The sequence below is a fragment of the Chaetodon auriga genome, chromosome 4 (assembly GCF_051107435.1).
Source record: "Chaetodon auriga isolate fChaAug3 chromosome 4, fChaAug3.hap1, whole genome shotgun sequence".
Classification (NCBI taxonomy): Eukaryota; Metazoa; Chordata; class Actinopteri; order Chaetodontiformes; family Chaetodontidae; genus Chaetodon; species Chaetodon auriga.
In genome coordinates, this window is record NC_135077.1 from 12,648,066 (window position 1) to 12,719,518 (window position 71,453).

The 71,453-nt window shown below is 43.3% G+C and overlaps 3 protein-coding genes across 5 annotated transcripts; 1 reads left to right on the top strand and 2 right to left on the bottom strand.

Annotated features, from left to right (window-relative positions):
• Positions 1-216: 216 nt before the first annotated feature.
• Positions 217-17,169, top strand: vps54 (VPS54 subunit of GARP complex). Its single transcript, XM_076729021.1, has 23 exons — positions 217-359; positions 4,042-4,207; positions 4,575-4,816; positions 6,933-7,017; positions 7,353-7,387; positions 7,566-7,697; positions 7,850-8,235; positions 9,403-9,529; positions 11,010-11,117; positions 11,255-11,310; positions 11,789-11,885; positions 11,997-12,322; positions 12,555-12,684; positions 12,863-13,044; positions 13,176-13,288; positions 13,400-13,463; positions 13,576-13,681; positions 13,872-13,959; positions 14,116-14,237; positions 14,368-14,448; positions 14,695-14,802; positions 14,932-15,026; positions 15,096-17,169. The coding sequence occupies exons 2-23, from the start codon at positions 4,072-4,074 to the stop codon at positions 15,199-15,201; spliced, it is 2,925 nt and encodes a 974-aa protein (XP_076585136.1). The 5' UTR covers positions 217-359; positions 4,042-4,071; the 3' UTR covers positions 15,202-17,169.
• Positions 17,170-18,178: 1,009 nt separating this feature from the next.
• On the bottom strand, positions 18,179-28,560 carry LOC143319209 (UTP--glucose-1-phosphate uridylyltransferase-like). 2 transcript variants are annotated; one of them, XM_076727955.1, is made up of 10 exons: positions 28,336-28,560; positions 25,857-25,972; positions 24,386-24,493; positions 21,045-21,230; positions 20,835-20,968; positions 20,079-20,376; positions 19,796-19,993; positions 18,876-19,118; positions 18,481-18,585; positions 18,179-18,297 (listed from the first exon to the last, which is right to left on the bottom strand). In XM_076727955.1, exons 2-10 carry the CDS (start codon positions 25,953-25,955, stop codon positions 18,190-18,192), a joined length of 1,479 nt encoding a protein of 492 aa, XP_076584070.1. In that variant the 5' UTR covers positions 25,956-25,972; positions 28,336-28,560; the 3' UTR covers positions 18,179-18,189. The 2 variants fall into 2 exon arrangements, with proteins under 2 accessions (XP_076584070.1, XP_076584069.1); XM_076727954.1 differs by lacking the exon at positions 28,336-28,560 and adding an exon at positions 26,646-26,719.
• Positions 28,561-29,979: 1,419 nt separating this feature from the next.
• On the bottom strand, positions 29,980-43,071 carry LOC143319210 (malate dehydrogenase, cytoplasmic-like). 2 transcript variants are annotated; one of them, XM_076727957.1, is made up of 9 exons: positions 42,594-43,071; positions 36,016-36,114; positions 35,411-35,507; positions 33,620-33,795; positions 32,205-32,327; positions 31,890-32,066; positions 31,639-31,752; positions 30,966-31,055; positions 29,980-30,437 (listed from the first exon to the last, which is right to left on the bottom strand). In XM_076727957.1, exons 1-9 carry the CDS (start codon positions 42,645-42,647, stop codon positions 30,318-30,320), a joined length of 1,050 nt encoding a protein of 349 aa, XP_076584072.1. In that variant the 5' UTR covers positions 42,648-43,071; the 3' UTR covers positions 29,980-30,317. The 2 variants fall into 2 exon arrangements, with proteins under 2 accessions (XP_076584072.1, XP_076584073.1); XM_076727958.1 differs by lacking the exon at positions 42,594-43,071 and adding an exon at positions 37,180-37,321.
• Between the last annotated feature and the right edge of the window lie 28,382 nt (positions 43,072-71,453).

The following is a 71,453-nucleotide window of genomic DNA, read 5'->3' on the forward strand; positions in this document are numbered from 1 at the left end:
ATTGATATTATTTATTTGTCTGAAATTAGTATTATTATAGATTGTACCTGTTGTTTTGTTTTCATATAAATTACTGGTACAAGTGTAAGTAAAGACTTTGACTCACAGATAAGACAGTAAGTTTGTCAGTGAGTAGGGTTTAGTGGTTTTCCAGAGGCGACAACTGGTCAGCAGGTTGCAGCAGCGAGCTTTCTGACAAGAGAAGAAGAAACCGCCACTGCCCCTCCTCCCAGGGTGCATGATGGTCAGTGTACTGATGGTATCTGCTGCTGTTTGTCCTGTTGTTTTGCTCCCGGTTCCTCCGGTGTTCCTGTGATGGTCAAGAGGAGAAACGCCGGCTGCTGTGCTTCACACGACAGGTACGGAGGCGGCAGAAGATCTGCAGTCACTGAACTTGCCAGTTTGTCTTTAATTCATTTCGCCTGTCAGGGTGTTAGCTAGCCAGAGTGGCTAACATGCTAGCATTAGCCAGTCTACGTGTAACCCCGCTGACAACATTAGCTTTAGCATTAGCATTCGGCTGAGGCCGCGGATATTCAGTCTTATTAGCCTTGGCATCGAAAGTAAAAGGATATGGTGTGTCTCGTGTTACCATTTAGTGTTGGCTTCACTGTCAGCTCAGTGGGTTTAACGCTAACAATTACAAGAATAAACGCACTCGAGCTAAGCTAAAGCTAGCTGGCTAGCTCCTGTCACAGCTGCCTGTCTTGGCAGTGCATTGATTTCACATATAAGATACAAAACCTGTTTGAAGTCTAACATATAACCTTTAATGTTTCCAAATTAGGATTAAGGTAACATTTGTAGGGAGAAGTAACAGTTAATTTTATGAAGTAATCAGGTTGATTTCACATTAAACAGACTTTCAGCCTTCCCTAAACTTGGTTATTTCAGTCTGACTACTGCTGTAGTCGGACTACAATAATGATTAATGTAATTTAAGGGAATTTGTTTTCTATTAAAGGGAATCTCTATCAATTTTACACAAAAAGTTGTTGAGAGTTATTGCTAGTTATGAGGAGTAGCACTGAGCCTGTGAAAGCAGTTGTATAATCTTGTACCTGTGGACGAGCTTTATCCAGTCTGAGAAAATGACTCAGATTTTGTCATAGTGGTGTCATCAGGCTTGAGTTACAGTCACATTAGGCTTACAATCAAGAGGATTTCCCTGTAAAACGAAGTGATGTTGTGGTTCTGATTTGGCTTAAAAAATGAAGCAGTCGCATAATGAAACAGAATGTGTGAGAGAAGTCTTGTAGTGTAATATTGTACAAAACAAGGTTAGAAAGCAAGTTAGACTAACTTCTCCATTTTCAAACCAGACTGGATATCACCCTGACCCAGGAAACTCGTGCTTGTATTTGTTAGTCATGCAGCTTTAACTGAAGTGAATAGGAGAGGGAGTGTGTAATCTCATAAGTGTAGTGTGACCATTCGTCTGCGCTCGGAGACTACAAATTTCTACCAGAAAGACTGTTTACACACTGAAGGTTTGGTGTTTGACAGATACTGGTGTTTTCCAGGCAGCAAGGTTATAATGAAGATACACTCTCCGGATGCATTATGTGAAAAGTTATGATCCAGCGTTTTTGCAACTTGACCCACACTTGAGATGAAAAGTCAGTTAATATAATAATTCCTCGTCTTGTTATTTCCCATTTCTGCAGGACAACAGAGCAGCTCAATCATAAACTTACTTGTGCAGCAGTTGCTATCATGTTTTCTGTTATCGCTATCTATTGTTTTCCACAATGTTAAAATCATTATCATCTGTTCAAACAAATCAAACCAGAGGAGCAAATTGTTGGTCTGAAAGGTTGCTTGTTAATTTTTGAGAGACTCAACGTCTCTGCTCAGTAATTTGTTCGGCAGTCGAATCAGCAAACTCATTTTATTCCAGATCAGTGTTTTAGGAAAGCATCTTTCTCTTCAAATAATGTAGAATTGTGAAAACACAGGAAAGATCTACTAAATACTGTCATTTCTTAATCTTCCTGTTGGATACACAGATCCACATTGCATTTCATGAGATGTACAGACAGTCATAAAGTGAAGCTAATAATGACGACTTTAATCTGTCCCAGTCTCATTTTAATGTGCTGCACCCAATTCTCCAAAGCAGCACATCTCTCCAAAAAATAAATCGGCCAATTATTTCTATTTTTACCTCACAGACAGGTAGGTGGTGGAAACAAGCTGCCAGGCCGGCTGTGTCTGAAGTTTTGCACTTTGAACTGTTTTTTCTGTTATTGAAGATGAGACAGTGATATTTTTCACGTGTAGACACAAGGAAGCTAAAACCAGCAATGGTAGTAACAGTGAGGCTGCAGACCTTTCCTCTAATCCTCATCAGTGTGATGAGATTAACAGCAGAGGGTCTTAAGCCTCCACAGTCTGAGCAGTCCGATTAGAACTGACTGTCAGCACAACAACACATTTCTGCCTCACATCCTGTGCTGCTCGGTCAGGCTCTACCACACTCATTTCACAAGTCCTTTTCTGTGCGAACAATGTCTGCGGAGAGGACAGATAAGATGGATGTAGCTCTGCACTGTTGATCGAGGACAATCACCAATAGTGCTGATATTGTACATGAGTTTTCTGGCTGCAGCCAGTGATTATTTTCTGGATGAATGGGCATTTAAAGATCTCAGAAATTATCACAATTACAAATTCCTGTAGGTAAAAACCTGCAGCAAATTCACAAATATTTCCATTAATCACTAATCAAAATTGTCACAGATGGATTTCCTGTGGACTCATCCGTTAATCAATGTATTGTTACAGCTTTAATGAGTCTCCATACTGATGCCAAAATGCTGCTTTTTAGTTCATTTTGTATAGCATATTTTATTTATTTCACAAAGTGGGAAAAAAAAGCTGCATTAATCACTTACATTAACAATGACTCAAATGACTCTTTGTAATATGAAAGTTGTTGCTCATTATGTCAAATCCAGGGGGAATCATCAGTTGCCTCTGCATGTCCCCTCAGTCTTTTAGTGTCTTTCAGAGTCTTGGTTTCACGGCATAATTACAGTTTGGTTCAGTCTCTGTTCTCAGCTGCAGCAGCAGGAGGAGGCAGCTCTTATCGTCAATCAAACTCTGATGAACTCATTATTCACTACCTGCAGACAGACACAGTCAGAGACTAGATGGTGAACATGCAGCATTTAGCAGCTGAAGAGCCAGTCATGTCCCTCAGGACAAAAGACAAAACATAGAGATAAAAGGAGACATCAGGTAGACAGAAGCAGGACTCCTGTGGGCTAATTATATTCCTCTGTGTCTGAGGTCTATAAAGAGCTGTAAGTAACAATTGTCTTAAATTATCTCAATCATTTCATATATAAAATGTCAGAAGTGGAAAATGCATGTCATAATTCCGAAGTGGATCGACTTTTATTGGATCAATACAGTGTCACAAAATGTTATATGAAGCAGGGATGCAACTTATGCTAATTTTCATTCAGTGTGAAAAAAGTCAGTTGCTCATTTTGTTGACGAGTGTGAAGTGTAAAAACGGCTTCAGAGTTGGCACTAGTCAGATGTTTGTTGTTGATGAACTGATGGGCTGAGAGCTGTGCAGGTGGTGAAGATGTGGCCCTGTGGTTCAACGTTGATTCAGTCTGTGGCACCCCTTTCAACCCGCTGCACAGAATGACAACGTGAGCGAGCAATAATCCAGTTTTCAGTTCTGGTTTGAACTGCTTCATCTGCCTGAAAACAGACTCGCTCTGAGCAGGTGTCACTTCCTGTACGTGACAGAACTTTATCGGTTAGCTGTAAGCCAAGCAACAACCTCCAGGCCTGAAAAGTGAAGCCAACACCCCCAGGGGAAAAATGCTGCAGTTCCTCAAATGACCGCTTTAGGCTGGATCCGAGAGCGACTCAATCCCCATAGACCCCTGTACGGGGGTGAATTTTTAATAACTCACTCGTTCAAATTATATTAAGGCTTAAAGTTGTGGGCATGGCCACTTTGAGTGACAGCTAGCCGCTAGTCTTATCCTTTAATTTGTTTTCTTTGTCTGTCTCCAGCTAGCCTCCTGGGAGGCGAGTCCCAATGCCATGGCCTCCAGCCACAGCTCCTCCCCAGTGCCTCGTGTAGGCCGAGATGGGATCTATCACAAGGAGCGGGATCCTTCCCCCCCTCGCTGCCGGTCCATCCGGTCCCTGCCTGACGTCTGTCCCAAGGAACCCACTGGTGGGAACAGCTGCAGTCTTTAATGTCTTTGTGCATTTGTGCACACCATTGTGGAGCTCAATTAGAGTCAGAATGTCAGAAACTAGTGGAAAATGTCTCATGACAGTTTCCCAGACCCCGAGGTGGTGTCTTAAATCTTTTTATTATGTCCCACAAACAGTCCAAAACACAAAGATAAGTTTAAAAAATTGAGAAGCTGGAATGAGGATATGCTGCTTCTTGAATAACTTCAAGTGACTCACAGTCATTTATTTTCTGTTAATGGAAAAATTATTCAGCACTTTATGCTTGATTGTTACAGACCTTATAGGTTAAATATTGCGAAAGCCGTGCAGTCCCTGATGCTGCTTTTCATGTGGTCCTGCAGGCGAGGGGCGGGGCCTGTGTGACGGCCCGTCCGTGGTGGCGGAGCACGACAGGTGGACGGTGTACAGCTCCAAGGTCAACCTCCCCGCCGCGCTAAACGACCCGCGGCTCGCCAAACGGGAGTCTGACTTTTTCACCAAAACATGGGGGCTGGACTTCGCGGAGACAGAGGTGATGCCCTCCTTCTTCCTCCCCAGCATCACCAGGGAACACTTCGGACCCTACCTCCAGGAGATGGCTCAGGTAACTCCCACACTGAATTATTCAGAGATAGGATGGATTCACTCAGCATCACTGCAGCTCAGCCCTCAGCAGACTCGCTGTTGATGATGCTGATTGAAGGAGGCTGTCTCTTTGAAGTTGCTGAACATGTCACTTGTTTGACGTCTGTCATGTTCACCTTCAGCATTACCGGAAGTTAAGTGGTGTGGTTTGGGTGTTTCCAGCCACATATTGTCATCTTATGCATATGAAAACAGGTGGCTGGAAACTCGCTACCAGTTTCCTGCTTCTCTTTTTTTAGTTCTGTGCTGTGAATTTGCAGAAATGAAAAGTTTTCTGGCTTATCCTTGAAGGTGAGTGGACTTAAACCAGTGAACCTTGTAAATTTGGGGTTCCTGATTGGGACCCTTTGCAGCATGTCATTCCCCTCTGTCTCTGTCCCTTTTTACTACTTCGTTGTTAATGTGAGCTACAGCTGATGTTTCAGTCTGGGCTGCAGACTGGTGTGTAGAGAAGTGGTTTGATTTCTCTTTATCTTACGACCCATCTGCTGTGACTTTGCACAGAATGAAACACTGTTCCTAATGGTTCATAACTTTCCTTAAAGGATAAGTTCACATTTTGTCACGTCTATCTTAACAGAATAATCACATGCCCATACTGTATGTACATTGAGAGAGTTGGACCCATCTGTCCATAAAGGCTATAGTTCCCATAATGCCTCAGGACATTAAACTGGGATTATAATGTTGTCATGTTTTGAGTGATTTGTTATTTTGAGTGCTGCTCCAGTCGGGCCTGTATCTGTTCACATTTTGGCAAATCAGCATCTAAAGTGTGCCGAATCAACTGTTCGTGTTTACAATGTATCCAAGGATGTACAGACAGCTGTCACTGGATGAATTTGATAGTGAAGAAAACCTAAAAATGAGTTGATTTTCCAAACAAGTTCTGGAGACTAACAGTAATTTATTTGGCATGAATTTATTTCATATGGTTTTACTGTTGCTGGTGTTATAACACCTTCCTGCCCGATCAGACTGCTCTCTACTAGCATCTGTCATGCTGGCGGTGTTTCTCTGCTTGTGTGCCACTAAGTTCAGCTATTTATTTCCATGAATTATGATTCTGTTGTGGCTGTTGTGAAACTGTAGTGGTGCTCCGCAGATAGATATATTATGGGAAACACTGCAGTGAGGTGCCCACAGTAACACATGAAGCATCTGTGTTTGCTCCTGAATCTGTCGGCTGTTTCCTGTTTTGTTACTTGATAAAAGTCATTGAAAATGTCAAACTCTGGAAGTGAAATGAGCTGCAGTGTTTATGGAATTTGGGACATATTTTATCAAGAGGAATAAATGAAACCTTTTTGTTTCTTTGTGTATTAAAATGCTTGCAAACGTTTTCGTTTCTAGAATTTTCATATCTTACAAAGTAAGACTAAGTGATATCTTCATTTCTCGTGTGATGTCGGGTTTGTTTGAGCTGCAGCTCCACTTGAGACACATTCAGATAAGAGCCTTTACAAACTGAATCACCAGTGTGTGTTTCCTGGTTTACTTTCTTGCAGTCTTCCTGTTGATAGTGTCTGAATTTTCTTCGGCATGGGTAATCAGAAATGTCATCACACAACTGCTTTTTATTACTTCTATTCAGTTCACTTCTACTTAGCTGTAAAATCTTATTTTTATTAGATTTTGAACTGAGTTATAAAAATTCTCCAGTTAGCGGTAAATGTTTTCACTTCCAGGCTGAGTTGTTTCTTTTGACTTTATACCTGAACCGACTTATATTCTTTTTTTTTTAAGAAATGTCTCTGATGTCTACATGTCATTGTGGTGTTTGGTCTATCTCCTCCTTCAGATTCCAGAACGATGTCTTACAGACACTAAAACAATAAGAAGCAACTGTCAAACATTCCTCTGATGCTTCCTTGTTCCTGTCCTTGCTGCTTCATTGTTCTCTGTTGGAAACAGAAAGCGTGGCCTTTGGAAACTTTCATGGTTTTGTCATTGAGCGCCACCTTCAGGCTAAACTTTACATTTTGCTTCACACGCTCAGGGAGAGTCAGTGTGGCTGTAGATGTTGAGTTTTAAAAGCCCTGAATCTTTTTGTCTCTGTGTGTTTTTATTTTTAGAGGGAAAGAATCCACGAACGCTGCAAGACGATCTGTCCCAACAAAGACGATGTGGACGCCGTCTCCAGTATCACCACCAACCATGGTATGAATTATTAACCAGCTGCTGCAGGACGCTCCCTGATGGCCTCCTCTGCAGTCCATAAAACAACCAGTGAAAACACATTGAGCTCATACACACAGTACATATAAACACAGTATGTACACAAACCTCCCACCACTGATCCAGTTGTTCTCCTGCAGCTGGACAGGCATGAAACATGTGACCTGAGCAGTAAAACCTGATTGGCCAACAGATTACAAAAGAAAAAAAGCTTTAAAAAATATTTTGGTTATTAAATGCAGACCTTGAGCTGACATTGAACACAACTGACTCATTGAATTGAATAAGTTCTGACCTAAGCTTCTCGTCTCCTTCAGACAAATCCAGAGCTGAGTTGGAACAAGTCCCGAAGGTAACATGTCTACTCTGCTTTAATCTTCTACTCTGCATTAAACTGAAGCTGCTGCTCAGTAACTTTCTTCTTATTAACTTTTTAAACCTTGATTTGCCCTCTTTTGCATCATTTCACTTTCACATTCGTATGTCTAATACATTCACTTGATGTGATATTATTGGTCCTGTCTGTACAGATCTTCATGAAGCCTGACTTCGCCCTGGAGGACCCGGCCACCTTCAACACCGTCCTGCCCTGGTCACACTTCAACAGTGCTGGGGGGAAGAGCAGCAGAGACGTGGCCTCCTCCAAACTGCTGCAGGAGAAGGTGAAGTCGCTCATCCACCCTGCAGAACACACAGATCACACGTCCAGGAAAGACTTTCCCTGCCAGCAACGTTTTGAATTTGGATCATTGGAATATGTGTGTGTTTGTGTGTGTGTGTGCATTAATCAGTCATCGTGTGTCTCCGCCTCCAGCTGAGTCACTACCTGGATGTGGTGGAAGTGAGCATCGCCCGGCAGATCTCTCTGCGCTCCGAGGCCTTCTTTCATGCCATGTCCTCGCAGCACGAGCTGCAGGACCGACTACAGGAGACGCAGCGGGCCGTGGCCGTCCTGCGGGGCCGGACCGCCGCCATAGACCGGGTCATGTGCCAGGGGCCTCTACAGGCCCTCCGCACCGCCCTGACCCGCAACAACTGCGTGAAGCTGCACAACAAGCTGAAGCTGATGGCGGCGGTGCATCAGACGCAGCCCACCGTGCAGCTGCTGCTCTCCACCTCCGAGTTTGTCGGCGCACTGGAGCTCATCTCCACCACCAAGGAGGTGCTGCAGCAGGAGCTGCAGGGAATCCACAGCTTCAGGTGAGCAGAGGCGGAGGTGTATGAGACACGACGTCAATTTCCATTCTGCTTTATTTGCACAAATTTGACTGCTGGACTGTTTGAGTTTATTCTGTACAAACAGCTGTTGTACCAGATGTGCAGTGTGTGGATGCTGTCACTCAGCTTTAGGATGAACATACATTTTTCCTCAAGTTGAAACATTTTCAACCAGCGAGGACACATCTTTGCATCAGTTGAGGCAGCTTAGAGCAGACTCGCATGATTTGGTGTGAATACGTCTTCACCTGATCACATCACAAAAAGACTTTTGAAGTTTTGCTTGTTGCAGAATAAAGAGGATGGTGTTGCTGCTCATTCAACAAAGCTGGATAATATAAAGTTGGATGTTGCAACACTGTAAATGTCAAAGGTCAGCACTGACAGTAACTTAACAAGTGTAAAAGCCAACCAATGCTGGTTTTCTATTAACTAATGACTAAATTACATGCTGAGCGTGACATTTTACAGTGTAAAAACAAGCTTGTCAGTGCTCTCTGGTTCACAAAGGATGTAGCTGAATGATGACCCTGTTTCTAAATTCACCCCATCATTCTTCACATGTTCTGTTCTGACATTTGTTAGTACTTATCCTACTCTCCGATCTCACACACACCAGCTGCTCTGCTGACTTTCTTTGTCAGCAGTCTGCTTTATAAAGCCGCCCACACAACACAACTCACATTTTGGAATTTTTCATTCAGTTTTCACAGCAGTGGGTGAGCCATGTGGATAAGGCCTGTTCTAAGATAAGACTTTATTGATCCCACACTGGGGAAATTCAGTCGTTACAGCCAGCAGTATTACAAAGCACAGTGGCATAGAAGTCAGAATAAATAGTATACAGGGTACAGAATAGAAAAACAACTATGTATATGTACAATTGTGCAGATTATAAAAAATATAATACTTCTTAATGACTTAGAGCAGAGCATGTGTGATTGTCAGGAGAAGGGAGGGGTAGAGTGAGGGGAGATCGTCCTCCAGTTCATCGATTGCTGATGGCGTCGTTCTCTCGGATAGATAAAAAACATAAGATTAAAAAAATTAGTCAGGTGAGCATCAAGCCTCAGTACAGGAAGTGGTGGTGATACTGTCAGTACTATCAGCACTACTGACCGCCTGTCCATCTGTCTGTCTGTCCCTCAGACATCTGGGCTCCCAGCTGTGCGAGCTGGAGAAGCTGATCGATAAGATGATGGTGGAGGATTTCAGCATGTACGCCCGCAGCGACCTGAACCGCAGCCTGAAGGAGGAGCCGCAGGTCCTGGAGAAGGTCTGAACTAACTCCTCCATCCGATCCCGTGTTTGTTGCCTTTATATGCATTCACCCCCTGATTCCAGATGGGAATTGCACATCTGGAGTTTGTCCTCAATGTAAAGATACAACTAAACACACTTGCATAAGCCACAGGTGAAAGAAATCAAGTGAGAGAAGTCATTTTGTTTAACACGAAGTCAGTGTGGGGAAGATGTTTTGATAGAAGCATCAGAAAGAGAAGTGTAGAACATAAGAAAACTACACGATGTAGGAAAGAAACAAACAATGCAAATGAATCATCTGGTCCCTTAAAATGTATATTTACAGATACCTTATTATTACAATTATGGTTATAATATGTTTCAAGACTTAACTCCCATGAGAATGGATTCAGGATTTCTAAATTAGCAATTTTTTTGTTCTAAAAAATGAGAATTTGAAGGTGAGCTGTAGATTCACTTACAGTGTATTTAGTATTTCTACATGGTGAGAGATGCTGTGGTTTGACTGAGGATGAACAAACAGCCTGTTGTTCATTTGCTGCTGTCGAGCTAGAAGGTTGAGTGGTGGTAGAAAACATAGATTTAGCCCATAAGATTCCTCCATGAACACCTCACCGCACTGATGTGAAATGCTGTGTATTTAACGGCTGCTGTGCCCGTCACAGGTCCACAAACCAAACGCTGCCTCACAGAAGGTGGGACACACTCACAGACACACACACACACACAAATCACATCAAATCCATGAAATCACGCCTGCAGCCGAAATCATCTCAGTGTGGATCATTGATCGATCAAATGTTGCCTGAAGATAAATTGAGTGTTTGTTTTAATGTGTTTGGCGTGCCAGGCGGGCGGAGTTAGCAGCTTTAGAATGATTTGAAACGACATCTCTGTTTCTGCTTTCTGCTAAACGTTTTAAACATGAGTCCATTTGATCGACCAGCAAGAAACAGTGACTGTGAATAAAGGTGTTTGAGTGATTCTGAAGAACAATCTTTAAGTTCAGGCAGTTTTTCTAATCACTGTAGTTCTCAGCTGAATCATATTGTGATTAAAGTATGATATTGTGGTACATAATTTTCCTTTAAAAGTGGATGTTTAAATACTGCTCAGTGATCACCACGAAGACTGGGCCTTCTGTCATGAATCACACCTGTTTCTGAGCCTTTTTTAACTTGAATAGTCTCACATTTTAAAGCACAGTCAATATTATCAAAAGGATAAATAGTGGTGTAAACTTTAAGGAAATCATTGGGATTTTAGCCACAGCTGTGCAGCTCCAGTCAGTTTTCTTGTCCCCTTTGTTCTGGTTGAATTATTTCAGGATCATCTTAATTATGGATTGTGAAGATTTACTTGTTTGATTGAAGCTTGTGAAAGAAATCTTAATTTATATCAAACTGAATCACATTTCACAGTTTGACAAGCACACACGTCAACGCTGCACTGTTTATTTTATATGTGTGTGTGTGTGTGTGTGTGTGTTTTAGGAGCGTCTGGAGTCTCTGGTCTTCGGCCTGCTGCGGCAGAGGAAGCTGGACTTTCTGGATATTTACAGCGATGAGATGATCGTGGCTGCCAAGGCCATCGTCACTCAGGTACAGCTCCGACACTGACTGTATGAACACAAACAAGACAGAAACAATTAGAATTTAATGTGTTTAACATCCAATAAAAGCCTGTTAAACATTTATTCATGCTGTGGTGTGATAATCTGACATGTCTGTGTTTGCAGTGTGTAGCAGAAAGTGTTTTGCACATAGAAGAAATTGACACTGAAGTCGTCACTAAGTGAGTAGAAATGTTTCATGTAATCAAGCTGATTTGGGGGCTGTGCCGTCACACTGAGGGTCACACTGCTTCTACAGGGTCACAAACCGATGAGCAGGATTGTTCTGTAACCACATCAGTGGGACCTGAATGTGTTTCAGGATCACCCAAAAACACACATTGTAGTCTGCTTATTTCTTCCATATTATGAACCTCTTTGTTAAAATTAATGGCGAGAAAATTAACTACATCGGGATATGTATTGCTTTTATGGTTTAATATTAGCATTACACTGCTCCAAGCTGATGAGTGAATTATCCTTGTATCAGGAGTTAGTTGTGGTTTTGTGTCTTCTGGGATGGTGATTATACTGAAGACTTGTTCTGTTTCCTGTCTCATTTGTCTACAAATACCAAGATTTTCAGTTAATATACAAACAATCGTATGTTTAATGTGTGTGTGTGTGTGTGTGTGTGTGTGTGTGTGTGTGTGTGTGAAGGCTAGCCGACCAGATGCGTGTGATGACGTTCCCTCAGTGGTTTGAGCTGCTGAAAAACGTCTTTGAGAGTTTCCTCCTCTTCCTGCAGAGGATCAAGGTGAGTCACCTGTCTCAGGTACAGATGTCACATGCTCATGCTCTTAAAGAGGTGATCAAACATGACAGATGGCATTTTTCATTTTCCCGCTGTATGTCTGTCTGTTGTCAGGCCACCCTGAACGTGATCAGAAATGTGGTCCTGGAGGTTCTGGCCTCGAACCAGAAGAACCGGCTCCTGGAGGAGGTCAGTTCAGAGGCTTCAGGCCAGGAGGCTTCCCACGGCCCATCACTCCTGCAGGGGGAGGCTGAGCTGGCCTACCTCACCCACGAGGGTCTGTTCATCAGCGACGCTCTGAACGAGGCCCAGCAGCTGCGGCAGCAGGCGGCGGTCCAGGATCAGAGCTCTGCGGCGGGCTCCAGAACGCAGCAGAGCCGACCAGAGGCTGTCAGCAGCGACTCTGCCTGTGGGACCACAGAGACCTCCATCAGCTTCATGTTAGTCATTTATGTTTTGTTTTGTTTTTTTCACTATATGAAAATATGAAATGATTCAAAGTGCTTTACACGGGAAAAACAATTTAAGTGATGTACAAGAACAATCAGCAATGAAAAATGACAGTGACAGTGACAGCAGCAGTAACACGCTTCAAATATGTGACTTTTTACATACATTTGTGTTGACAAGATGCTGCACCGATGTAGATCTTTGAACTGTGTTTGTCCTCAGGTCCTGTGAGAACATGATGCCCACTGACCTGGAGCTGAACCGCGTCAACAACAACGTCCAGGAGCTGCTGTACTCCGCCTCCGACGTCAGCCATGACCGCTGCGTCAAAGTCCTCACGGCCAGAGCAAAGGTACGAGACCACCCCTCACATCAGTATCTGGGATATAGTGTTTTATGTCCCAGAAAAGAAGCCATTTGTTCTGTAATCCCGCGACAGTTTATTAATTAATTATAGCACGTAGTGGAAGTTTATCTAAGTCTGTCTGTGAGGGTTTGATGTGACCTCAGATCGTCTGTGTCTCCAACAGGACGGCTCTCTGGAGCGTCTGAGCTCGGCCGAGTTTGTGTGTCTCTCTCAGGCGGTGGAGGGTTTCGTCAGGGACACCGAGGAGCTGTGCGGTAGGCGAAGCGTCTCCCTGAGGGGGACGCTGCAGAGCCAAGCCAACCGCTTCGTCCACCGCTTTCACGAAGAGCGCAAGACCAAGCTCGGGTGAGCAGCAGCTCAGACATGTAGTGCGGCAGTGTTTGCACCTGTCTGTGGAAACATGAAGTCACAGGCTTGATGCTGTGGTGTCGGGTGTGTTTGTGCGTCATGATGTTTGTTGGTTTGTGTCCCTGCAGCCTCCTCCTGGATAATGAGCGCTGGAAGCAGGCGGAGGTTCCTGCTGAGTTTCAGGATCTGGTGAACTCCATCGCTGACGGCAGAATAACACTACCAGAGCGCAAAATCCCAGGTACCCAAGAACCCCGAATCTGGAACTGAATCTGGAACTGCTTATCATTTCATTAAGAAACATAGTCTCATAATAAAACAAAAACATAATATGTTTTGTCTCGTCATGCAGGTGCGGAGGACAGGAAGCCCACTGAGTTTCTGCTCATCAACGGGCAAAAATACGCTGTCGTCGGGTAAGTGTCCACGTGAACTAATCACACAGTTACTATTAATGTGAGACGATAATTGAAGATGATCATTTAGAACATGAGCTGATATGAAATCATCTGGGCTCTGGTTCTTCAGGACGGTTCTGCTGCTGATCCGGATCTTTCTGGAATACTGTCAGTGTGTCAATGACATCCCATCCATCGCCACTGACATGCTGACGCGCCTGTCAGACCTCCTCAAGGTCAGAACCACCTCAGACACTCAGACCACGTCCCTGTTAGCCCCATCAGTGCTGGGCTCGCTGTCAGTCAGCATATGAACAGCCCTGGTCCTTATGAACAAAATGAGTTGTTGAGTCCTCCATCAGGTCACTTTGGTGTCACTTTGTGAAGTAAATGTAACACCTTTCCTCTTCTGTCGGGTTCCTGCAGCACTTCAACTCTCGGAGCTGCCAGCTGGTTCTGGGAGCCGGAGCTCTGCAGGTTGTCGGCCTCAAGACCATCACCACCAAAAACCTCGGTACGCCCAGCCGCACACACCACCCTCATTTATCAGGTTAACAGGAGAGTTTTCTCCACCTGTGAGGAGCCTTTAAGGCTTCAGTCCATCTGAAGACGAAGATGCTAATTTTCTTACTGCCTCACATTAAGACTTCACCTGTGTGTGTTTGTGTAGCATTAGCATCCCGCTGCCTGCAGCTGGTGGTTCACTACATTCCCATCATCAGAGCTCATTTTGAGACCAAACTGCAGCCCAAACAGTTCAGCGTCCTACGACACTTCGACCACATCACGAAGGTACACAACGCCCGCTGTGATCGCAGAAAAACTTCTGTTCATACAGACTTTAAAGGCTTTCTACAGGTTTCTTGTTCTACTTTCAGGTCGTTTTGCTAAATGTTGCTGAGACTCTGTGTTGTTCTTGCAGGACTACAATGATCACATAGCAGAGATATCTGCGAAGCTGGTGGCCATCATGGACAGTCTGTTTGAGAAGGTTTTATCAAAGGTGAGATCAAACGTTGAGCAGGAAAAACTGTTTAGCATGTAGCTAATGACCTGACAGCCCACGTGTAATCTGAACCCTCAGCACAGTCTGACAGGTGTGAAGCTGAGCCAACTAGCATCAACACGGCTCAACTGACGGCTCAGCGGTCTGCTTGTGACGGATAGATGTCTGTGGTTGTCCGCGAGTTCTCTGTGTTGCTGATGTGTTTAGTCACATGATCTGAAGGATGCTGCTTTGTTTCCTCAGTATGAAGTGAAGGCTCCGATGCCGTCGGCCTGCTTCAGAAATGTCTGTAAGCAGATGGCAAAGATGCACGAAGCCATTTATGAGCTTTTACCTGAGGAGCAGACACAGGTGAGACTCAACACAACTCGCGCTGCTCATGTTAAATATGTTTACAGTCACGTGTTGGTCTTTATCTGAGTGTCTGTGAAGGCGCCTCCAAACACGCCTGCAGCCTCACACAGATGTTTGTCCTTACAGATGTTGTTCCTGAGGATTAATGCCAGTTTTAAGATGCACTTGAAGAGGCAGCTGGCTCGACTCGGGGTCGTTAATGATGGAGGACCCCAGCACGGGTAAGTGGACCCACACATGCAGGCGCACACACAAACTGGACCTGTTGTGACTGATGTTGTTGTCTGCAGGCTGGTGGTGGTGGACGTTGCTTTCTACACAGAGAACGTTCAGGCACTGAAGAGCCTCGAGCGGCTCGACCTGAACATGGCCGAGATCTGGGAGCAGAAGAGGTGATGGAGGATGACGACGGGACGTCCTGGACCGACCGACCGACCGACCCGCCGATGGGGGGCCGACCTCAGGGGCCGACGGCAGCCTGCTGAGGCTGGAGGAGGCCCGGAGGGACCAAAAATACAAAACTGGGCGAAGAAGAGCAGCAACACGCTGGAGCTTCCTGAACAGCTCCACCTGAAAAGACTTTATCAAGGGACACACAGAGCCTCCTTAAAAACTGCTGCCACCTCGTCTCACTGTGTGCAATTCAACAGAAATACTGGTAAATTATTAGAGACAGTTTTAGTGGGAGTGAACGGTGTAGATAATGATCAGAAATGGCGGGTATTTATTTTTCTGTCGTCTTGAAAACAATACTGTGGCAGACTTTTTCTCCAGCGGGCCGGGATGTTGGAGCTGAAGGGATTTTTATCACTGAAACCAAACCTTTCTGTCACCGGTTTCACTGACTTTAGCTTAACTTCGCAGCTGAGGATGATTCGCTCTGGAAGTAATACTTGTTTAATAGAATCAAAAGGGTTCCTTCACGGTGTTTCCAGACCTTTCCCAAACCCCAATGAAGCCGATTTAAAAACGTGTCAATGAAGAGTTGATTTCCTGAAAACGTCAAATACAACAAATCCAGACTGTGAAAGCATCACATCCTGTTGTTGCCAAAGTAAAACAGTTTCAAATTTGGGAAATAAACTCTTCAGTTGCACTTTTTTACTTTTAAACAATCCAACCGTCATTTGGTTTCCTTCAGCTAAATGACATTCAGGCTCAGTCTGCGTGACGATCCAGAGACGACGGACGTTTTTCTACGTGTAGCTAATCGATGAGACTTTGACTGCAGAACGTAAAGCATGGAAATCAGCTGTTAACTCAAACTACTGTCGACCCTCTCCTCCCTGCTGTAGTTTTATTTAACCTGCATGAGCTTTTTGTTTCTTCCGAGGCTGAAACGACACAGACGGAACAGAAAATCTCTCCTTCATTTTTTTTTTTTTATTGGATTAGATCGTCCTCTTGTTGTTCCGTCTATCCAGAATACATCCAGACGCCTCTGTGAACTCGAGCGGTGAAACCTTCACGCACAAAACGTTCACACCTCAGTGAAAAGCTGTGACCGGAAGCTTAATTGGCTCCTGAAGTCAGAATAGGTCTCAGGTGATGACATCACAAGACGTGGACCAATCAGACCTGATCACGTTCTTGTGGCGCTTTCAGGTGCAGACACTCAGACCTGCTCAATGCAGCACTGTGCTCCCTCTGATCAGACCTGCTCTCAGGTGTGATTGGGCGTGGATGAATTCTCACCTGTTCGGGCCGTAAACTTCTAACCGGACTTCAGCCTGATCGCAGTGAGAATAGATTTTCCGTTCCTGAGTGAATTTCAGCCGACCAATGAAACACGCGCCTGTCCAGCTGTCACGTCTCCTTCAGCACAGCAGAAATCACCTCAGTCTCTGAAGCCTACTTCAACACTACAGGAAGTGTTTAGTTTCCAAAAGATTAGCTGAGGAGAGACGCCGGATCAGGTTGATTCTACAGAAAATGTCTGTTTTGAATAATGTCCTGTTATGAGAAAACATTCAAATCATGATCGAGAGATAAATTGACCGAATCACAGCTCAGAATGAAACGCTGTTTGGGTGAACGTGACCTGAGGTGAAACGTGAGCGTCCGTTTCCTGTAAGAGACTCAACAAAAAGCATCAACTATCATCACTGTTGCTTCAGAAGTGCCTACTTTTGATCGACCGTCAGTGACGACACATCTGAGCTCTCCACTACAGTGTGCCTACCATACCACTGTGTGTGTGTGTGTGTGTGTGTGTGCGTGTGTGCGTGTGTATAAGTGAGTGAGGGTGAGCGTGTGAGTGTGTGTGTGGACCCTCTGTGGGTTCAGACAGTCGGGCTGCATGTCTGAGAATCCAAAATGTCTTGAATCCTTCAAACCTGATGTGAATAAAACAGGGTGATGGAGCGACTTGTTCTCCGGTCTGTTTTTTTTTTTACGCTGCAGATTTTTTTTTAGCTTCAAGCTTGTGAGAATATTTTGAAATCGAACTGTGATTGGTCATAACTGATCCTGATGCTAGGTTTATTTTCTCAGTATATTTAACAAGCCTGACATTTCAGTGACTTAGTTCAGCGGGTTGGTTTTGGTTTTTGAGAAAAAAAACAGAAGCTGTGGTGTCAGATCAGCCATCTGTGGTGGAAAGTACTTTTACTGAAGTACTGCACTTCTGCAGCTTTTAAACTACATGACAAACAGTCCTGCAGATGTTGGAAATGATCAACACGCTGTCTTTTGGTTATTCTCTGGTCTGCGGTTGTTCTGGTGGTCTCGGGTTTAACTGAATGGTGGATTGAGTTGCAGGTTTAGACGATGAGCTGCTTTGGCTTTCAGACAAATCAGAAAACCCCAACAAACATTCCCCAAAATAACAAGGTCTTTATACAGAAATGAAAATCCACTCACCTGTCCTCAGGTTCCTGCGCTCGGTGTAGTACAAACAGCAACCACTAGGTGCTGCCAATTACATGGAAATAATTACAAAGGAAACTCAGGACTGTGAGGTATTAGTACTTTCACTGAAGTAAAGGATGTGAATATTAGTATATGGTGAGCAAAAGTTGAACTGGTGCATTCAAATACAGTTTAACATTTGGAAAAATTAGATTTATAATGAATTCACATGACACACGACACTCGGTTGACCCATATTGCACTTCTTTAATTGACAGCAGGAAAAGAAGACCACAGTCGGTTCAGTGACAGAAAGTTTCTTCCTGAGAAGCTTCGTGCTGAACGTATGCAGAGTGGGACAGGGACGAGGAGGAGGAGGATGACCTTTGACCCTTTCAGGCTGGCTTTACATCAGAAATGACCAAAAACAAACTGAGTGTTCATCAGTGACGAGAAGAAAAACCTTTTCTCTCTGAGTCTCTTCGATGTGCAAGTGGCTTCTGTTTTTTTTTTTTTTTTTCCCTCCAGAAGGCCTCAGTGGTCGAGGATCCGCAGGTTTCCTGAGACGATCTTGTTCTCCAGCATCGCTCCAGCGGGAATATCGATCCGGTCTCCGTGATTGGCTATAATGATGACAGTTCCCTGGTGAAAGCAAGAGAAAAGTTGAAGCCTCGAAAGAGAACAAGAACAGTTTGTCCTCCATCACATCATGAATACAGCAAGAGCAACCTGCTCCAGTGAGCACCAGGCTGCTGTTTTCACACTGACTCCACATGAAGACTTGTCTGAGGAATGAGAAAACTCAACCAGATCTGAAGCGTTTACCTTCAGAGAGACGTTCTTTCCAAAGGTGACGTCTCCGGACACGGTGAGGTGGTCGAGCTCCAACATGTCCGGGATGCTCTCGAATCTGGAGAGAAACTCCTGAACCTGCACGACAAACAACAGGAAACTGCAGATTTCAAGGATTCCTGAAAACACCTGCATTCCTCTCGTTGATTTCTGCTCATTTTGCATTCAGAAAACACTGCTGGATTTCTCTGGTGCTCGAGGAGGATGAATTTATCCTCTTTGAACCAAACCAGTTATGAAAAATGATTGATTAAGCACAGAGGCTGAGAGCAGCTTTGATTTCAACACCTGAGTGCGACACTCTCTCCGGATATCGAGGTAGATGACAGAAAAATTTCCACAGAAACTGTTTAAATGTTGTGGCTGACCTTGGTGAAGGAGCTGCCCAGCTTGACGTGCGGCGTGGTGGGAAACTCTCTCTTCTTGCTCATGGTGAGCGAGCCGGCGTCCATGCTGTACAGGTTGGACATCATCAGCAGCAGGTCGGACGACGTCTTCACTGGCAGGAAGCGGCTGCGGGGGACGTTCACACCCATGGCGTTGTTGAAGCTCTTGATGGCGGCGCCCACGGCTGTCTCCAGCTGAATGACGTTCAAACCGCCGTCCAACGTCTGCAGAGACATTCATGGAAATTGGTTAGAGTAGGAAACCGCAGCTTCGGCTGATTCGCTCGTAAAACAAAGCTGTTGGTTCCTGATGGGATTCAGCAGCTGCTTCTACAGATCTCAAAGTGTTTAGGCTGAACAACATGGCAGCTGAATTAATTAAATAAAGATCAGAGGTTGCAAGTGTTGATTCAACTGTATTTCATGATCCCAACAGGTGTCTTTAACCTTTTGTCCATCCCATTTATACAGATGATAGTAGATTAAATATACACCAGCGTGACCTTTAAACACACAACCAATCTCTGACCAACCTCAAAAACACACCTCCATCCTGGCAGTCGAGTCTATTTTCTAGTCATTTCTAGTCATTTCCTAGATAAAAATATTGGAATTTGATAGTAATTATAGAGAAAACAGGTTTTTTTTCTGGCTGAAAGGAGCCTTGACCAAGGCCAGACAGACCTGCTACTCTGCTCTACTCTCAAATAATTAGCAGATCAGTTCTGTTAAGGAAACATGAAGAACATTATCAAGAAATGACAGACCTGCAAAATAAAGTGAGGAGTAAAAGAATGTAGAACATCATGTGCAAACAGCCTGAAGGCTTCTTGGCTGCAGTGTGTGTGTGTGTGTGTGTGTGTGTGTGTGTGTGTGTGTGTGTGTGTCTCTCTCAGTGTCACCTTCGGGTTGACGATGATCTCCAGGTCCATGGCGTTCCCCTCGTGCAGCCTCTTGATGGCGGGCAGAGAGATCCACAGGTTGTTGGTGTTGAAGATTTTGAACTTGGTGACAGACTTGAACTCGTCCACGTGGGCCTTCGGGACCTGCGCGATCTCCAGCAGCCTCAGATGATCCTCGTACTGGATCAGGGTACCACCCTGCAGGGAGGAAACAGGAAGCACTGAAAGACCGCCACTTAAATGAAAACCCAAGTAAGTGCGTGCTGCAGTGAACCGCTCTGACCTTGACGTCAGCTCTGGTCTTGTCTGTGACCTCCATGATGAACTCGCAGCGTTTTTCCGCCGGCTGGCTCATCAGGTGGTGGAGGATGAAGAGGTCGACGGTGGCGCCCAGGTTGTCGATATTGGACACAAAGATGTACTCCTTCCCCTCAGCGATGAGTTTGTCCAGCAGCCCGCTGTTGGCGAAGCTGCTGTAGATGTCTCCGTGACCCGGCGGGTACCAGGCCTCGGCATTCTCGCCGTTCATGCCCATGTTTTTGGCGATGGGCAGCAGCGACTCCTTGTTGATCCTCGGATACCTGACAGGAGAACGTCTGCTCTGTCAGGACAGATGCTGCACCAGACCCATTCAGACATTTCAGGAAAGTCATGACAGAACAGGAAACGTACAAAAGGAAGCTCTTTTATCAAATGGGACAAAAAGGGATGACAAACAGTGGTTCTGTGTGTGTCCTCATACATCTGTGGCCTGTAAGTGTGCTGATATGCATGGAGGTGTGAGGAGGGCAGCATGTGAGAGCTGAGCTGCGCACAGAACCAAAGAAGAAGAAGTAATCTAAGAACGATCAACGTGATGAGACCCAGCAGCAGCATGAGGTGAGGCGGAGGGTGGAGCAGCAGAGGCAGCTCCAGAGGAGGCTCGGACCAGGCTTCTTATTTTACTTTTCATTTTTCCACTTTTTATAATTTTATGACACTCAAATGTTAAATTAACCGTCCCGTGTGAGCTGGTTTCATTTTAGTTAGTGCGCTGTACCTGCTCTGGTTGAAGGTGTGGATGTTGACGCGGTGGTGCTTGTATTTCTGCAGGATCTTCTTTGTGTCATCGTCAGTGTTGAAGGAGTTCATGAGAACGAGCGGCACGTTGGTGTTAAAGGATTTGTTGAGATGCTGAAAAGGAGGACAACCGAGTTCAGTTCAAGCCGACGGGCAGAGGCTCAGAGCTGCTTATTGTGGTGTTTCATACCTCGATCTGCTGGACGGTCAGGTCCAGGAAGGTGTTCTCGTTGCGGACGCTGATCAGGCTCTTGGGGCCCTTACAGCCCATGCTGGTTCCCAGACCGCCGTTCAGTTTGACCACAGCGAGCTTGTTGAGGCTGGCGCTGATGTCGGCGGGAAGACCCTTCGCTTTGATCCGCTCATAGGGCTGCACCTGAGACACATTTAAAGAGACAGTGTGTCAGGTTTTGACTGGGTCAGAGATTAAATAATGATCACAACATAGAGTATGTGTGTGTTAACAGGTAACACTACGCTGAATAGATTAAATGAACTTCATGAACTTCTGCATACAGAGACACGCTGCACTCATCACAGCTTGGAAAGACTGATGATGATTAAATGATGATTAAAATGATCAGCACAGCGGTTCTTAAGATCTGAACTCATCTCAACAACATGAATATTAGCTTCTTGCTTCTGGCTGACAGTTTCAAACCAAACCAATAATACAAGCCATCGTCAGTATGACAGTGAAAGCACATTTTGGGACTGTTCCTTTAAACCAATCAGCTGTCACAGAATGGCAATGAGCTCCAAGCTTCAGAAACAAACAGCTGAAAGCAGATCTGACGACAGAGAAAAATAAAATAAAATGTGGAAACACGGGTCATCTGGTCCGTAAGAGCAGTTTTGGGACAGACGACCTCTGACCTTTAAAACCTCGTCGGCAACACATGGCAGCAGTGTGACACACAGAAAGGACACATGTATTTATGGACGCTGTGAGTTATTATGTAATCAGCACTACAGCAGCGCTGTGAATCAGCTGGTATGGCAGTTTAATATGAAGTGAAGCAGCAAAGTGTTAGCAGTATTTCTACAGTTTAAGAGTCACTTCACCCAAATCACAAACAGGAGGAGGACTTGAGGCCGGGTTGGTGGAGTAAGGATTCAGCGGCGCCTTCAGCCATGAAGCTCTTAAATCAAATCTAAACTACTTCTACAAAACTTTGACGGATATGAAAGTTGAGGCTTTTCAGACGTGAATCGCTGCAGACTTCATGTGTCTGTTCAAGTGACAGCTTTAGGGCTCTGAAACAGGTCTGACAGGTTGCTGACTTTGATCTTAACCGCTAGCCTGGTTAATTAAAGGCTAAAAAAAGCATCCTCTCATATGCTTTCTTCTCAAATTTCATCATTTTTTTGATTTATTTTATAATATCTAATGTCACGGTCCCTCATCTCGTAACTCTACCTCTTTCACTGTCAAGGTGAAAACAGTTTTCACAGACCGATCTAACACGACGATCGCCTCCTCGATCAATTAAAATTGGCACATTTAGTGAACTTTCAGATGATACGATGCTCACCATGTAACCACTCTCCTTTGCTGCATGTTGTCCTTCATGTCTCTTCCCTCATATGAAGTTCAAAATGGCTTAAAAATAGTTTAAAAAACAGGGTTTAAGGAAAACGGGAATAAGAGATGATACTTGTGTGATGTATTTATTGACATGTTCTTCATAGGGCGGAAAAAGGAGCGCTTTTAGTTCATTTCAGACTTGAGCCTGAAAGGGATTTTAAACTCATTTTGCTGACAATATCTGAGCTCATAGAATAAGGAGCCAAGTGGGATCACAGCAGCGTCAGAGACACACAGCAGACAAATGTCAGCGGCGACCTCACCGCCCTAAAACCAGACTTTCAAATGCTGCGGCGGTCAAACTATTCTTAGTCCTAACCTTCACTGCGCTTGGGTATTTTGGGAACACTACAGCGTGCGTGTGTGCGTGTGTGTGAAATGTCATCATGCTGACAAATTGTTGGCTTTAGCCTGAATGTTCTGTCCTTCGATCTGGTTTCGTTAGCTTGTATCTGAAGCATGAAGCTCAACTCCATTCTGTAGTAGTTGGATCGCTTGAAAGAACAGTGTCTGCTCGTCAGAGCAGAGTCAGATGACAGGATGGACATCATTTTCATGGCTGTGCATCCAGGACAGAAAGATCCAGTTAACGGTCTATCTGCGGCATGCATTTCGATTCATAGTTCATCTTCAGATTTCACTTACTGATAGCACCATCAACACACCGTGAGATGGTGCATCGTGCTTTTATTGTACTTCCCACAACAGCTGTGCTCTTTCTGCCATTCACTTTGTTTTATGAGCCATGGTGGGAAGGATCATCTTAACTCAATACTGAACACGACGCCATGTTTACACAGTTTCAGCCATGTTTTCCAGTCATCTGTCTCACACGTCTGATGGAAGAGATACATTCCTATTTTAATCAATCAAGCTGTTTAGACAGGATGTTCAAGTTTCACTCGTCATATACGCGCAAAAGCCACAACAGGTGACCTACAGTCGGTACCCCAAATCAGGTGACCTACAGTCAGTGCCACAAGGCAGGTGATCTACAGTCAATACCCCAAAGCAGGTGACCTACAGTCAGTGCCACAAGGCAGGTGACCTACACTGGTGGAGACTGCTGATGGTGGAGAACAGACTGAGGAAGATGAAGAACACCTCTCAGTAGTCGTCTCCTTTTCAGTGTCACGTGTAGCAAAGCCGTCACACTGCAGACCTTCTGTTCACCACGACCTCCACACTGAAGATGAATGAGTGATCATGAGACTGTTTGAAATAACGTTGTAAATCCTGATGTAACAGCAGTTCTGTGAGTGTGTGAGTGCATGCCACTGTCTCTCTGTAGAACAAACCGAATGACAGAATGTAAACAGTTACTGTGGGGAGTATCACGACAGCACATTACAATCTGATCACGTACAACATATTTGTTTAGTATTTCTGGCAAAAGCCAATAAATCCACAACCAGCCGTAAATATTTAACCCCTCGTGTCGACTGTAAATCAAGGTTAACCCCTTCAGGCTGAACAACTAAAGACTGGAAGCCAGGGAAAAATACTCCTTTAGCTCCATCCACAGAAAAAAAAACACACCGTCTAGCAAAGCTGTCTGATTAATAAACCCTAAATTCCACCAGACTATGAAGCCAAACCATGGTGTACGCATGCATATGAAGGAAAAAAATAAGCAAATCAACAAAGTCTGAGCAGGTCACCAGGCAAGTGAAATGCTTTGCTTCAGTGGGGTTTGCAGCCGGATGGAGGACACGCCTGCTGGAATCTCACTGACACAAAACGACACAATCTGGCGTTTCTGCTTGGCGCTAATTGTTTGTTTAGGTCTGATCAGCAGGCTGGTTAACTGCGCTGCTGCAGCCTGAGGTTCTGAACAGTCAGTGGACACTGAGCTTCAGTATGAACACTGACTTTGGATTACAGCACAGAGAGTTGCAACATGAAACCATGGCCTCTGGCAAACAGTGATATCTGGCACTTACCGAGTCTTCTGGGGGCCGGTTGATCTTTGCCCAGTCGACTGCAGGACCTTTCACCTGCAGGAATCTGTGGAAGAGCTTCTTGAAGCCATCGAAATCTTTTTTAGCGATCTGAAAGAGAAGAAACCAAACATCACCTTCTGCTGACAGCCACACCAAACTTCAGCTGTGCACTGTAATCTTCTGTGGCAAATGTCTCAATCAATGTTTTATAGCAGCATATTTGAAATAAATGTTTATCAGCAGACACACGAGGGTCAAATTTTTCTTTCTTTCTTTCTGTCAATAAATCCCACGAACAGACCGAACATGTGAATCCGACTCTTAATACGTCCTGACTTTCTGTCTGTTGCTCTTAGGTCCAAGCCCATTGGTTCCTACTGATGACATAAATCTTTAAAACACTTGTCTAAAAAGGTCCAGAAATTTGCCCAAACAGCTGCTCACTCTAATTTTTATCAAACACGCAGAGGAAATAAAGTATTTGTTGGGACTATTTTAAGCGGCGGATTAATCCATATAGTATTTATGCAACAGTGTGGCTCATTGGTGTGTTTTTAATAGTTTTTGGATCTTTTAACAGGGTCTGTTGAAAGTAAGAAAAATATCTTGTATCACCAGATTTACCACTATATGATGTTTTTCTTTACAAAGTAAAACACTGAATGAATGAATTCTAGCAGAGACAAAACATCATTAGTGTTTCGCTTTACAGGGAGAAACTGAAGCTGAAGCTTTACGTGTGTTAAAAATCATTTTTTCAGCTTTACTTTCTGCAGGTCAACTCTGCAGCAGTACGTGTGTGTGTGTGTGTGTGTGTGTGTGTGTGTGTGTGTGTGTGTGTGTGTGTGTGTGTGATCTCAGGGTTGTTCACCTCCTGTTCCACCAGCAGGCAGAACTCTCCCAGCAGACTGCTGGTGTGTGCTGTGTGATAAGACGACCCAGTGGACTCTCTGCATGCAACACTTTACAAATATTTGTTCTATAAATGTAACAGACACATTAACCCATGACTCCTCGTTACCTTGTGTGCCACCATAACCACAATCTGTACATTGACATATCCCTCCCGAAGACTCTTTGACAATGTTTACATGCTGCCTCAAACTGAATTTATTCCAGTTTAACCCGAGCAAATGAAACACAGAGCTAGCAAAGGCTGATTTCTGACTAATATCTGAGAAGCTACTGATGGAAATTACAGGGTAAAGGAGGCCGAATCAGCCTCAGAAACCTTCTGAGTCCGTCCCTTCATGTTGCATTACAGTGTTTAGGTGACGGCTGTTAGATGCTTTCACACCTAGTGACTCCTGGCCAGCAGGTGTGGAAGACTTTCGGCGTAAATTTTCAAAGGAACTCACGATTACAATAAAGGGATCCACTGAGTCTGTGGGGTGTTTAAGGTGTGAACTGAGACTTTTTGAGGAGACTTTGGGGACGTTCGGAGATGGAGCAGGGGCGCAGATTCTCTCACCTCTGCATCGGTCTTGTTGGCTGTACTGATCAGCGTCTCCAGCTCCCGGTGCATCGACTCCTCGTGCTGCTGACGGAGCTTCTCCTGGAACTCTGTCATCGCTCCTCTGGTCAGGTCTGCAAACACAGACACGAGACAGACCTTCATCTTCATTTCAATGAAAGGACAAAACCTGAGGAGCGTTTAGTTTGCTCGGAGACAACAATGGGCACTAAGATCGCCAGTTAACTTCCACCTAAACCCACAGTATTTAAAGACTCAAAGCTCTTCACAATGATGATCGATTATTGAACAGAAAAAAAACACACAGGGGTCAAAGTTTAACATAATAAACATCACTGCAATTACTGGTAGCTCCTGAGTCTAAAAATATCCAAGCTGACCTTGAACAACATGAACAAATTGACTTATTTTCAGGTAATAATAAAGTTCAGATGCTGCAAACTTTGAGTCAATGACACCAACATGTTCTTACAGTCTGGTTATCCAACAAAATACATGGGTGGATTTTAAAGGAATTAAAGCTGCTCGGAAAAGATCAACTGCTGACATGAAAGTGAAACATCAGTATGTGGAGCTAACTGAGGACAACTTTCTTCAGCTTTTGATTGTCCACATATTTTAAAATTATTTTTTTGGTGCTCTCAGTTACTGTTTATATAAAACACCAAGTCAGACGGGCTCTGAGAAAAACAGGAAGTGCAAACCAGAAAATTACTGATTAACATCTGGGACAAATGTCTAATCACACACAATAAAATACCAAAATCTGCCTGGATATGAACTTACCAGCTACGGTTAGAGACATTTTACCAGAGTCTGCTTAAAAACCAGAAATGAATCAAATGAATAATAATATCTGTGGACAGGAAGCAGCAGCGGGCAGGTTCATGTGTCCGTTAAAAAATGGTCCCAAGAAAACACCCAAAGTCAGCGGCTGTCAGAGAACAACAGGCGTCCTCCTCATCCTCAACTCAGAGGAAGCTCACAGATCTGCAGCTGTGACCCTGAACTCAACGTGAGGCCTGCCCACAGCCACACACACCAATCCCACGCAGTCAGGGTGTGTGTGTGTGTGTGTGTGTGTGGTGCTGTGACTGTTCCGCCCACTCCACGTCACACACTCCTGAGTGCTTTAAATATGACTTAGTTTGTGTTTTTACATCCTGAGACACAATTAAGAAAACAATTCATGCTGAAACAATAAGTTGGTCGGTCAGACAGACAATTAATTGACAGGAGTTCTGACGATTGATCGATTTCATTGAGCAAAAACACTAAACAGCGTGTCGTTCAAGCTTCTCAATGCGATGATTATTTGCTTTTCTCTATTTTATACCTTTATAAACTGAGTATCTTTGAGTTTTAGACTTTTGGTGGAACAGAAACTAAATAATATCATTCAGCTTCACTGTAGCTGCAACATCTCAAAAATGTATGATGCTATTGTTTTGGACTTTAAAATTGTGTCGTCATTTGCATATATTTGTGTGAGGGTTATCTAAATGAATATATGGATATTCTGAGTGCTTTTCCTCTCTTGCGCTACCTTTAAAGAGTGTACTTTTGTGATGAGTACATTCACACATAGTGGGAGAGGACGAGTCTATTTCTTGCATATTTCTGATTGGAGTTTAGTGTATTTTTACATGCAGAGTTTAACCTAAACGTTTTGTAAATTGTACATATTGTTCTTCCATTTCCTCATTGCGCTTTATAGGCAGTTGATACAGCTGCAACTGATAAGTGTTTAGATGATTGAGGTCAGGTGATTGTAAAATAACTTCCTCATTGAGATTATAATGATGACCTCTACACCTCTTGTATAGAAGTCAAGCTGATACTAATTCGGAGTCTTTGAAAATGTGCCTGCAGTTATCAAAGTGTGGGCTGGAAGCCAGGGGCAGGAAAAGGAGGAACACATTTGACTTTCCTGAGTTTTAATTCACTTGCAATGATCACAGCTGTAGACCGTTCACTTAAAAAACTTTCATATCTTCCTTCATATTGTTTTTATTTTGATTTGACCAATTTGATCTCTTTGTGTTTTACTTAACCTTTCCTTAAAAAAGGCTTATTGTTGAAAGGTGTTTCTATTATACAGCAAACTTAAACCTCACTCAAACTGTTTAGAGGGGAAGAAAAGTTATATAAATTAATTAGCTTATTAGTATGCGTGTAAGTCTAGATAGCAATATTAATCTCTAAGTTTTTTTTAGTGTAGTTGACTTGTGGGATTTTGTATTTATAGGTGTGGTATTTTACTGGTGACAAGTCTCTGCAAGAACACACACACACACACACACACACACACACACACACACACACACACACAGGGCAGTAGCAGGTTCATGCCAGCAGTTCAGACATGTTTTAGTGCTTTGAATTTTCGTTTACACTCCCCAGAACAGAAAACCCTGCTTAGACAAACTTTCGTGCACATAACGCCACAGGTCTGTCAGACGAAGCTGTTACCCACCTGAACGCACCGTCAAAGTATCAGGGGAGCCTCAAAAATACGGCCGAGAACAACACGGATAACTTCAAACCAAGACGAACTACCGTTCCGACCCGGAGGAGCCGGCAGATCCACAGAAAGTGAAGTTAAACTGTTTCAGACCGCTGTAATTTCATCTTCCTGCTGTTAGCTTCGGTTGCCAACAGTGCAACCTAGCTTCACTGCTGCCTGCAGCGCGAGCCCACCGCCGCCTACAAATGACGTTTCATGCACAAAAGACGAACAGTAATTGGTCAAAGTTGCCCGTCAATCAGACGGAGCTCACAGCAAGTCCCGCCCACCCAAGAGCGTATACTACGACGTAAATACTGTAATTAATTACATTTTAATTATTTAAATTAAACTCAATTAAATGTAATTCTTTAATTCTTTTAATTTAATTCTTTGTGATTCAAAACATTTTTTTTTTCAATTTAATTTACATGTAGTTATCTTTCAATACAGTTTAGTCATATTTGGTCACATTTTACTCCAGTTTTATTTGTTTTAATGTCAGTTTCATTTGTTTCCAATTTTGACTCGATCTCTGTTTGTTAATTTTCCAACTTAATTTATTATAATGATTACTATTACTATTATTATTAATGTTATTATTATTTTTTAAATGTAATTTGTATCCCCCCCCCCAAAAAAAAACCCAAAACAAAACAAAAAAAAAACACAACCTGAGACTTATTGTGGCCCTGGAGAGCTGGGCCCTCAATAATGACCAGCACTGACTATATTCGGTCATGATATTGTAGATGATAAAGTAACCCGTTCCTGTAATTTTCCCACATAAAAAGTGAAAAACATTGAGCTGAGATAGTGAATAAAAAACTGAATGGATGAATAATTGAATGAAGATCTCACACAACCCTTGTCCGGCTTCCATTCATGTTCAGTTTGGATTGATGCTGCCACTATGTGGTTAAAATGATTCACTGCAAAAACATTAGAGGACACACATCACCTCATGTGTAGGTGGATGGAAATATGGCCTGATAAAAATCACTCCCATCACTTCTCTGATGTGGCTCAGTTCAATTCCTGAACTAGATTTTTTTAAATGCTCAAATGAATGCAATTTTTCATCATACAGACAGTCTTACTATATTTTTAACATTAAAAATTTAACATTAAAATTATGACATCTCTCATTATAAGAGTGGTCCATGTTGAAATAGTCACCTGCTGTTTTTTTTTTTTTTTTAAATTAAGGCTTAAAACATGTTTGCCACTGCTTTCATTTGGCATTTTTATTTTCTTACTGTTCTCTACAATATGTTATACTCTTTTGATTGTCAGTTTATTTTGCTTCTGTTTCTCTCATATTTTGTATCATCTTTTATGTAAAGCAGTTTCAGTTCAGCAAACTTTTCTTTTCGAAACAGCTAAATGTTTCTTACGGACACAGTACTGTATTCTCTAGTGTAAGCCAAAACTGGATTAAGACTGTATTGTATGCATTTTGAGGTAAGGCACAGTGCAACTACTCCACTATCTGAGTAAAACCCAGCATGTTGTAAACCACTCTGTGGCTTTCATGTTCAAAACTTGTACAAAAAACATGTTTAAGACTGCGTTTCATTGTGACAGCCGACAGAAGAAGTTCAGCAGGCTGGCTTTGGTTGGTCAGTTTCCTTGTTGTTTTATTGGTGATAACTTGTTCCATTACAGTTTCTGGACAGCTAGTGTGTGTTATCATCTACCAACAGAGACATTCTCTCGGCGTCTTGCAGACAGAGGCCAGGTTGTGGTCATTAAACAGGTTTTTTGAAAGCCTGAAGAAGTGGCCTGTTGACACACACTCGCACACTGACACACGCACACACACACAGAGGTGACACACAGACGTCAGCGGACGGTTAGTAAGAGTGGAGGTTTCTTCTTCAGAGCCGCGAGCAGCCAGCCGTCAGAGCGTCTGAGTGCTGTTGCTGCTGTTGTCCAGCTGGGCGTGGCAGTCACTGGGACAGAGACAGGGCGGTGTCTCGCTCCTCCACCAGCTCCTTGGCTGTGGCGTCCATCTTGGCACGGGAAAAGTCGTTGATGGAGAGTCCGTCAACCACTTTCCAGGTCTTGTTCTGTGGGGGACAACAGAGAGAAAACTCACAGGTCGAGTGTTTGATTGTGAGGTGTTTTGTCATTTCTGTGGGGCTTCACATGAACACTGAGTCATGTGTCTCGATTTCTCCTATCAATATTGTAAGAAATATAAAAACTCCAGAGAATCCTCCTAAAAATCTAATCAGTGAACTGTGTTCAGGGAAAAAGTCATCGTTCTACTCCTGTGAGCCAGAACTGAAGAACCTGATCTGTCTACTTGTTCAGTACTAATTTCAGACATATTCCAGTGGGATAAACCGCTTGAATCTGGTGAAAAGTTCAGGTGAAGATGGCAGCAGCTTCACTCAGGGAAAAGCTCCTTCAGGCATGTTTGCTCGTGATTAAGAGACCAGCACTCAAAAAGGTCGAAAAACGCCGGTACCAGTCCCCTAAACATGCTGCTAAAATTCAGCAGCAGTGAGCCAAAGTCAAAAAACAGTGTGTTTTTTTACAGTGTGACAGTTCACATCTAGATCCGATACTGGCAGCTGATTGGATGGACTCACCTTGATCTCCACAGGGAAGGAGTAGATGAGGTCCTCTGGGATGCCGTAGGAGTTTTTGCCAGCGTACACGCCCATGGAGATGAACTCACCCTGTAGGCAGGAAATGACAACACATCAACAACAACAACAACAACAACAACAACAACAACAACAACAACAACAACACGTCCCGCAGCAACAAACATCAGACACTGTGTCGTGTTGTCTCTAAATCACAGCTACTGAAAAACAAACGAGAAATCTGATGTGGCCATAAGGTTTATTTTCATTTTTTGTTGATTAAATTGTTTATTAATTTTTTTAATACCAAGAAGACATTTTTTCTCCGATTTCTGCCCTGAATTTTTTTTTAAGACATAAAATTCCACTTGATTCTGTCCTTTCATGGTCTAAATCTTTCACAAGTTGGTCCACCCCAACAATTACACTGCAAAAAAATACACGTTTGTCTTGGAAATAGAAAATTTGAATGAGACAGGCAGTAAATCTGTTGGATTACCTGAAACCTTCATATTAAACTTTTCTAGACTTTTCAGGCCTATAGAGTCAATCCAAAATGCTACAACTCCTCCAGATTTCTTATCTCCTCCCTCCAACCGACTCTGTCTTTCATCACCGTCAGACTGAAACACTCAGAGTCGTCTCCACCGTTCATCTCTGCGTCCACACTGACCTCCTTGGTGCCGAACCAGATGTCCCTCATGTGGTCGCAGATGGCCTTGGCAGCAGACATGGCGCTGGACAGCTTCCTGGCCTTGATGATGGCTGCACCGCGCTGCTGCACCGTCTGCAGGAGGGAGATGAAGAGGAGGAGGTTTGAAAAGAGGACGGAAACTACTAACCTGAAGGGAACTACGCTGCTGTCTAAAGAAGGTTAAAATGACACAAACAATGTCTAAAAAGGAAGAAGCAGCGGGCGCTCACAGAGATGAAGTCTCCTCTCAGCCAGGCCTCGTCCTTGACGGTGTCGTAGACCGCTGCCTCGCTGCCGTGAACGTTGACCTTGGCGTGGTGGACGTCGGGGTATTGGGTGGAGGAGTGGTTCCCCCAGATGATGACGTTCTTCACTTTGTCAGCGGACACGCCACAACGCATCGCCACCTGCAGGAAGGCACAGACAGCATATTCCAAAAAGTGTTCAGAAGCAACTCTTTCATTTTGTAATAAGTTATTGACATCAGTAAATAAAATGTGATGCCACTTTATGACCTTCCTTAGCCATCATTCATGAGTGTGTACCTGAGAGCAGGCTCGGTTGTGGTCCAGTCGGGTCAGGCAGGAGAAGTTCTCTTTAGCGATGGATGGAGCAGACTTGGAGGCGATCAGACAGTTGGTGTTCGCCGGGTTTCCAACCACCAAAACCTGACGTGAAAATCAAACGTCTCCATCAGACTGATGTGTCTCTGCGTTATCAGCCGGTCACACAGGTGAGCAGCCAGGTGACAACGTGATCAACGCACTGCCTCCTGAATGCTGAGGTACAGCCAGCACACACCTCTGAGCTACAGCGGGAGTTTAATTTTAACGCGTCCTTCATCTCAATTTGACCTAAATCTGCTTGTCAGTGTCTGACATATTGAGCATAAAGTAAACACATGAACTGTAAGAAAACCTGGAGGTTCAGAGATCTGAGACCTGAGGCTGCTCGACACCTTTCAGAGAGCACATCTGAAGTTCTCACGTTGAACAGCACTGTTGGAGTTCATCATGACTGAAATGTTCCCGTTTCCTCCACAGTGTGGAGTAAAGACAGCCAGAAACCGATCAGAAGCTGCTCTGTTCTAACGGTTTGTTTTATCGCCGAGCTCAGGCCTGAGCCATAACACGGTTTATCTTCAGTCTAAACGTCCTCCGTGCTGCTGCTTTTCTCTCACATTTTCCCAGAGAGAGTTTCAGAGATTCAGCAGCTTCAGCAGGCGAGACTGAGCAAAGACAAGTGACACAGAAAGTCAGACTGTCACAAGAAATGTATATTATTTTACAAGTAAACTTTACGGGAGAATGTTGTATTTTACTGCCCAGATGTTTCCATCTGAACAGACTCATTTGCGTCATTTTGACAGAATTTCCTCTTTTTTTGAGTGAAAACTGTTTTCTGCGATAGTTTCTGTGTGAAAGCAGCTGAAAGGGTTCAACACAGCAGATTCTCTGCAGGTGAAGCTTTGACCTTTGACCTCAGCAGAAACTCGACCTCTTTCGTCACACTGTGCTATGGAGTTGTTACACATTACAGTGTGTACGGCAAATGACGGTAAACACACAGAGGACCTCTGAGCTGCAGCTTTGGAGACCTGCTGTTCTTTTCCAGATCAGAGAGAAACATTGAGCTCGGACAGAGAAACATTGAGCTCAGTCAGAGAAACACTGAGCTCGGTCAGAGAAACGCTGAGCTCGGTCAGAGAAACACTGAGCTCGGTCAGAGAAACACTGAGCTCTGTCCGGTCACACCAGATGCTGGATAAGCGCTTTCATTTCCCCCCAGCTGCACTCAACTGGCTGCTTCTTTCTAACAAAGACAGTACAGCGTTAAAACTCCTGGTAACCTTCAGCACAACAGTTCCTCACTGACAGATCCACTCTGAGTGGGACATGAGCCTGTGGGACAATAAATGCATAAATAAAATGACATTAAATAGAAGAAACTGAGGCGTCACCTTCACGGTCTTCTTGGCGTACTTGTCCAGGGCGGCTCCCTGAGTCTTGAAGATGGCCACGTTGGCCTTCAGCAGGTCCTTCCTCTCCATCCCCTCCTTCCTGGGCATGGAGCCCACCAAGATAGCGACGTCGATGTCCTTGAAGCCCACCTCCACCTTGTCAGTGGGGATCACCTCTGTGGGTGGAGGAGAGGGAGGTGCAGTCAGTGTATTTTATTTCTTTATCGGGGACAGTCAGTGCATCATTAATAATATTGTGAGTGTAAACTGTGTTCAAGGCTGCAGCCTGTTTCTTCTTCATGTTGTTTGGGGGTGACTGTGGCTCAGGAGTTGGAGCGGACGTCCACTTATCAGAAGGTCGGTGGTTCGATCCCTGGCCTCAACAGGCTACATGTTAAAAGCTCGTGATGAGCAGGTGGCCTAACTACCATCGTATTGTAAACTGTTAACCAACCACAAAGACGACGACGATAACAGCAGGAATGTCAGTGATGAAGCTGTGAATCATCTTCATCATCACTTCTACAAAGAACTTATTTGAATGCAGAACAACAACAACTTTAAGGGAAATTTCTTCGATTTCTTTCAACTCGTTTTACTCCAAAACAACCAATGGCACAGAGTTATCTTATCTGTTCTGTACAGGTAACAGAGGCTGCCCTGCTATAGCACATACTGATAACGATAAGGTGATGTTTTGGTACTGATAAAGTGTGCTGATTATTTAAACAACATCTGTGGCCCCTGACCTTCTCTGCACACATTCATCCACTGTCTCAGTTTCTGCTGTTGCTTCACAACCTCAGACTCTTTAAAGCTGAAGTTTTGAGGTCACTTTATTTCAGAGTTTCTCAGATAAACTCCGGCCGTCTCGACTGATCCTGACGATAAGGTGCGTTTGGTGTCTGCTTATTGCAGTGATCCGAGCTGCTATCAGACTGGACTTCAGTCAGGGTTCACTTCCCCTCCGCTCATTGTTGTACCACCACGGCTCCTGATTGGCTCCTGTGGTGTCTTCACCACCAGCCAACCAGATGTCTTATTTTAGACCCTCCTCCTCACAGCAGCAGCAGACAGAGGAGGATATGAAGGACAAATACCCCACACACACACACACACACACACACACACACACACACACAGTGTGCTGCAGTAAAGTGCTCCACATGAAACAGGAGCAGTTCAGACATTTATGGTGGACAGCAGCTGCAGCTTGTCTGTAGTCGTGACTGATGCAGGGTCCTTTTGGACGATGATATTTGTTTAACTATGAGACAGTTGGACCCCTGGTTACTACAAGCATGTGACATGGTTTTAAGGGGGTGTGCGGCATGCGTCAGAACACACATGCCTGTTAGTTTCTACGTAAGCATACTGACTGACAGCCGTCATCACTGGTTGATGGACGTCAGCTCTTTCACACACCGCTGTCCTGTTCCAAGCATTACTGCACGTCAGCTCTCCAGGAAAGCAGCGATACTGTCACATCAGCACCTTGAACCTTGACTACTACTTCGGCACATCTGGTGTGTGGTGGATGTGGAATGATAGTGGTATGTGTTGTGCTGTAGAGTCCCATGATGATAACCACATATTTTCCCTCCTGATAAGAAAACAGTGAAGGAAACACTGAATATTGTCTTTCCACCCGTTCAAAAACATTATGTCTGGACTTCAAAAACCCAACAACTGGTCAAACCTTCAATATCAAACGCTTTAGAGGAACAATGCCTTTTCTTTGTTTGTCAAACTACCCTGGTTCAAACAGAGTAACACACACTGTGGGCTCACCCCTCAGCAGTGGGAGGGCGCAGTCCTGCAGCTCCATGACGACTCCGTCCAGCACCGGCAGCATGGGGGGGATGTCCAGCAGGATCAAGATGATTGGCTGAAAACAAGAGGGACAACAAAGGTTTCACCTGAAAATCAACCACACAGGCGCAGTCAAACGTTTCATTTACAGGGGCTTTTTTGACTTCCATGTTAATTTCTATGAAATAATCTAAAGGCAACTTTTACAACTGAAATGCAACCATCAGTTGTCTGATTTCTGCTGCAATCTTCTCAAATTTAATGTCGGGGACTACAGCATCGTTACTTTAATTTTTAGAAAACAACCCTATAATATATTCCCACAACTCATGAATGGTGGAAACATTTTGCTCAGGTACTCGATGACATTCTTTAATTCACTGTGCATTATATCCATTATATGTGATAATTATTGGTATGACATCTCTAGCTTGGGCAGCCCCACATTAAAACATGTATTATTCACGATGAGCCCATTATGTAACAGTCAAGCCTCACAGAGTGCATCATCCAGCTGTGATGGGGGGGAAGGGGGCTGCTGCGGCTGCTGATGTTATGTAATCAGGGTTCAGGCTCAGTCTTACCTGGTCCTTCCCGAACACATCTCCCTTGGCGATGCTGTACAGCAGGGAGTAGGCAATCTGGCCAGCAGCGCCGGTCACCACAACACGGATTGGTTCAGTCTGGAGGGAAACAAACAGGTTTGGTTCATACTGTACGTGTCGCTGATCTAGATCAACAATAGAGGGAGGAAACTTATACAGCCTATTTTTTAAGAATGAATGGAGGCAGCTTGTAAAGTAGGCCTTTATCAGTGGCTCCTCCTCCTGTGGAACCCTTTGAACGAAGAGGATTCATACCAAACCAAACTCCGTTAAGGAATTTGTACAATGTAGAATGACCCTGCATACTGACAATGCCAAGTATGAGATACAGTTCAGTTTGACATTTTATCTTTGGTAGCTGATGTCCCTCTTTAATTCGGCATGCATACCATCAGTCAGGCAGCAGATAAAAAAAGAACCCTTCAGCTTTTATGACCGGTTCGCACAACGCTCTTCACTGCGCGAAACAATGAACAGAAAAGGCAAACCAGCAAGAGCAGAATTTAATTAGGTCACATGATGCAGAGTCAATTAAGCCGAAATTAAACATGTTTCCAGCACAGTCGATAATAGCCTTGCATCATATTTTAACTGGTTGCAACTTGTCCGACAAGCAAGAACTCCTTAAATTTTCAGGTTTGTGAGCGGAGGTTCAAACTGATGACGCCCTGTCGTGATTGGTTAATCCGACTGAATGAAAGAAGAGGCCGATGATGTAAACTGACGCTGCTCCCACGCCACGGACTCATGTCAAAATGGAGGCAGATGAATGAATGTACAGTGGACAGTATGTACACAGTCTTAAAATAAGGAAAACAAACACGCAGTCTGTGCTGCAGATGCTTCCGTTAGCTTTACAGTCGCCGTCTCTAATGTGAGTGTGGAACTGCGCTACAAAGCGCGTTTGACAGCGCTGCCCTTGGTTCTCTATCATGAATTCAGCACGCAGAAAACCTCCATTAAAGCATTTAATTTCGCGTAAAGTGAAATTAAAAGATGCCGCTGCCGCCCTCCGTCCAATGTCAACTATTAAGCATCGTTTAACCCAACGTTAAATTGGAAATTAGCGCTTTGATAGAAGACGTATATAATATTATTTACACCTTTACAATAAGATAAGAGGTAGTCAATGATGCATCTTACCATTTTTTGCTAACGGATGGAGATGCTTTGGATCTGCGGTGCCTTCTCTCCCTGCTCAGAGTCGGACTAGACGGAAGGGTCACCTCTATCCTGCACTGTAAAGTCAGGAGACACGACTCGTCCCACACGCACTCTGGGACTTGTAGTCGTTTTATGGCACAAACGCAGGTTTTCAACACAATCGAGTCGACAAACGGAACACATTCTCCCATGATGCACCGCACCGGTCACACCACGCCCACTTATGCCATATACGATAGCAGATTTTCTGAAAAGGGTTCTTTTTAACTTGAGGCTGAGGAAGAAGCACTTTGGCGACACCTTGTGTCCGATACCGAAACTTCACAGCCGTCCTGCAGAATGACACAGCTGTATACTGCGATCTGCTCTGTTTCTGTGTTTATTCAATGATCTGTAAAGAACTTAATGACTCCAGATATTTCTAGAACAGAAAGTGGTCGATGTCTGTGTGTTGTGAAGCCCCCTCATCAATCCCTGGAAGCCCTCAAGAATAACTAATCTTCTCCAAACCCCCTGAAGAACTTCCACACACCTCTTTAACAGTGCCTGTTATTAACTGTCATGATTCCTTGGATCTTTTGAACCCCCTCTATAACTTGTGTAACTGCCACAAAGCTCCAACCTTCTCAAGCACCACATATACTCAAGGAACCCCATTAAGAATTCCTGGAAAGCCTTGAGAAACCCCCTACGAACTCCTGGATCCCATTTGAAACATAAACAACTCCAGGGACATCCTCACAAACCAAAACCCCTTAAGGACCTTTAAACCCTGGAAACACTGGAGCCTCTTAGGTACACTAAAGAACCAATAGTAATCCCACAGGATCCCCAAAATACCCTCTCAATAACTTGCATGCACCCCTTTAATGCTGCACATAACAAATCTAAGAGCACCTGACGTTAGCTTCCTACAGAGCCAATAGTAATCCATCTTAGACCCTTAGAACCCCTTCAAGAACCAATAAAAACCCCTCAAAGGCTGTTGGAACCATTTAAAAAAAGGGTCCCTTCAATCCTCCCAAAAACATTCAAAATATTTCAAGGAAGCTCCTTAAAAGAACCAAAGGAGAACCCTAAAACTCATCTGAAACCTTCAGCAACCACTGAAACCTCCTCAAACCTGCTCCAAGACCTCAAATATACTTCTACATTAACCACAGAAGTATATTCACCCTTGAACTCATAAAGGATCGCAAGAACCTCCTCAAATGTCCTTGCCTCCCCCTCTCAAGGACCCTTTTGAGCCCTATCAAGAACTTCTAGAGCCATCAAGAGCCTTGGAACCCACTGATGTCCCTGCAGCATGTTCAACGACTGGAGGAGAGGACATTTTAAGATACTTCATATTTCTACTCCACTGCATTTATCTGACAGCGACAGATTTCAGACATCAGACGTGACCAGTTTATGAAACGTTACAGATCAAACTACCCGACACTTCATACAGTTTTTAACATTTGCTCCACCGTGACGACATTCAGATGCTGCCTGGACGGGAATGAACGAGGAATAAAATCCTAACAATAAATGTAACGTTGAATGGAGCCATTCTGCACGATGAGTACTTAAACTTCTGATACTTTAAGTACATTTTGCTGCTAATACTTTTGACTAACAGAGTATTTCTTCATTGCTGTCTCGCTGCATTTACTTAACGATCTGAGCACTTCTTCCACTGCTGGTCTTCAGCAGACCCTGGATTCCCTCAATTCCACCTTGAAAACCTTTGAAACACATCCAGGTCATTCAGACAGTCTACAGTTTCTACTGCTTGTTCACTTGGTTTCCAGATGTTTTAGCTCATCAACGTGAGAACAGTCGATCAGGCAAAGTGAGTCTGGTTTCATGAACCACTGCAACCTCAAACCTCACTGATTTACGGAGGATAAGCGTCCGATGAGCTCCACCGTGCACGGACAACATTCCTCTGCTGCCTGCAGGCAGCTAAGCAGCTTCACACAATGATCCTTTAAGTGACTTAAAGGTCCCATGAAACAAAAAATGCTTTTCTCACGTCGTTAACAGCCATTTCTCAGAGTTGTTAGTCCATCTGAATTCCAAATTTATTTCTAGCCATGCAGATTGTTTTGGTGTTATTTCATCTGTTACCACGCCAATACAATGCCAGCAGCTTCGTGTGGATGGAAACCTGTATTTCACAGTGAGGTCTGTGGGTCATTCTGGGTAACCGTTTTTAAATCAGGGTCAAAGGTCAAAGGTCACTGGGGGTAAAGTTCACTCCCCAGACGACAGGAAGTTGTCGAGTTCAGTCACCAGCTCGTTAGGTTGCTGTTCAGCCTGTTATCTGCGACCTCGCGGGAGGTAAGTCTGAGCGGAGCTGAGCTGTCTGATCTGCTGACATTTATAGAGCAGAAAGTTCAGACATCACAAAGATTACATACAGGCCCGAGGTCAAAGGCCAAATGTGGTGTGACAATATGAACATTTTGGTTACCTTTCTTCAAATCTGACCATTCTGAAACAAATATGAAACTGAACTAGACATTAATGAAACGCTAAAACTCTCTGGTTATAAGTCACCAACTGGAACTGTTGAACAAGACGGAAACCTGGGACTGGTTAGTGCCTTTAAGTGAAAAGTGAATTTACATAAAGACAAATAAACAATTTTAAATATTGTCCTGATGCTGCTGTCAGGGTTGGCAGTGTATGCTTGATGTTTCAGGTTTTGTCTGACTGGTCCTGTAGAAACCACATCACATTTCAGCTGCTTTTTAATACTAAGATGGAAAATACGGATGCCCCTTTTCAGAGAAATTGATCTTCAAAATGTGATTTTGGTGTAGAAACTGGAGTTAATGACTGTGTGTGCATGTGGCCAAAACAGGTCAGAGGTACACGACACTGACTGCCCCATAGCTGATAGAAGTTTTTGAAAATGGTCCAGTGATATCCTATGATGTGGATATCCAAAAGTATGTGGACACCTGTGCCTCTAGTCTGGGGCTGTCTTTCCTGGTTTGGGTGTCCGTCGTTCCAGTGAAGGGAAACCTTCATGCTACAGCATACAATGATTTTTCAGACAGCAGTGTTTGTTTGGGAAGGCTCTGTCCTCTGTCAACATGACTATGTCCTCATGCACAACCTCAGGCCAGTGAAGAAATGCTTTTCCCAGTTTGGTGTGGAACCTTGACTGGTCTGCAGAGAGCACCGACCTCAACCTCATCCAGCACCCTGCAGCCAGGTTCAAACGTCATGCAGAAAGCCTTAACAGTGGAGCTGAGGCTGGAGAAGCAGACTAACGCCTACGGACAAGTTCACGTGCCTGGAACGTTCAGGTGTCCACATACTTTTGTCAGCCAGCCGCTTGCTGAGAGGAACGAGCTCAGAATCGCAAAGGAGGAGCATGAATGTTCTTTCAGAGAGAGTATCACTTTCAGCGAGGGGAGGTTTTTAATTGTCCTTCAGCCTATCAGGACACCGGCAGCCATGTTGGATCTGTGTGCTGTTTGCTGGGTTCAGTTTCTGTAAAGCTGCCCAGAGATAAAACAGGCTGCAGTTCTGTGCTGCTGGCAGCCTGGCAGGAGCTGACCGAGGTGCTGATAATCTGCAAGACTGCTGCATGAAGGCAGCAGCAAAACAGAGCAGAACCGGAAGCCCCTCTAACGCAGCCTTCAAAATAAAAGCTCAAATATTGCTGCGTTATCATAAGATGTAGAAAATGCTTCTTGGGGAAACAGCAGAGGGTCATGTTTCAGTTTTTAAACATTAACATCTGTACTTTATTTTGCTCATTATGTGCACGACTTTCTACTGCTCTTTTGGGTTGTTTTATTCATGTTTTTGTACTGTTTAGCTTAAATTTACCCCTTGCTATTACTTAAGCAGTCTTTGGGGCAGTGACTTCATCCAGGAAATAAACAAATAAATCTTCATCTTATTTTATCTCATCCAATGTCCATTATCTAGATTTTTAGTGATAGTGAAACTATCTGTGTAGATTTGGTAAGAACAAGCCATCCAGTGGCTCCAGGTGGCAGAAGATGCCACATTAAGGCCCTCATCCTCTTCAGATCAGTTTTAGCTATGTTTTTCTGTTATCTAAGTGGTTATTATACTATGGAGGTGTATCACATGGAAGCCTATACTCACTGGTCGCTTCATTAGGTACACTTGTACAGATTAATGTGATCCAAAACAACAGCTCTGCCATGAAGTTTATCATTTTTCAGTTTTAACTGACAGCGTCATAAAGTTTAATAATTCAACTCAATGTTTATTAATGAGGTCGGAGTCGGTGGTAGTGTTGTACTAGCGTGCATTATGTTGAAAGGTGTTACTAATATTCTGCCCTTCTCATATATGTAAATGGGGGGACAAAATATTTGGAACAACCCTCAATATAATGCATTCCCGTTAAACATCACCACAAACAACAACCTCAATCACAAGTATACGGTTATTTCAACACCTCTCACAGTGTCATTCAAAACTGAACATCACTGTCTTTGTAAAGCCAGAATTTCTGGCTGAGCTGTTCTGTGCAAGTGGCTGGTGTGTGTATTTTCACAGCAACAGGAGACGAAAAAAAAGGATGGCATAACATGGTAATGCTAAGTTGCAATGTTGTCTCACCTAATCAGATTTATGAAAATCTACATTCTAATTAAAAAATGTCAAAATCTTCTACATCAAAATTCTTGGATACGATGTCATACTTTCAAGATAAATTACAAGATACAAAGTCAGTTGTCAGATATGAATTTTTTCCTCGTTATTTTGACTAAAAATACTATTTTACTCACCATAAGCACTTTCGTAACTCCTAACATTTTCCCAGGGTAAATAGGCTTCCGTTGTTTTGAAAGTTTGCAGTAAACATTTCCTTCTTGTTGGTAATTACTGTGCCATACTCATTACATGAACCTCAAACCAAACTAAATTGGAGGATTGAATCGTGATCGAGTCTGGCTTTTATTTTGAAGACTGGCCGGATGTTGTATTGGTTACACTGACTAGCTTCACTTTGGCGCTGAACAACTAAACTGCCATGTAAAGACGACTCTCACTGAATTAATAATGACGGGATCAGAAAAATACGCGACCTGCCGAGTTCCTTCACCTACACGAAGGTGGTGTAGGGTTTCCGGCGGCCATGTTCACACCTGAAGTCCAACGGAAAAGGCCCGGGTACAAACACATGGGCTGTTTCCTCGTCAAGTTTCCCATCTGTTCACCATCGCAGATGAATAAACGATGATGATTCACAACTAATAACGTAGACATGTTTCCACTGACTTCATCCTTCCGGTCCGTAACGGTCAAGTTTAGCTCAAGAATTTGTCTTTAATGCTGCGTTCAAGGACGCACGGTCAGCACCGTCCCCGCGGTACTCCAGCCATCAAACTGCGGCGTTGCTTTCAACTCACCTGCGAGGAAACCGCCCGCACCACCAGATACATGGAGGTCAGCAAAGTCAGCATGGTCCCGCCGTGTGTTGTTGTCGCTCACTGATAACTGACGTCCTCTAAAGCAGAAATGGCGGCTCGACCTGACACGATACCGGGAGAGAGAGAGACGGAGAGAACGGGAAGACAGGTAGACACCCACAGATAAAGAGAGGCAGACAGACAGGTGCGACGGGACACCTCCGCGGCACCAGAGGCGACCTGAAACCGCGCTGCAGTTCGACTTTGATGGCGTCTTGTGCGTCGTTTTCCCGGGACTCTCTCACACCTCCACCCCTACCTTTAAACTTACACACACACACACACAAACTCACACACACCGTTGCACTCAGTCTAGTCCCTTAATAAGATTTTGAGGACGTAAATAGCCTCTGATAGCCGGACTGCTTAGAGCGGTACGAGCGCAGGTGTAAATTTATAGTAATGATGGAGGCTGTATTACTAGGAGAAAAAAAAAAAAAAAAAAAAAAAAAAAAAAGGCAGGAGGGAGTTTTGTGTGGGAGTAGATGACGTCACTGCAGGGGAGTGGGATATTATGGCGGCTTCAACCCAAAATGTATGTTTGAGAGTCGCAGGAGGACATGAGGTCTGCGGCAGAGGAGCAGTGAGGAGGAGCGCAGGTGGAGGTGCTGCTGCAGAGGCGTTCAAGTCAGCTGGACAACCCAAGAGGACACTTCAATGGAATATATATTATATCAGTTGATTTATGAATACATATAACCCTAAAAATAAGGGGGTCAATAAGGGTTCAATTCTTATTCTTAGTCACCTGAAGAAGAGCTGCTTTTTTTCCTTACATATCACACTTCTGACCCTCCTGACTGATGTGTTTCCCACTGATCTAATACAGATGTCACTTTAGTTGCTGTTCCTGTTGAAACACGAGCCAGTTGAACAGTCTGTGACTGAAGCTCCTGCCAGCAGCGCCCCAACAATGAACCCTTAGATGACTTCTCTTCCTTTTGCCATCTTGATGCAGAATCTGCATTTCTCCTCAAATTTATTGAGGTTTCTCCTTTAATTTGTCACCAGCCTGTATGTTGAGGGATGCAGCACTGAGTCAAGTCACATGTGAAGGTGCCTCTGCTTTCTATCAAAGTACCTTTACATGGATATGAATGTAAATTACTATAATGACACGTGCTCATGCCACCACTAGCTGTCTATATTAACAGTGTTTACGTTGTGGACTGATCCATGTTCATGTGTTTATTTTGTCATTACTGGCCAGCATAGTTACAAACCCAGTCCTGCAGGACATGAAAATAGTGGCAGGATGCTGGATGAGGGGACCCGCTGCTCTCAGGACCATTCTGTGAAATCTACATGGATGAATGAATCGTGGCGCCAAACGTCTGATATAGTCAGAGGTGACGGTTCGTGCAGGTTTCAGGGTCAGTTCAGTACAAAGCTGTTGAGAGTTTGGTCAAGGACTAAACACTATTTTGTGGTATTTTACTTGAGTTATTGAGTTATTCTCTACTTTGCAAAGTCAGATTGTTAATACAAAATATAATCAACTAATGAATCATGATGTATATGTTCATGGTTTTATATGCAGCAGTGCATAAAGTAATGAAAATAAGCAGCACCTCAGCAAGCTGCAACACTAGTGATGTTACTACATAATGAGGACTTTTACTTGTGGTACTGAAGTACATGTGGATGCTAACAGTTATGTATGAGTTTTACTTGTACCTGAGTATTTCTAAACTGCCGTAGTACTACTTTTACTTAACAGATCTTAGCACTTCCTTCACGTCTGGAGGTTAACATGAGATTTAGGTCCAAAAATAACTTGTGAAATCAAAATGATAGGTGATGAAGCCCTCAAGTACTGTAATTACTTCATGAAAACAATAATGAATCCCTGTGTAATTCAACGAACCACTCTGGTTGTCTGATGGCGGACCAGAATGTGTCACTCCTGCCTGCTGCCAGCAGAGGTCGCTACAAGCATGAGGAATGGACTTCAGATCTGGAGCGGCCCTCTGGCCGTTCCAGGACAAAAGTTAACAGATGGCAGCGGAGTTAGTTGTGGTGTGGATTCATTCAGTGATCCAACCTTTATTTAAACTCAAAAAATTATTGTGGAAATTCCCTAATTTCCAGTGATGTTAAGAGTACATAATTCACGCAAGCTTAATGGTCCCCTGGCAGGGCATGAACCAGGTGTAGAGGCTGATTCTGTACTGCAGCGGCCTGGTTTGATTCCGCCCTTTGCTGGACGGCATCTCTCTCCCGTCTGTCACTATTATAATGACGCAGAAATGGGGGACAAAAAAAAAAAAATCTGTGGTCACTTTAGTGCTGATGCACAATGGTATTTAGCAGGCATTTTAGCCTTTTATCAGAGGAGGTGGACAAGTATTAACAAATATTAAGTATTATCTCACATGAAGGATATATCGCATTTAGTGTCTTTCAATGAGTTTTACTGAAAGTCTTTCTGATTTTGGGGGCATGACATGACATCAACTGATTAACCAACTGAATAATAATAGTCTTCTTATTTCCCATTGGAAATATTTTTGCTGGGTTTATAAATGTGGAGTACTGCCTGTAAGTCTGCTTATCTTATCTTTAACTGCATGCTTTTGACTGTAGGAGCTGACTCTTTTCCTCTATTCAGCCATGATTTACCAGAGTTTCCAGATAGTGTAACTCAAAGTGTTTCACAGGTGACTGAAACCTAACAATAAGAAGAAATATGAAGAGCAGAGGAAGTGGAGACTAATCACACAAAGAAAAAAAAACTCATTGTCAGACCTCTATTACAGCGGAACACACATACTGATAATTGATATGTAACTTATTATGACTCTGGTTTAGAGAAGCTGGTGCATTTCTACACACTAGACAATCTCAATAACTAAAGTTTTCAGCTTTAGGTTACGTTTTGGGAACATTGCATACTTTTGTACATGTACTTGACAGTAAGTGAAAAAAAAATATATAAATAAATAAATAAGATGGACAGTTTGAGTTGCTGGGTAATCATTATGGACCAAACATGTGGTATTTATTATTTTGACATTTTTTTTGGAAGAACTTTGTATACAAAGATCATCAATAGTCTAAAGCCCTGCTGGCGCCCTCTTGAGTTAGTGTTCATTACAAACGTGATGTGAAAGCTACATTCTGACTCTTCAGCCATTCTAAAGCCTTATCATTAGTGGAGCTTGTTCTTAAGGCGCTACAATAAATATCATGGGTCATTAGAAATAAAGAGTTTATCCTCTGGGGAGCATAAATGAAGCCAGGAAATTTTTGTGATAATTTTGTACTTTTGATTATGAAATTTTAGATTTAGATGTGGCACTAGAGGAGAGATCACTGGGATTTTCAAAAGGATTTAGAGATGTCTCATTCTGGCAGGCCTCTGGCACTGTTCTTAAGTGGTTCACTTCCTATTTCACAGACCTTCCTGGTGAGTTTGGATACATGCTCCTCCAGAATAAATGAAATGTGGTGTGCCCCAATGATCAATTTTAGGCCCGATTCTTTTTAATTTATGTATGCTCCCACTTGGCAGTGTCATCAGGACACATGGTATCATCAGCTATGCTTACTTTTACATTTAATCTGACTTTTATTTTTCTCTTTTACATTCTTATAATCTATACTTTCATTTTGGCTTAAGAACTAAATGTTCTTATATGTTTATATATGGTTATTATTATTATTTTTTTTAAATGTTCTTATATTTTTTTATCCTGTATGTTTTTACAATTTTATCCCATATATATATATCCAGTGTTTCCTCAGTGGGGGCCCTCTGTGATGGGGGCTGTTATCGGCTGGGGTGGGTGGGGGCTTCCTGGCTCTGGTGCTCCGCTGCAGTGCTGGGGGTCCCCTGCCTGCCTGCAGTTTGGAGGACAAGCGGGGGGCTCTATAAATAAAGTTTGATTGATTGATTGATTGATGGCTTGACTGAGACAGAGCACACTGACTCTGATCTCAACAGATACAGCAAAATCCAATCACGGGGCCAATACATGACACAAGAAGTATGAAGGGAGGCAAACGTCCAACATGCAGGGAATCCAGGCAAACAACCATGAACTGACAGGAGTCTTCACACACCACATGCAAGGGATGGACCAACAAAGACAAAGGGGAATACAAGGACTTATATAGACAGGGGAGGAGATCTGATCAGACACAGGTGAAACTGGAAACAATAGTGTGCTTGAGGTGCCCTCATTAACACTGGAGGCTTTGCAGAAGGTTTATTTTCTGACATAAATAATGTTGAAAACTTAACAAAATGACATAAAATTCTCAAATCTTATATGACTCTTTTTTTTTTTAGTTGATACAAAGAAAAATAATGGAGGGGGGACCAACATTTTACTACAAACTAGTACAATAATAATTCTGGGCATAATATGAATCACTAAAATGTGCAGCTTAGCACAGCTTGCTAAGGTGATTCTAAGGGAATTCTATGGTTCAAAATGGAGCGAAACAGGAACAACCATGACTTTCAATAAAGTCTGTGGATTCAAATGTACACAGAACCTGCAGAATTTCTCCAGCATTGGTGGTCTCAGCCAGAATCGAACCCGTAACCCTGCCAAGTGACAGTGCCTGACCACACCACTTAAACTTCTCAGTACATTGACGATGTAGTGAAGCATCATGTAAACAGATGTGTGCCTGAAAAACAATGTGAGTGATGACAGAGACGAGGTGAAGGGGAAGTGTGGCTCACGTAGTCCTGACTCTGATCGGGCGGCCTGTCCCTGCTTGAATCCACGAGGCCCGGCGGTGATTCTCCCGACCACGAGCTGCAGTTTGGCATTCCTTCACGCAGCCATCACTGGCACACACAATGCATGATTAGGCAGCCCTGAGTGATCTGCACAGCAGGTCCCAACCCGCCAAATAACAGCCAGTCAGGTCAGTAAGTCAGTCGGTCAATTAGAGTACGCATCCCAGGCACACACACACACACACACACACACAGATGTTATAGACTTCAGTTGTAATTGCAGTTGGAGTCAAATATCTTCGCGCTGGTTCAGTTCAGATGAAAGAAACCAGTTTTTCATGTCACTGTCATGTTGTCAAGCAGTGAGGATACAGTAAGTGGTTAAAGTGATTCTCCACCCCAAATACATCTCATCAGTATGGAAACATCTCCACCTGTAGACTTGGAAGGTGGTTGGTAAAAGTCGTGACACAGTGGTCATTTCAGTTCAATTCATGTCAGTTAAAATGGATTCTGATGTTGTTTTTGATTAGAAATTAGAAATCACAGCATGGGCAATCAGGAAGACAAATCTATTAATAGATACGTGTATGAAGAATATGGATCCAGAACAGTAAAGTTGTGTCTGGACAGAAAAACAATGAGCCGAAACTCATCATAAAGCTCCGTAAAGCCGAGGGGAGCTGCAGGTTCAGCTGATCATTCTCTGGAGGTTCATCACTATGAGCTTTGTTATTAGGAAAATATTGATTATGGCTGTGTAGCCCCCCCTCACTCAATTCTATTTTGTTTGTTAAACGAATATAGGACACACACCTTTAATGCCCTTTTGCATGGGAGATGAATAGGTGAGTGCTACAAAAAAACAAATCAATTTGGGATACTCAGTACTGTGACAGTTAAAAGAAAATGACCTCCACTAAAGTGCTAAGAGGCCCGGTTAGTTTACTGAAAAACTATACTGTGGTGTGAGCTTAAACTCCCATGCATCAAATTTTAACAACCCATACCTTAGACTTCAAACATTACCATCCTACGAATTACATCATTTTGAAACATGAAGGCTGTCACACACAAGAATGTCATGCACAAATATAACAATGTTTATTTCAAAACTCCAACAAAAATAATAAATGAATTAAACCATATTGAAATAATACCTGGGATTTGTTACTCAGACTATTGGTACCATAACCGTTGGCGCGCTGTTGGAGCTCATGTGAAAACCTCTGGCAGAGAATTGTCTGTACTCACAGTCCCATGGACACAGTAGAAAGAAGATGTAACAGTCAGTTCAAACCAATTGTCCATCGGTTAGCTGAGTGATGAGGAGAAGCAGCCCTGGTGCCTGATCCGCGTGTGCAGGAGCAGGTTTCTCTGGCCGCATGCAAGTCCTGAGCACCTCTACTGCAGCAGCGTGTGTGGCAGTGTCCGAAGCACACTATCAATAAGATTCAAAACCTCTAATAAACACACTATCGGCAAACCATAAATTTACACTTCTTTACAGTTTCCACAATCCATACTCACTCAGAAGCTTGAAAAAAAACGTGCTCCTCACAGGCTTTCCGTCTCGCTCTCCCCCAATCCAGCAAGGCCACAGCTAGCTAGCGAACAAATGTCCACACGTGGCTATGATATACGTGCTAACAAAGCAACATTTCAGACGGTATATTTCTTTCAAAACACGGCTAATTCTCTCATTTCAACAGGCTACGTTCACTTTACAAACAACCAGCTCTCTTTTATGACTAAATATAACAATTTCATACAGTTCAAGAAACTTACAAACAGCGCTCGACATCTCTCTCTTCCTCCTGTTTCTGTCTCCTTTCTCCGCACTTACGTCTGCAGCGCATTCTGTGTTAGGTCCCGCCCTTCCAAGAATCCGGTAGGTTACCAAAATTATCCTGACTTGGCACTAATTGGCTATAAAATGGTGCCATACTGACTAACCAATGTGTAACAGAAACAGGACCTGAAAAGTTCAAGGTCCACCCAAACCGTGGGATATTTTAACACTGTTCCAACATCACACATTCCTCTTATTTATCCAAAAAAAATTAACCCAAATAAACAGTGACTGAGGCATGTACCAGAATTACAGTTAAATGAAACTGAATTTACATATTTAAAGAAACAATATGTAAACAAAAATTAGCAGGGCATTACAGCTGTTTTAAGTACTGATTTTTCAGTCAGATCTGAACATTTTCAACTTGTGTGGCTCCACTTTCACCTCAACTCATGCTGCCTGTAAAGAATCCACCTTTATTAGTGTCCACTTGCATCCTTCCATTGACTTTGCTGTCACCTAACCTCCAAAAGCTGCTTTGTGTTCAGTCTGAACACAACTTTTGTCACAAAATTTAGCTTCAAACTAAATTCAGATGACATTTAATTCAGTCTATATTTACTATGGATTTGGGTGGTTTTTGGCATCTGTAATGGATCCTATTTAACGAGTAATTGACTGAATACTGAGTATACACTATATATATGGAGATAAGCACCAAGGCTAAATGTTGTTTTGGAAGGTTAAAGTTGAATTAGATGCCTTTTTCTAGTTTTGAAAATTAACTGCAGGAGCATGTTCAGGTCTTGATAACTGTGGTGTTGTAGTTCAGCTTAACCTGGAAATTTTTCTCCTTCCAGAGCAAATTTGCTAACAGGAAAATTCGAAGAAACACTTTCAATCGGAGCTAACTGAGGAAGGCCACAGAGCCTCAGCCATGAAGGCTCGTCACAGAAATCACTCAGCTGCACGTTGGAAATATTAATCATCGGCTGGTATTAATGAGAGCCTCTTTCCACTTCAGCACCCTCTCCAGGTCTGACAGGTGACGTGTAAACAAAGCGCTGCGGCGTGCAGCTGACATGTCGCGGCGGCGGTGACGGAGGCATGGCCGAGCCTGTTTACCACATCTCTCATTACTCTGTATTGTCTGTCCTCCCTGCCCTCCGCTTTAACTGTCACTCACTGACAAATGCCTGAGGAAGGGGATGACTGCTGCACTCACCAAATAACCCCCCCCCCCACACAGAGTATCTGAGACATACATGTACAACACACAAACATGTCGAGACTTCCTCCTCTGACAGCCACTTTCTAACGATGATGAGTAGAGTAGAAACAGTTTTCAGATGGAAATATGATATATATGTGCAGCTTCCTGTTCTGCAAAATTATAAGAGAGAATTCTGAATTATTTTATTTGTTATTGATCTTATTTGTAGAAACAGAGAAAAAAAACAAACAAAAGAAAATAACCCAACAACGAGGAAAAAGTAAATAAATGAGCAGTAAATGAGAGCTGCAGTGTTTGGGAATCAGAAGATCCTTCAGGTGTGTGTCGAAATAAACAATCCTCGATCTGATAGACAACATTAAAATAAATGTACTATTTTCACTGATTTGGAGATATCCCATAAAATAGTGTCATCTACTACATTAACACACCTGTTCTCATTCCTGACATGTCGGCTATGGCAGGTTCCTCAGTGGCACGACGCTCCAAAGGACTGAGGGTTCGTACCCCGTGTGAAACCATGAGTTAATGCAGTCTCCTTTTTAATTTATGTACATAAGCGAAGTCAAGTAATTAAGGTACATAACTAAAGTACTCATTCTAACCCACACCTTGATCTTTTCCTAAACCTAACCTTGGTGTCTAAACATAATCAAACTGCAACATTAACCAGGTGTGTTGCATATTTATTGTTGCTAATTTGACCATGGAGGCCTACATTTGCAAAGCTGATGCTCGGGGGGCACGTATAGCCTTATAAGCTCCTTTCACACATGCAGTCTGTCCAGGAAATGTTCAGGAACATTTCCAGGATGAGGTCATGGGAGCTAACATCGATATTCAGGGAAATCTGTGCACCAATTTCCCACCTCAAGACCTCGTAACATGCCCAAACAACGGACTCCTCCATGACATATACTAATCCACAACTTGTTTACGGTTGCTTTGCCAAAGCCTTTGCAGGTGATTTGAAAACTGACAAATAATAGAAGCTCCTATTGATGTACACATGCGTCTGACCCTGCTCTGTCATCTTGGTCTTCTGTTGAGTTTCATGGTGGTTGGCATTCTGCTGGAATGTCCCTTACCCCATCTGTTCTGCAGCCGCATGTGTGAACAGTGAAAGTCATTACTACAGAAAATACCTTTGGTCAGTTAAAGGAACTTTGGCCACAGCATCTGACAACTATGAAATTCTTATACAAACTAGTGAGGAGAAGCCTGACAGGCAAAGTAATAAAGGGAAATTTTTCATATATTTAGCATCTGTATACAACGTTTGTAAATTTCTCACCATGTCACACACATAGAAGCAGTCAGATACACGTCATAAACACATCTGACAGAGAAAAGTAGTTTGTTGGTTATATTATTTCCCATGAGGGTGCAGTAATTACAGCCCTCGGTGAAGCCGTCCGTCAGCAGCTCAGGTTGTCGGGATGGAGGAGGAATGTGGGGAATGCAGTTTTCTGACTGTTGAGCTGGATATGAGCTCCAGCTTTCATCGCTCCTCCGCTGAACTTATAAGGACAAACAAGTCCATTCGGTCGTTTGAGCCAACTGTGACCATTTTGGGGCTTGGCTGGCGTCGGCGCCGTACGTCGCTGCCTGTTTGTTATGGCTGGTGAACCAACAATGTGGGGATTATGAACATTTTCTTTACCTTGAAGCGCCACAACAACAACACAGACAGCAGCAAGGAATCGCGATTGCATCGAAGCGACGGTTTTCTTGGTGACATGGTCAATGCTGGTGTGTTCCGTGGAAACAAGGGGCATTGTGGGAGCTTTTCCTGACCTTGGGTTGAACCCAGTGTTGATGATCTCACCTAAGATGGCCAGTTATCTCCTCCTCCTTGCGTGTCTCAGACGGCAGAGGCAGGGGAGGGACAGGCGGCCTGGTGTCTCCGCGCTGCCGCCGTCTTCCTCATCGCCCCTATGAACCCAACACCCATTCGCCATTTTGGTGCCTCTCCAGGCAGTTACGCTGCACCTGCGCTATCCCCACCTGGAGGCGGTTGGCTTTGTTCATCTGCCGCACGAGGCCGCTCTGCAGGCCGCATCAGTCGATCCGTATCTCAGTGAAGGTGACATACACTCGGCCACATTCCAGCGGGGATTTGCAGAGTGGATCGGAGAAACTCATCTAAACCAAGGATTAAACTCAGAGCCAGTTCAGATGCTCTGATAGCAACTGCTGGCTTCTCCCCTTTACTGTTGTTTTGTTTTCATGGGAACGACTGTCAGAACTGCTGATGGCAACAAACACAATCTTCAGAAACACATTAGTCACTTACATTTTGGAATCAGAAACCTGCCCCAAAATAAAACTCATGTATGGGCGCCTCCGTGGAGCTAGAACCCCGTCACTCGGCTCTGAAACCTTGTCAGAGCGCCAACACTTGGCAACCCTTTGGGATAATTAAGACTGGTCACGCCCCACAACCCCCCCGTTCACCGTACCCTCTTATCCCCCCTCCCCACGCTCCCTGGCAACAGTATCCGCTCCATCGCTGCTTCTTCCACTTCTTCTGCCAATCACACTCACTCCACCATCTGCCTGGAATGGCACTGATAGAAAACGCCCTAAAGTGCTGGTGCAGGGCCAGAGCCGGCTGTCTATACGCTGATTAATGGTTAATGGTGAAGACGGAGGAATGAAAGTGTCGAGTCCCTCCTCTGTCTGGAGGCCGGAGAGGTGCTTCCTCTCCTCAGAGTCTCACATGAAAGCAGTTTGGTCTCAGATGAACACAACAATGTGAGGAATTCTCAGTCTGTCACCTCAGATCACATCGCTGCGTCCGTCTGGGTCAAAGCGCTGCAGCTCAGCACCGTCACTCCAATCTGACCAATATCTCCACTTCTTTACAATAAAAAGTTATTGTTTTGTTCAATAACAAAACCCAAATCTGACTTTATGCAGGATCCATATCCCATCTGTCCCATCATACAGCATTATACAGTATAAATGCTTCTTTTAGACCCATTGTCTCTGCTAATGACAATATAAAGCTATGGTCAAGAAGCCGCCATCTTTTCTAAAAAAAAAAAATAATAATAATAACACTTTAGGAAGGAATATGGAAAACCAGAACACCTGTGTCCCACAAACACTGGGATTAGAGGCAAATCCAGCACATTCCTGACTGACCGGCTCATTTTCAGATTTCTCAGATTTGAACATCAGTTTTACTTGCAAGTCTCTGGTGCAGCTTTTTGGAACAGCAGTTGCTCCGGTGTTTGCTAATTTGGTTGCTAAACTCTTCGACAGTCTTTTTAATGCTTTTGAATCAAAAATCAAGCTGTGGAAAAAGGACATATCATCAATCAGTGGTTCAAAACACAGAGCAATGTAAAAAACTGGCCAGTTTTTGAGATGAAGCTGCTGATCTTTGCCTGACTTTTAAGTCAAAACGAAATGATCTGTATGAACAGTTAAGAAGTAGAGGGAACCCTAAAGTGGAGAAACCTAAATCCACTCTACACCCTGATAAATGATTTAATGTCTTTTCTGCCATTAGAAAAGGTGAAATATTCCTTAACAGGTTCTACATGTTTACAAGCAGTCAGTTTCTCATGTGCAAATACTTCTACCTCTCTGGACCCCAGCTGATTCTTAGAGCATCCAATCTGTGAAGGAAGCACCTTGAGCATCCAAAATTTTGCCATAAGAAGACTTTTGTGCCAGTTCCGTTGCTAGACTTTGTATACAGACACCAAACTCCTAAAAAGTTGTCCTTTAAGAAAGTGGAAAGATCAGCAGCTGGAAATGATTACTCAGCCCAAAGGAAACATAAACCATCTCAGTTTACGCTGTAAAACACCCACTTTTGTACCGCCTATTATTTGTCCTCTGTCACCTTAGCCCGGGCTAATCCTGCCCCAGCCCCCCGTCCTGTCTTCATGTCAGATTTTTGCATGACTGCCTCGCCCACCTTTCTTCTCCCCTGTGGATGAACTTTTCAACCCTTCAACTCTGCCCTCGTCCTCGGGGACAGGAGGCCGAGTCCCGAAGGGCTTCGCGTCTGTGCTGTCTGCATGTGACCTTTTAAAGTCTGTCGTCTCACATACGTACCGGCACACCCACGCCGTCATGTCACCTCTTGCCCGGCTGCGAGTCCTGCGGCCATGTTGGATATACCTAGACATGAGGAGAGGCAGCCTGATGAGGCCACCGACAGATGTGTCACTGACGAGTCTGCACACAGAGAAGAAGCAGATTTCAGAAGAGTTCAACCATCTGTCGATTGAAAATGCACATTCCAGGCACGTGCACTGACAAGACATCTGTCATCTTGTGGACACTTTGCCCAAAACACCAGCATGGACTGGTTGTACTGGTGTTGCATCTACTTGAAGATCTATATGTACAAAACACTGTATTATACTATGAGTCTATGCTGACCCTCTCATGTATTCAGTTGGTTTAAAACAGCTCACAATAAGCAATGATGTGCTAACTGCAGGAGGTATGAATATATTTACTTGACTAGCTGGCTTGCTAGCATTAGCATTCATGTGCTCCTTACTCTTTTTGTGTTTATCAAATAATGGATGATTGAACATAAAGCGCACCTGTTTTATCTTCCACAACAACACTTCAACCCACAACATATCATGGAGCCACTTTTCTGAAAAAAGTCTTTTCATCTTCTGGGGTTCGGTTTGATGTTTCTTTGTAGGAGACAGGAGCTGCTTCACGTCGTTGTTTTTTGGACGTCTGTCATAGTCCGTTACTTCCCTGGGTCAAGTGTGTCGATAAAAACATGTAGATTAGACGTGTGTATTGCTGACCAACAACAGTTGTCTTCTTCTTCTTCTGTTGAGTTTTATGGTGGTTGGTATTCAGAAGTGTTGCATTTCACCACCTGCTGGACTGTCACAACTTCACCGTTCAAGCTATTTACAGTGTCCACCCAAAGTGATCCCATTCAAAACACTGACCTTTCTATAACCCAGACCCAGTTCAGTTGCTGCTTGGTACGCAGAGGCGTGTTTAGAAACCACTGATGTTACACATTTCTGATTTTTGTAGCACATTCATATCTACGTACCAGTTACGTGCACACCTGTTTATAGTTTCAGGAGTTACACAAACAGGCAATGTTCTCCAAAGTACAACCAACAATGGGAGTAATTGTTTGATGCAGGTGCATCTTTTCAAACGTTGGCCTGGGATGAAATGCTGGATTTAGTAAACTGCTCGTTCTGATGACTTCTGAATCTGTGCACAGAGAGAGCAGGATGCTCCGATGTCCTCTCAAATGTTGAAGATTGAAATCATCACTTGAGAAGTTTAAGAGCTGAATGTCATTTTGTCCACTGAGTCACTGCATCATTGTACGCAGGAAAACACAGTCCAACTGCGTGACAGACTGTAAACTTGTCTCATGTTTACTGATCTACAAAACTAACTGTGATGGAAGCAGGGATGCTCGCAGCTCTGATGCTGAATGTTAGTGAAGTAATCCACTTTTGAACCAGATGCTGGCTCAGCCTCCTGAACTGCCGTCCACCGAGCGACTCGGAAGAGAGGATTTTATAGCTGAACTATGAGCAGGACGTACACTTATTGTTTCTCTGCCTGTGTGGCATTCTGATGAGGATGAGCAAAGACACTGAGTCTCAAAGGTAAAACATGAGACATGACATGAATGTTGTGTGTGAATACTGGCAGAGAGCTTTTTTAAAGGCTCAGTTCACCCAAAGTCCAAAGATAGACCAACATATTTTTCTATGAGCTCATGCAGATAGTTTGGATTTTTTGTACTACAGTTTTGAGATAAACATGTTACATCCATTCACCTTCAGCTGTCAGTGTCATCAATCAATTCTCATTGAGCCACATGGCTGCAAACTGCTGGTTCTACTCAAGTGGAAAAAACAGTGAACTCACTCTTTATTTTTCCTCTGGCGTAAAATTGTCACATTCATAGAGTGAGTATCAGCAGCTTCAGTCTGAAAATACCTCCTCTATGGGGGTCAAACCACGGTTACTTACACCTGACAGGTCACATGTCTGTTATCGGGGAATCTGAGGAAGTCTGCGTGAAGGTGGCGGTGTGTGACAGTGGCATGGCCTGGCGCCGCTCTGTCCGCCCAACGCCATGCCGCCTCCTCAGGCTCCTTACTCCTTTATGTCGCTTTTATTTCAGCTCTCTTCTCCGCAAGAAATGAGCCAAAGCCCCGAGGGCCTAAAACACAGAGAGAGAAAGAGTGAGAGTAAAGGACTGGAGAGGAGAAATAAGAGATAATAAGAGAGAGCGAGAGAGAGAGAGAGAGACAGAGAGATGGAGGACACAGAGAAAGAGAGGTAATTTAAAACTTGGAATTAGTGTGACGCAAATTGGGGTTAGATGTCAGGAGTGCAACAACATGGCCGCCAGTGAAAGCGTTTATAGTCCTTGTGTCTACGAAGATTTCCTGTCAGCTCTCTTTGTACAAACTGTGTTACATAAAGACATGCAATGGGAGAAAGGTGCACAGACAGACAGACAGACAGACAGACAGACAGACAGACAGACACGTACATGCGTGCGCGCACACACACACACACACACACGCACACACACAAACACACACACACATGTACAGGCACACACATATACGTACACAGATGCACACACAAACACAAATCCATACATACGGATACACATATGCACACATGTACACGCACACACAAACACATGCAGGATACACCCTGGATTAAGGTGTTCAGCTACAGCACAGTGTTCTGTATGCAAATTTGACAGTTTTAGTGTTTTTCAGTATTTCACTAAAGTGAGCTCATGTACAGTAAAAACTACGTTCTTTTAATTTATGAGCAATAAAACACACCAATCCTCAGTCCCGTACACTCTGGTAACATGACTCCTCGATCTTGGTAACATTTGCTGCGTCTCTCATTCTGTTCATGTGAAACCCTTCATAGGACAAATTCAAGCATGTAGCCTGTTTTTGTCTGATCTCCTGAACAAAATCACACAACTCTGTTTTACAGTTTACAATCGCTCTGCTCAGTAACTATTTATTTCTAAAGGCACAATTTAAGATGAAGATTACACTGTGTTACACACAGAACACACTGGAATATCATGGACTCCATCAAAACAGAAAAGAGGCAAAAAGAAGGAAACAAAAAATAGTAGTACATACATATACATATATACACATAGTATAATGAGAGAAGCAACGACATCAAGCCAATATGTCAGAATACTGCAGCACACACACATATACACTCTCACACAGCCCATGTATCTCTGTACCTATCCTCCACCCACACAATCACAGAAAACAGGTTATGAGGAAGAAATTAACCCCTTTTAATGGAGGCCAGATGGATGGATGAAAAGAAGAGAAGAAGAAAGGAAGGAGGCAGGGGGAGGCGGAGGCATGTATGATCTCACTGCTCATCTTAATGAATACATAAAGGTGTATTTCGGAGCCCTCGGTGCCCCACCAGAGTCGGGGCATTATGGTGGCGGCGGCGGTGCGTCTTTGTTCTTCCCCGCAGACGGGCGACAGTGAAAGCAATCTGTCCTGTAGCGGGGCTGCATCCAGCAGCCGAGCCCTGATAAGGAGACCCCCTGGCCTCCCCGCTAGTGTCTGGTCCAGCGGGCTAAGCTTCGCCTTTCTAATCCCCTCCAGTGGAGAAAAAAGAGCTTTGATTATTTGCTGACCAATAAAGCCCGAACTGAGCTCAGAGGTGGCATTTAGTTCTGGGGTTGCAGAAAAAGGTGGAGGCCTTGATTGGCACGTTTATTGGACGCCGTTTATCAATTCTGGTGATCTGTCCGGCCGCTTAATAACGTCCGCAGGATCAAGTGCAAGGGGTCTGTCCTTTTTGTTCGGCTTTTTTTCATTCCCTTTCTCTTTCTTCTCTTCTATCAGCATAAAAACAACTACTTAGAGGACGGAGGCACTCTGAAAGGAGCTAATCTCGCAGTGTGGAGGGGCTCGGTTCAAAGGGCTACAAGGTGCCACTCAGTCTGCGGCACTACAGCAGCTACAAGCCAGGACTGCAGGTACACTGTCCGGTCCAAACCTCAACCACAAAGGCCTAATTATGGCACACACAACCCCCCCTTCAGACCCTCTAACCTCCCATGCAAACCCTCCACAATGCAAATGAACCACGTAGGTTTGGGCGAGATAGCACCCAGGCTTTAAGCTATGCAAAAATATTCACAATTCCAAGCTGGAGAATGAAGAGGAAAATAATAAGATATGAAAAGTAGGAGAAAAAATTATTATATTTTGCTTTGCTGGCTGTATATTTAGGCTGTCTGGAGTGTGCTGGGGATTTGTTACCGTCTATCACCTTTTCCTCCCTCCCCTTCTCTGCATCATCTTCCTCTAATTAAAGTGTTTGTTGTCACCCTCAGATCCGGAGTGTGAAATCAAGTTAGCAGTTTATGTAAGAGCCGTGGTGAAAATCAAACACTTTGTTATTCAGAAAGACAGCGACTTCAATCACTCCGAGCTGGGATATATGTTCCCATTGTTGACTTTGCTATCTGCATGCTAAGCCAATTTTCTACTTAAGTCTCCCAGCTTTTAAAAAATGTTATTTGGTTCCCTATGTGGTCTTAATTCTTACCCCTCGCTGATAAGCACAGCCGCAGCAGGCCGGGAAAATATAGGCCCAATTATAGAGGACTTTAAATTCCAAATCATTCTTCGGAGAATAGAAAAAATAATTTTAATGAAAAAGTAGAAGGGAAGATGTATTTTGAGGTCCGATGGTCTGTTTCACAAGCCAACCCCCCCCCTCACCCCTTGTTCCCTAAAGGGACTTGTCCAGCTGTGTTTAACACTTAACCAAAAAAAAAAAAAAAAAAAGCTGGGAGACGCACAGGGACAGAAAATGAAAAACTACAATCATTGATTCTCCCTCAAGAGTCATCTGATTTCTGCAAATGTTTACAGAAATTAATTATATATACAAACCATTCAACTATATCATTAGGAACGTAAACGGCAGTGACAACAAACCAAATGGGTTTTTTGGACCTGCATTGTTGCCATAATGAAGGACCTTAGCTGTTAACAGTAGCTGTACAAAGATTTATTACACATTTTAACAGACATAAATAGATACGATTGATCTTTTCAAGTGTGAGCAGACCATCAATCTGATTGATTTTGTATTCATTTTGTTAGCATCAGCTTGTTAGCTAGCTAACTCTCTGGTCAGCTAATGGTCATTGTCTTGTTCTATAGCATCTGATTAGCACATTTGCTAATGTAGGGCTATAGCCATAATCATTGCTAACACTTGCGCCAGTTTGTTCCTCCTGTATCAAGTCACAAAGCTAAGCATCCATTTTTCCTAAAGTTAAATCTTTTAACAAGACTCCGTGAGGCTGTACTGAGCTAAATGCTACAGTTAGCATTTCACCTTGTGCAAAATGTCAATGCTAACATGCTGATGTTTAGCAGGTACATATGATATTTACCATGTTCACCATAACAGTGAACTCAAAGTACAGCTGAGGCTGAAGTAGGTCATTAATGTATTTTAAGTTTTGCCCTGATGATGGCGCTAGATGAAAAGTCAGCGGATCAAAGCCATGATGCTGCATCTTCTGGGAACCATGAATGTCTAAACCAAATGTAGTGCCAATCTACCCAGGAGTTGTTGAGATACTTCACATAATGAGTGAAAACATTGAGCTGCTGGTGCTGCCTCAGGAAAAGTCCAAACGATTCATCCTCTGGGGAACATAAACGTCAAAACTTAGACAGTAATCCATCCAGAAGTTGTTGAGATATTTCAGTTTGGACCAAAGGGGAAACTCGCTGGACCCGCCGACTGACTTACAGATCAATAAATTCATCATTGCTGTGAAGACATCACACCAGAACTGACAGCCCCAGTGCTGAAGCCCGGAAATGACCGACAGCCATTTGGTTAGCAGTTAGGATTCATGGCTGTCAGTCGAATCATTAGTTATTATACAGGTGTAGGAAGGAAACAGGTGCACGAACTCAGACATTTCTGAGCTCAACAGTACCTGCAGTAATGCAGCACTATCTATGATTTCCTTAACCCTGGATGCCACATTATTTCCACACAGCGAGCTTCTCCATAATGGCGCCAGCCGTGGTTGCTAGGAGATTTGTGATGAAACTCCAAAGCCTCTATTGATATCAGTCAGTAGTGTTATTGTCCAGCTGGGTGGAGGCCCAGCCAGGTGTTGCATCCTGTGAAGATAAATAAGCCGGCGTGGCGTGGAGAAGACCTCGGACAGTCCGGAGACTCAGACCCCCGGCTGGCTGCAGCTGCTGCCCAGACACACGGCCTGGTTTTGGTGGACAGGTGTGGCCTGATGTGGGCCCACTGAGGTGCTCCGGTGACAGCGACCTGGCAGAGATCTAACCCCACCGTACCACCCGCCCCCCCACTCCATCACCACTAACCCCCACACCCCTCGGGGGAGAAACAGGATCTGGTCCAGAGGGATAACAGAGGAGGAAGAGAATCCAATTCCTTATCCAGCCTGGCAACTGACTTAATTCCATTTTTGGCAGCCAACGACCAGACGACTGCTGCTGCTGCTGCTGCTGCTCCGCCGCCTGCAGCCTCCCTGAGCTGAGCAAAATATATACCCGTCTGGAGAGAAGGAAGGAAGGAAGGATGGAAGGAAAGGAATTTAGGAAGGAGTCATTTCTCTCAAGTGATTGTTTGAAGTGAATTGTAGAACATGAGGGAAAAAGGGAAATTAAGACAGAAAAGAAAAACAGAGTGGTTGGAAAGACAGAAACATGGTTAATCAAAAATTTACCAATCCTTTATAGATCAGTTCATAAGAACAACTGCCAGGTGGTGAAAACCTTTTTGACTTTTCTACTTGGTAATAATGCACTTATTAGTTTTAGTAAGCTGTAATAAATGTTCATAGGTTGAATTGTAAATGTTAATAAGTTGATAAAAAATGGTTGAGTGTAACTTGACTCACAAGACATTTGAGGACTCATCCTAATGAACTAAGCACTTTATCATAGTATGTACTGAGACATGATCTATAATACTTTAATAAATGACTTGTTAACCATCAATAAAGCCATTAATTACAATTCATAAACAATTTATAACCAGTGACTTACTGGAAAGAGGATTATTCTTACTTGAATAAAGTAAGAAAGGAAGGAAGGAAGGTAGGAACTTTTGACAAAGGATGAGGAAAAAAAATGAACTCAACCTCCACCTACTTGCTTTTCCACTGAAACTTTCAATCAAACAGACAAAGGGTGGAGGGAGAACGAGCTGCAGCGAGGGAACGAAAATGTAAAGACAGAAGAAATGATTTAAATGGAAGTTAGGAGGGAAGAAAGAGGTAGAAATGAGGGAAGGAAAGAAGGAAGGAAGGAAGGAAGGAGACACCTCCCTTGTCTTTCCCCCCTCCCCACCCACACATCAGAGGGAACAGCAACAGTTCCAGTCCGTTCGGCCTGTAAGAGTCGACCGCTGAGCCGAGCAGATTGAAAAGGAGGAGCTGAGGCCACGGAGCATGAAAGAGGATAGAAGAAGAAGAAGAAGACAACAGAAGAAGAGAGAGTAAGAAGAAAGGGGAGAGGAGGAGGAGGAGGGAGAGAGACAAGAAACAAGAGGGGAGGGTCAGTCTTCAAACGACCCCCTCCTCCCCATCACTTAGGAGACATTTTGGGGGGGTCAAATTATTAACACTCCTACGGCCACTTTAAAGATGACAAAAGAGAGGAGGGGGCACTGATGTTTCACCCAGCCCGTCACCCTCTTCTTTAATTAGTCACTAAATTAACCCACCCCCATCTCACACACACACACACACACACACACACACACACACACACACACACACTGGACTTTGAGTGCCTTGGGTTGTTGTTTTATGTTTGAGCTGAAATGATATTCAGTATGTAAGTAACATTTAATAATATCTGTTATTAAATGTATTTATAATTTTTAGTATTTCTAATAGATTTTTTTGATTGATTGATTTTTATAATTACATTTTATAAATGAAGAAATTAACAAGTCGAGACCTCATCTGTAAGAAAGGATGACAGACAGGATGACAAAGGTGTACCAGAATAATGTACGATAATAGTTTTCTATGTTTTACTCTGAATGAGGAATCTGGAATATGTGCAGTAGGACTCAAGCTCAACACAATCCATTTTCTTTTCTTTTTTTTTTTTGCTTAAAATTCACTGAGCAATAGTTAGAAACACTGTTTGTGGCTTCCAGATCACCAGAAATAGGTTATTACAGATATTAAGGAAGTCAGGAACATTGAATTTCTTCCTATCCTGGAATGTCTGTGGAATAAAAAGTGATAGCGCTCATCTGCTGTCCAAGCTGCTCTCAAACAAATTCCTCCATTGTGGTGTTGGAACGCACTGATAGCGAAGAAGATGGTGACCCTGTGTTATAAAGATGGAGGGAAGAAGGAGAGAAAATGTGTGTTTCCTCTCTCTCTCAGCATTAACATTCCCCCGTTGTGAGGTCCAGATGTCGTCGCACTTTTCCAAATTGATTCAGTTTAACTGAGATCTCATCTAGATTGTCTCTCAGAACTTAATTCTTTGTTTTATAATTTGCTCTTAATCGCCTTCCCACTCTGCTAATGATAAGGCTGCAGCTCTGCTTAGACTAAAGCCCCTCATTGTGAGCCCCTAAAGCTCTTAAATAAATAAGATTAGAGCATATCCCGTGTTACATTTGTGAATAAGACGAGCGCTATCAGATCTGCTGGAGAGCCACGTTATCCAAATCATCCCTATCTGCTCTTCTTCTGCTCTCCATCAATTAACAGCCCTCCTTCATTCAACTTGACCGAGACAGACTGAATAACAGCTGTTGTTTTGGCTTTGTATGTTTTCATTTCACCAAAACTATGCCAAAAACAATCTGTTTCCTGTTTTATAAACCAGCTGACAAAACAGAAATCATTCAATTAATGCAGTTTTTCTTTTCTTTTTTGGCTCGCAGGCAACAACCACTCGATGATTCGTCTTTTCTACCAGCTGATGATGCTTTCCCACAATCATCATGGATATATTGAGCAAGAGGAAACTGTGGTTAATGTAAGGACTTCAGTACCCAGAAATCCTCTGAGCTGAAATTGTCACACTTATAAAATGAGGGCTTAGAGATGAACATAAGATCAAGAGTCTAAAATCGCATTAGTTGCTCTCAAGTGAAAAAACAAAGCTAACAAGAAAGTGTCAAAAACTGCAGTTCCTTGAATGGCCACTTGAGGCTGGCCCAAAGGCGAGTCAATGCCCATAGACCCCCATATGAAAATGCCCAACTTTACAACAGAAATAAACATGTTTATGGCCTGGTACAAAAATGGTTTTGGTCTTTACAGCTACTTTCCACGTTCATGACAACTGTAAGGAGTTGAGTTTTTATATAACTCGCCGGCTTAAATTATACTGATGCTTAAAGTTCTGCATAATTATGGCTGAGTGACAGCTAGCCGCTGTGTTTCAGCCACCAAGCGTCTTTCAACTCCACCCATGGTACATCCCATTTTTGGATTGGTCAGGAGTTTGGTGGAGTCAGGCAGTGCCAAGATGGCGACGGCTGGAGCCGCTGTCACTGAGCTCCACCTGTGTTAGAAACCTGTTGGTGATGTCACAGAGACTACGTCCATGTTTTATACAGTCTATGGTTGCTCTGTGAAGCTGGAAAGAAAACCAAACCAAAAAGTTCAACCTCATGGTGGCACTAGAGGTAAAGTCAAGGGATCACCAAAGTCAGTAGTGTCTGCACACTGGATCTCTACTTTTGACCTACATTGACTGTGCTGTCCTACACCCTGCACTACCTCTGCTCATCCTCTGGACAGAGGTCTGTGCAGGATTGCATGACACACTGCTACCATGGTGAAAAATCAGATGTTTCATGTTTCTTTATTTGAACAGGGACAATGCACTAAAAACATGAAACTTAAAAGAAGGAGTGATGTACCTGCTTTAAGCAAATGGCTATTTTACACCTGTGGTTCCTAGGCAAGGAGGTACATACTTTTCCACCTCACTTTATTTGACACTTGAAGTGTTTGTGCAGTCTGTGCTTACTCACCACAAACTGCCACTATACCGATTGTACGTTTAGCTGTTAGCTGCAGCAACAGTCACCAGCTATATGTTTGCTGAGTGAGAGCTGTGTAAGAGCTCAGGCCTCCACTCATTCCAAAACTAACCTGAAACTCCAGTTCTTTCTGTTATTTTCCCAAACAACTGCTAAAAGTTGAAACACTTTTTAAACTCATGCATGTGTGGCTTTGGCAAATTTTTTGCCTTTTAAATAATTAAATATACAATCATGCCACCTCTAAAATGTGTATATATTCATCTGCTGAAAGTGGAAAGTTTCTCTGAGCTCATTGAAAAACTACTTTCAAGAGGCATCCTACAAGCAGGATTTGTGACATAGAGTGGAAGTCAATGGTTGAACATTCAACATCAACACGACTGTGACGTGCAAGCATGAAGCCTCAGCACATACACTGAGAACTGACTTCAACTTTGGAAATGAAAAATAATGACATCAGACACAAATTACTATTCAAAATAGAGTATTTTATATACATTTTCTATCTATATACAAATATGTCTGGAGGCAACCTCTGACACATTTTGGCAAATATGCTGCCCCTGTCCCCCTCACATGAATAATGTTAATGGGTTTTTTTGTGTGTGCTTCAAATGGAAGCCAATGAACACGACAAAGTAGATAAGAAGTGTAGGTTCCAGGATTTTGGACTTTCCGAACGCTTCCAATTACAAAGCAGGAATATCACGTTAGTGGGGCCATTCGAATGGACTCATCATGGAAGCAGTGTTGTTGTTATATAATTAAATATTTGTCAGTTACAGGAAACAATCGGTGATGGGAAACAAGGGATTCTTGTGATTTTTGGGACCTCTAAATTAGGCTTCCCAGCAGTTGCCACACACACAAAGGAAGGTATATGCTGAGTCCCAAATACCGTTGGTGGGACCCCTTTCTGTGTTAACGCTGCTCCTTTTTGTAGGGTGATTTCAATTGTTTTTTGACCTAAAAATCTCACTGAGTGCAGCAGAGAAACGTCGGCCACAAGTCTCTCTGCCTGCCGCTCTTAAAGCGTCAGTGTTTGTTTACGCTCGGCTAACTTTAATCCCGGGTTTCTTGTGTTGCACAGGCCTGTCAGTCAGAGCGGTGACAGCAGCACCGAAGGGCACCTCAAACAGCCGGCGCCCAGGCACAAGCACCGACTCGTTACCGCAGCTCCAGAAATAAAGTCGACCACAAACAAACAATGGAAACCCTCCCTGAGTGAAGCTCAATTAGCAAAACAGCTTTGGAGTGATCGGATGACGACTAAGACGTGTGGCCAAGAGAAAAACAAATCGCCGAATCTTTATGTGTTCGAATGATGTTCTTTCTAACATGAGGTCAGAGACAGGAAGACAGATGAGTGCAAAGAGACAGAGCTCTTCTAATAGTGTTAACTCAATGCATTGTCTTATGAGTGATTCTGTTGTTTTTCTTGGGATGACAGTCTCAGATACATGTTCCCAGCCCGCTACCTTAAGGAGTCACATCACATCCATGGAGCTCTTCTTCCATGCAGGAGACCAGAGTTCACTTACATACTGAAAACAAGAAGTAGATTTGGAAATTCTGGAGTGGAGAGAAGTTTCTGCCTTAAATTCGACCAAATTAACACCCTTTTCAATGGGAACAGGTTTTGCTGCTCATGACTTCAATTCTTACACTCCTGCCTTAAATTCCAGTTTGGCACTTTTCCAAAGTGAGCAAATCTCGCTGTTTGCCATTAACTGAAAGCTAGTTCTTTCGGAATGTTGGCTGGAAAAAGTAAATATTCCCAGCCCTGAAAATGAGTCTTAATGTCGACTCATTCTTCCTTCTTGAAGGCAACATGCTGACACGACGTCTACCATCAGCGCTTTCTGGTCGTTTACTCTTGTGTCAAATACCCAGCAGAAAAATCAGCTTGTGTTACAGTCAGTCAGATTCCACCAGAGAGCGAATTAAATCACATCACCGTGTTTCTATTGTTTGGTAAGAAGTCACAGATCAAACGTACGAGGCCAGTTTTTCCATTAGTGCTGAAACAGACCTGGATCACAGCTCAGCAGAAACACATTCCTCTCTGGCACTCCAAGACCCGACTTAATGGGGATTCCCTGGAAGGCACTGGCTCTCTTTTTTCTTTTTTCTTCCTCTGCTGCCTCTTTAAGTGTTAATCCTTGGGAAACTTCCACCCGTAGCGGCTTGTTTGAAGCGAGCCAGTGGCTATCCGACTAAGTACGGCCCCCAGTCATCTGAATCATTAGATTAGGCTTAGGCACGGCCTCGACAAAGAGATTCCCTATCGCTGTTTGTTTCAAGGAGAGGCCCTGCTCCAGCCAGCACGGCCTCAGAAGTGAGAGGCACTCAGAGAGCAAATACATCAAACGTAGGAACCCGAAAACAAGATGCACTCCAGTTCTGCGGGGTCTGATTTATGCTACGCACATTGGGTTATAGAAGAGCACGAGCTGCAGTTGACACGGCACCAGCGCACTGATTATTGTTCTGATTGAAAGAGCAGAGACTCAGGAAACAGCAGCAGAGTGACACGGACTCATTTATCGGTTTGGTCATATTGATCTTCTGTTAACATCGGATGTCAGCTGATCAGTGTCATCCACCTCTGATCTGCTCAATACATGTTGTCAACATTGTAACAAGGGTCACACACATCATTAATTACTGGTTGATTAATCAATGCTAAAAGACACAGTAACACATTTACATAAACAGCTACATGAACAGGAGGAGCTTTTCCACTGATGTCAACCGTTACTGAAGAGTCACAAGTCAGAGGAGGGACGGAGCATATCAATCAATTTTTTTTTTTTTTTTCAATTACAGGTATATTCCCATATACTGTACAGTGGTGGAAGAGGTACTCGGATCCTTTATTTGAGTAGCAATAAAAATACTCCATTACAATTCAAAGGTACAGAAGTGATCTAGCAAGTTCAAGTACATTTTTCTTAACTTGTAAATAAAGCTGTGAAATAAATGAAGTGAACAAAAAGTGTAGTATATTACTCTAAAATGTAGTGGAGTAAGCATAAAGTAGCATAAAATATAACTACTAATAATTACTCAGGTACTTAAAATAAATGTATTATGTTACCACCACTTAATATATAACTGAAGGAGGAGGAAAGCAGTCATTTTTGTGTTTGTCAGCTGATCTTGATCGTATAAATATGTGCCTTTACTACTACCCAGTAACACCTAAAACTGACTCTTCTTGAGGTGCAGCACAGAAAATTCATCTCATATACAGCATGAGTCACTGTGAGGAACATCAACACAAACTGCTGTAACTCTGCCAGCCCTTAATCACTGATGATAAAAACATCCCTTCAGGTACAATACAATAAACACCAGATTTATGAATCCATGCTATTGTTAAAAGAAATCAGGAGAAAATGAACCATGTCAAAATGAACATGCCTGCTTGTCCACCATAGCTGTAAAATGTTTAGATAGAGGCTCCAGCTGGCAAATAACCACACGGCCCAATCAGTCATTCTCAACCCATAATGAAGGTTCACGACTGATCAATAACACATTAGTAAATCATGTTTAACCATTAATAAAGCCGTCAGATAAAACATATGAACTCTCTATAGGGTTGCCAACAAATTGCAAACACATTAATATTTGCTCACTGTCCTTATTATTGTTAACAGCTTTAACTCAAATCCTTTGTTAAAGTAATAGTAGTATAAAACAGTGTGGAAATACCCCGTACTACATTAGTACTGACATCAAAATAGCAATAAAAATACTTGTAATGTAACTCGTAACGGCCCATTTCAGAATTCTATACATAATGTCACTGGATTATAATTAGTGATCCATTAATGTGTTAACATCACTGATGTCGCAGCTGGTGAGGGTGGAGCTCATTTTAACTACTTGACAGATTTAATGTAATCCATAGTAATACGTCTTAATTAGTTTTGTGGTAATAATAATCTAAGACTGCAAAGTAACCAGTAACCATAGCTGTCAAGCAAATGTAATGGAGTAAAAAGTACAGTGTTTGCTTCCAATTTGTAATGGAAACAGAAATAGTCAAGTAAAGCACAAATACCTAACATTTAAGTACAGTACTTGAATAAATATAGTTCTATAAAACCATTGTTATTCACTGTTTGGAGGTGTCTCACAGAAAACAAGAGACTAACTCACAGTTTGTTCACTGTTCATTAATGTTTATTGCTGTTTTAAGAAGTCTTATTTTGTCCATATATGAGAACATGTTACTATATTTGATCAGATAAGATTAAAAACAACTCTTTCACATACACCACTAAACAAAATGAAACATCACTTTCATCACTTGTCCACATTTACGTGATGAAACTGATCCTCGCGGGTTCTCAGTGTTTGTATTGAAAGTTTCGTCACTGGAGAATTTCAATCAGTCTGGTTTCAGTTAAGATTTTGCTGCTTCAAAGAATTTTCGACCCTGAAACACTGAAAGCCAAATTCTTTACTTCAACATCAGAAAAATGAGACACCAAATACTTCAAGACTTCATCTACTGGTCACTTCAGACTGCAAACATCAGTACTGGTGTCAACTTCAAACAATCAAGAGTCACGAGTTAGCACGTGAAACTAAGGATGCAGACGAGCAAACGGACATACCTACGAGGAGCTGAGAGTCAGAAAAAGTCATTCATGCAGACGTCACATGCTTTGTAAACTGAAAGTGAAGAAGTTTGACGGAAGTTTCAAAAAGACACAAACTTTTACTCCCGCACGGCCAAAGAAGTCGCTGGAATGTGAACCGAAATCACTTCAAAGAGTCTCGTTTTGTCTTGTGCAGCATCTAATCTCCCTCCTTTGAAGACGAACGTCATTGTCTTTCCCGTCGCTGACAGTCCTGATAGGAATATTCATGTTGGAGGAGGAGGTGGTGGTGGTGGTGATGGGGGTGGGGGTGTGCATCTCTAGATTGGCTTCTTAAACAGCCGAGGAGCCATTTTGTGCCGAAGGAGTCCCGGACATGTCAGGGCTGTTGACAGTCTGTGCTCAGGATTAGTGGGCCAGCGGCGAGGCAGTCCCTAATCCCTCACTGTATCGTAATCTATTTACCCGCCGTGCTAAAAGGGATTTCCATATGAAACTATACACAAAGAGATGCTGGAAGTGTTCAAAATCATAAATCATCATTTGACTTTTTACCCACTTTTCCAGCCCATTTGTTTTTTTTTTTCTTTGAACTTGCACTGATGCACCACTGCTGTGTTTCACTCACAATAGTGAGGAAAGACGAGGAAATGAAGGTTGAACATTATATTTCAAACCGGGAATCATTTTGGTAGAACTGCAATGTTATTTTGCTGTCGATCATGTCGACTGCTGGTTGTTGTCTTGTTGGATAAAAAAATGTGCTCTGAGGATGTTTTATTTTTTATTGATTAACTGAGTCCAAGAAGAGTTTAAAGGAAAGATGGAGCCTGTTAATTCAAAGTTAAAATGTTGCATTTTTTTCCGGGGTCGTGTCCTCTGAGAGGCTACAACAATCTCAATGAAGTTGAGACTGAATGTTCATGCTTGACCTTCAAAATTCAACTTTTAGTCCTTAAACTGACCAAGCTCATGCAGTGAGCAATGTGTTGCAATGCGACTCACAGACACTGCAGTGAGATTTCTTTCCAGGGATCTCAAACCAGAACCATCCCACAAATATGAGCAGCGTAGATAGCTTCAATCCCATGTTGCAATACTGTAGTCTTGTTTGAATTATATCTTGGCCACTGGTGGCAGCACTGAGTGCGTTGCTGCGGAGCAGAACCTCATTTAGACGGTAAAGAAGAAATCTGGCACCATCTTTGATTTTACACATTTTGTGTTGTTTTAATGTCTTTTTGAGTAAATTGGTGGCCGAACGCGGCTCTATCTGTAGCAAAGCTAAAGTACTTGCAATAAAGTCTTATCTTGCAACAAACTCACGAGCCATGTATGTACACAAAGCTCAAAACAAAAGCTCTTCTTTTGAGTGCTTCATTTGAACCCCGCTGCCTATAAGATTAACGACTGATTAGCCAAAAAGATGCAACGTGTAGACAGATTTCCACCTGTTGGAAGATGGATTTTTTTTTAACCACAAGAACATATTTTGCTTTTGCTTGTTGTTGTTAAAACAAAATGAGGAATTTAAAGGAAACTTTTTTCAGTAAAGTCCTAATGGGACAATTGGCCCAATTTCACGTCCAGCCCAACAAACAAAGTTGACCCAAACCTCCAGACTCTGTCATGGTTCAGCTCAATCAGCAGGTCTACATGCAGTCCAGGAAGCTGCTTTGTTCACTGCTGCCACATCCTCTGTGAATCATTTATTCCGAGGCCAGGAGGGGCCTCAGCGCTGCTTCTTCAGGAGCACTCCAGAGGACACTTTGATGTCCTCTGAGGCGCGGTCTCGTCAGGAAAAGTGAGGTGATCCCTCGAGAGGACAAAGTGTTTTTGTCAGTGGCCTTCTGGAAAAGTGAGAAGCCAAAAAGCCGAATCACTTTGTCACCACAAAGACGAGGAATGAAAGTTCTTGCCCCCGGGGAGAGGCAGGCGGGATAATAAGACATCCAAAACAGCTGTTCAGACAGGGGCGTCTTTCTCTAGAATAAGCAGCATAGATTGCCTGAACATGGCCTAAAGATTAGTTCACCCTAATGTGGTAAATCCCGGCTCGTGTTTGCATGAGGCAGCGGTCCATGCTGGTGAAGCCCAGCAGGACGCAGAGCAGGCAAACACACGTCCTGGTCGCCATGTTTACCCAAAACTGTTTGTCCAGCTGCTGGAGGGACGTTGCGAGGAAGCGGGACGGCTGTTAATTAAAATCGTGATTCGTCCCTTTTTTCCTTGGATCAAATGAGTTGTACATTACTGTCGACACAGCCAAACAAACAGCGGGGATGCCAGTGTACATGTTTGCTAACCTGCCTGGCTGTGAGTCCACCTCAGCAGGAGGAGGGGTGTGATTATTGACATGCTGTTTGGA

Excerpts from the sequence above, each read along its gene's own strand:
- LOC143319209 (XM_076727954.1), bottom strand. Across the intron at positions 20,969-21,044 it reads TGACCGTCCAGCAGATCGAG|CATCTCAACAAATCCTTTAA; the intron begins GTATGAAACACC and ends CCTCCTTTTCAG. Across the intron at positions 19,119-19,795 it reads AGATCATCGTCAACCCGAAG|ACGTTGGACGGCGGTTTGAA; the intron begins GTGACACTGAGA and ends ATGTCTCTGCAG.
- vps54 (XM_076729021.1), top strand. The coding sequence starts at position 4,072 with ATGGCCTCCAGCCACAGCTCCTCCCCAGTGCCTCGTGTAGGCCGAGAT. Across the intron at positions 7,388-7,565 it reads AGTTGGAACAAGTCCCGAAG|ATCTTCATGAAGCCTGACTT; the intron begins GTAACATGTCTA and ends CTGTCTGTACAG. Across the intron at positions 7,698-7,849 it reads CCAAACTGCTGCAGGAGAAG|CTGAGTCACTACCTGGATGT; the intron begins GTGAAGTCGCTC and ends CTCCGCCTCCAG.
- LOC143319210 (XM_076727957.1), bottom strand. The coding sequence starts at position 42,647 with ATGCTGACTTTGCTGACCTCCATGTATCTGGTGGTGCGGGCGGTTTCC. Across the intron at positions 36,115-42,593 it reads TGCGGGCGGTTTCCTCGCAG|ACTGAACCAATCCGTGTTGT; the intron begins GTGAGTTGAAAG and ends GTTTCCCTCCAG. Across the intron at positions 30,438-30,965 it reads CCTTCCCTGTGGAGATCAAG|AACAAGACCTGGAAAGTGGT; the intron begins GTGAGTCCATCC and ends TGTCCCCCACAG.